The sequence below is a fragment of the Jaculus jaculus genome, chromosome 6, assembly GCF_020740685.1.
Source record: "Jaculus jaculus isolate mJacJac1 chromosome 6, mJacJac1.mat.Y.cur, whole genome shotgun sequence".
Lineage (NCBI taxonomy): Eukaryota > Metazoa > Chordata > Mammalia > Rodentia > Dipodidae > Jaculus > Jaculus jaculus.
Window position 1 is genome coordinate 71503152 of NC_059107.1, and position 72089 is coordinate 71575240.

At 40.5% G+C, this 72089-nt stretch overlaps 1 protein-coding gene and 2 pseudogenes across 1 annotated transcript; 2 read left to right on the plus strand and 1 right to left on the minus strand.

Annotated features, from left to right (window-relative positions):
* The first annotated feature begins 11734 nt into the window (after positions 1–11734).
* LOC101618020 lies at positions 11735–12500 on the plus strand (annotated as a pseudogene).
* Positions 12501–22592: 10092 nt separating this feature from the next.
* On the minus strand, positions 22593–23779 carry LOC101609391 (annotated as a pseudogene).
* Positions 23780–33099: 9320 nt separating this feature from the next.
* Positions 33100–36389, plus strand: LOC101609674 (isopentenyl-diphosphate delta-isomerase 2). Its single transcript, XM_004662203.2, is given in 6 exon segments — positions 33100–33142; positions 33145–33260; positions 34311–34380; positions 35298–35434; positions 36076–36262; positions 36265–36389. Coding segments are annotated over 6 exon segments (678 nt in total).
* The last annotated feature ends 35700 nt before the right edge of the window (positions 36390–72089 follow it).

The window sequence follows — 72089 nt, forward strand, 5'->3', positions numbered from 1 at the left end:
CTAACCTCGCCTCACCTCACAGGGAAGGAAAGGCAAGACCCTTAAGGTTCAGGGGTTTTTTTTGTTTTGTTTTTTGGTTTTTTAGGGGGTTGCTGATTCTGGTAGGCTTCCAGTGGGAGGGTGTGGAAGAGCAAAAAAGGAATTCCTCTGATTCTCTGCCAGCGGGCTCCAGCAGAGTTGAGCAGTACCTGAAGGGGGAGTGAGGATTCGGAAAAAAGGATGAAAGACAAAAGATGAACTCCGGAGGGCTGTCAGTGAATACTGAAGCCCCAACTTTATTTAGTTCAGCTATTTTATACTTCTTCTCAGAGCACAAGAATGCAAGCAGAAAAATGCTAATATATACATACCTACATAGCTAATATATACATACAATGCTAACATATACATACATATTTAAATAATATATACATCTCTTGAGAAAGCCACATCCCCTTACATTGGTCAAAGAACAGTCAAATCTTAGCCTCCAGTTCAAAATCTTACTTCTTTCTGAATTCCCAGAACCTCAGCTGATATCTAATCTCATGCTTGGCAAAACATTCTGCTTTTCTCTTGCCCACTGTATAAGTGTACACTGATCATAAACAAATGTCCAGGCAAATGGCTCTCGACAATTCTCACACTCTCGGGTAGCCCACCAATCCCCCAATCTCCTCAAGCAGCTGTCCTGGCTGCAGTACCAGCAGGAGGTCCCTCCTGCACTAACTGCAGGCCAAGTGGACCCAAGCTACCAGAAATAAGGAAATAATAAATAAAATAAAGGGGAGCTCTCCAGCAGAACTATAAGTAGTGGTGAATTTTCTTCCTGTTCACAGGGAGTGAGACAGTCAGGGTAACATGGAGGAATAATTTTCAACAGAACAGAAAGACTATATTAGAATGTTTCAACATTTTAAAAAAATCCTCAGAGTAATACTTCCTGAAGCTATTACAGACAATAGTTGATAGCAATTTTTGGCACCCTGACAATGGCACAATTTATCTGGGATTGTGGGCTCTGGTGGAGACAGATGGGCTTAGGAAAAGGGAGAATTCCAATGTCACCCCCTCTCTGTCAGTTCTTTTTCCAGACCCAGGTCCTCCTATGTGTGTGTGTTGGAGTGGGGATCCTTCTCTTCCCATTAAACAGGACCACCCACCACCTTGCCTGGGCCCAAGGAAGTGACCAAACCCTCTTTAACTGTGCCATAGCAAATAGCAATCTCTCTTTTTCTTTGAAACATGGGTTGGATAATTTTACTTACTTCTTTCTACAGTGCATGTATGGCTTTTCTGGTGGAATATCACATACAAGCTGATTCCCAAGATATTCTAACCACTCTCCTAACCTCGAGAGAGCAACAGAAAACACCACTCTTATAGCCACTCTTATAGCGGAATATTCTGAATTTTTAAAAAAATGTCTTTCTTCTAATCATTCCCTGATTGATATGAGCGTGATAAATCTTTAAATCTGTATTCTCGGGCTGGAGAGATGGCTAAGTGGTTAAGCGCTTGCCTGTGAAGCCTAAGGACCCTGGTTCGAGGCTCGGTTCCCCAGATCCCACTTTAGCCAGATGCACAAGGGGGCGCACGCATCTGGAGTTCGTTTGCAGAGGCTGGAAGCCCTGGCGCGCCCATTCTCTCTCTCTCCCTCTATCTGTCTTTCTCTATGTGTCTGTCGCTCTCAAATAAATAAATAAATAAAAATAAAAAAAAAAACTGGGTGCTTAAAAGAGTCCCTATTGAAGGATAGGAGAAAGCTAGCTTTTCTTAGGCAGTTTCAGTTTCAGGGATTCATGAATTCTGGAAGATTCTCCTGAACCCAAAAATTCTATATCTTTCAAAGGAAAAATAAATGAACTCAATAAAAAATAGTTTTTTAAAAAATTTTATTAACATTTTCCATGATTACAAAATATATCCCATGGTAATTCCCTCCCTCCCCAACCCCACACTTTCCCAATTGAAATTCCATTCTCCATCATATTACCTCCCCATTACAATCATTGTAATTACATATATACAATATCAACCTATTAAATATCCTCCTCCCTTCCTTTCTCTTCCCTTTATGTCTCCTTTTCAACTTACTGGCCTCTGTTACTAAGTATTTTCATTCTCACACAGAAGCCCAAACATCTGTAGCTAGGATCCACATATGAGGGAGAACATGTGGTGCTTGGCTTTCTGGGCCTGGGTTACCTCACTTAGTATAATCCTTTCCAGGTCCATCCATTTTTCTGCAAATTTCATAACTTCATTTTTCTTTACCGCTGAGTAGAACTCCATTGTATAAATGTGCCACATCTTCATTAACCACTCATCAGTTGAGGGACATCTAGGCTGGTTCCATTTCCCGGCTATTATAAATTGAGCAGCAATAAACATGGTTGAGCACGTACTTCTAAGGAAATGAGATGAGTCCTTTGGATATATGCCTAGGAGTGCTATAGCTGGGTCATATGGTCATATGGTAGATCAATCTCTAGCTGTTTTAGGAACCTCCACACTGTTTTCCACAATGGCTGGACCAGATTGCATTCCCACCAACAGTGTAGAAGGGTTCCTTTTTTTCCACATCCCCGCCAACAATTATGATCATTTGTTTTCATAATGGTGGCCAATCTGACAGGAGTGAGATGGAATCTCAAGGTAGTTTTAATCTGCATTTCCCTGATGACTAGTGACGTAGAACATTTTTTTAGATGCTTATATGCCATTCGTATTTCTTCCTTTGAGAATGCTCTATTTAGCTCCATAGTCCATTTTTTGATTGGCTTGTTTGATTCCTTATTATTTAACTTTTTGAGTTCGTTGTATATCCTAGATATTAATCCTCTATCAGATATATAGCTGGCGAAGATTTTTTCCCATTCTGTAGGTTGCCTCTTTGCTTTTTTCACTGTGTCCTTTGCAGTGCAAAATCTTTGTAATTTCATGAGGTCCCGGTGATTAATCTGTGGTTTTATTGCCTGAGCAATTGGGATTGTATTCAGAAAGTCTTTACCAAGACCAATATGTTGAAGGGTTTCCCCTACTTTTTCCTCTAGCAGTTTCAGAGTTTCAGGTCTGATGTTAAGGTCTTTAATCCATTTGGACTTAATTCTTGTGCATGGCGAGAGAGAAGAATCTATTTTCATCCTTCTGCAGATATATATCCAGTTTTGAAAACACCATCTGCTGAAGAGGCTGTCTTTTCTCCAATGAGTATTTTTGGCATTTTTTATCGAATATCAGGTGGCTATAGTTACTTGGGCTTACATCTGGGTCCTCTATTCTGTTCCACTGATCTACATGTCTGTTTTTGTGCCAGTACCATGCTGTTTTGGTTACTATGGCTCTGTAGTATAGGTTAAAATCAGGTATGGTGATACCACCAGCCTTATTTTTGTTGCTCAGTATTATTTTAGATACTTGAGGTTTTTTGTGATTCCAAATGAATTTTTGGATTGTTTTTTCTATTTCCATGAAGAAAGACTTTGGAATTTTGATAGGGATTGCATTAAATGTGTAGATTGCTTTAGGTAAGATTGCCATTTTCACAATATTGATTCTTCCAATCCAGGAACAAGGGATGTTTCTCCACTTTCTAGTGTCTTCTGCAATTTCTCGCTTTAGTGTTTTAAAGTTCTCATTGTAGAGATTCTTTACTTCCTTGGTTAGGTTTATTCTAAGGTACTTTATTTTTTTTGATGCAACTGTGAATGGGAGTGATTATCTGATTTCATCCTCTGTGTGTTTGTTGTTAACATATATGAAGGCTACTGATTTCTGTGTATTTATTGTGTATCCTGCTACATTGATGTAGGTTTTGATCAGCTCTAACAGTTTGCTAGTAGAGTCTTTAGGGTCCTTTATGTATAGAATCATGTCATCTGCAAATAATGATAACGTGATCTCTTCCTTTCCAATTTGTATCCCTTTTATGTGTGTCTCTTGCCTTATTGTTATGGCTATGGCTAAGACTTCCAAAACTATATTAAATAGAAGTGGGGACAGTGGACACCCTTGTCTTGTTCCTGATTTTAGTAGGAAAGCTTTCAGTTTTTCCCTATTTAGTAATATGTTGGCTGTAGGCTTGTCATAAATAGCCTTTATTATATTGAGATATGTTCCTGAGCCGGGCGTGGTGGCGCACACCTTTAATCCCAGCACTCGGGAGGCAGAGGTAGGAGGATTGCCATGAGTTCAAGGTCACCCTGAGATGACAGAGTTAATTCCAGGTGAGCCTGGACCAGAGTGAGACCCTACCTCGAAAAACCAAAAAAAAAAAAAATAAAAGAAAAAGAAAAAGAGCTATGTTCCTTCTATTCCCAGTCTCTGTAGGACTTTTATCATGAAGGGATCATGGATTTTGTCAAATGCTTTCTCTGCGCCTAATGAGATGATCATGTGATTTTTGTCCTTCAACCTGTTTATGTAATGTATTACATTTATAGATTTGCATATGTTGAACCATCCCTGCATCTCTGGGATAAAGCCTACTTGGTCAGGGTGAATGATCTTTTTGATATACTCTTATATTCTGTTTGCCAATATTTTGTTGAGAATTTTTGCATCTATGTTCATGAGGGAGATTGGTCTGAATTTTCTTTTTTTGTTCTATGTTTGCCTGGTTTTGGTATCAGGGTTTTGCTGGCCTCATAGAAGGAGTTTGATAGAATTCCCTCTTTTTCTATTTCCTGGAAAAGCTTAACAAGCAATGGTGTTAGCTCTTCCTTAAAAGTCTGGTAAAATTCAGCAGTGAATCCATCCAGCCTGGGCTTTTTTTAGTTGGGAGATTATTGATAACTGTTTGGATCTCCATGTTTGTTATAGGTCTATTTAAGTGATTAATCTCATCCTGATTTAATTTAGGTAGGTCATATAGATCAAGGAAATCATCTATTTCTTTCAGACTTTGATACTTTGTGGAGTATATGCTTTTATAGTATGTCCCTATGATTTTTTGAATTTCTCTGGAATCTGTTGTGATGTTACCTTGTTCATCTCTGATTTTATTAATTTGTGTCTCTTCTCTCTTTCTTTTGGTCAGATTTGCTAAGGGTTTATCAATCTTGTTTATCCTTTCAAAGAACCAACTCTTTGTTTCATTAAGTCTTTGGATTGTTCTTTTTGTTTCTATTTCATTAATTTCTGCCCTAATCTTTATTATTTCTTCCCGTCTACTGATTTTTGGTTTGCCTTGTTCTTCTTTTTCCGAGGCTTTAAGATGAAGCATTAGATCGTTTACTTGCGGCCGTTCTAATTTCTTAATATAGGCACTTAAGGCTATAAATTTACCTCTTAGAACTGCCTTCATTGTGTCGCAGAGATTTTGGTATGTTGTGTTCTCATTATCATTTGACTCTATAAATTTTTTGATTTCCTTCTTGATTTCTCATTGACCCATTCATCATTTAGTAGTGTATTGTTTGGTTTCCATGATTTTGTGTATGCTCTATAGCCTTTCTTGCTACTGATTTGTAGTTCAATTCCATTGTGGTCAGATAGAATGCAAGGAATTATTTCAATTTTCCTGAATTGGTTAAGATTTGCTTTGTGTCCTAATATATGGTCTATTTTAGAGAATGTTCCATGTGCTGCTGAAAAGAATGTATTGTCTGCAGCCTTTAGATGAAATGTCCTGTATATATATCTGTTAAGTCCATTCCTTCTATGACCTCATTTAGTCCAGTTGCTTCTCTTTTTATTTTTCCCCGGGATGACCTGTCAATTGATGAGAGTGGGGTGTTAAAGTCACCCACCACCACTGTGTTTGGTGTTATCTGTGACCTTAGTTCCAATAGTGTTTGTTTGATGAATTTTGGATCCCCCATGTGAGGTGCATGTATGTTTAGGATTGTAATGCCCTCCTGTTGGAGTGTGCCCTTAATCAATATAAAGTGACCTTCCTTATCTTTCTTGACTTCCATTGGACTAAAGTCTACCTTGTCTGGTATTAGGATAGCAACCCTTGCTTGTTTTCTAGGCCCATTTGCTTGAAACACCGTCTTCCAACCTTTCACCCTAAGTTAATATCTATCCTTTGTAGAAAGGTGAGTTTCTTGGAGACAACAAATTGTAGGATCCTGCTTTTTAACACAGTCTGCAAATATATTTCTTTTTGTTGTGGCATTGAGGCCATTGATATTAAGAGATATTATTGAAAGGTGTGTATTTATGTTTGCCTTTTTTTTTTTTTTTGTGGTTTCGGTTCTACCTGTGCTGTCTTCAGTTAACTAGTATTTGAGTATTTCTAGTTTTTTCTAGGTTCCTTATATGTGTGCTTTTCCTTTTCTTCAGCATAGAGGATTCTATCAAGTATTTTCTGTAGAGCTGGTTTTGTCTTCAAATACTCCTTTAATCTGCTTTTGTCATGGAATGTCCTTATTTCTCCGTCTATTTGAATGGATAACTTTGCAGGATAAAGTAACCTTGGTTGACAGTTGTTATCTTTCAGAACTTGGAATATATCACTCCAAGCCCTTCTGGCTTTAAAAGTTTGTGTTGAATAATCTACTATAATCTTGATGGGCTTACTTTTGTAGGTAACTTGATTTTTCTCTCTAACTGCTTTCAATATTTTTTCTTTGGTGTGTGTGTTTGGAAGTTTGATTATAATATGGCATGGAGAGGTTCTTTCCAGGTTTTGTCTGGCTGGGGTTCTAAAGGCTTCCTGTATCTGCATTGGCACCTCTTTCCCAATTTGAGGGATATTTTCTTGTATGATTTTGTTGAAGATGCCTACTATGCCTTTGGAGTGGATTTCTTTTCCTTCTACTATGCCCTGAATTCTTATATTGGATCTTTTCATAGTGTCCCGAATATCTTGAAATTCCCACTCATACTTTTCTATAAGTTTGTCTTTCTCTTTGTTGGACTGTACTAGATCTGCCACCTGGTCTTCTAGCTTAGATATTCTGTCCTCTCCCTCATCCATCCTACTGGTGAAATTTTCTGCAGAGTTTTTTATTTCGTTAACTGTGTTCTTCATTGCTAGTAATTCTGACTTTTTTTAAAATTATTTCTATTTCCTTATTTTTGTCTTGTATTGCCTTCTTTATTTCATTAAATTGGTGTCCTGCATCTTCTTTGATTCCTTTGATTTCTTCTTTGTTCCTTTTTATTTTTTTCTTTGACCTCCTTCAACTTATTTATAATCATTCTTTTGAATTCTTTTATTTATTTATTTATTTTTAAAATTTTTATTAACTTTTTCCATGATTATAAAATATATCCCATGGTAATTCCCTCCCTCCCCACCCCCACACTTTCCCATTTGAAATTACATTCTCTATCATATTACCTCCCCATTACAATCATTGTAATTACATATATACAATATCAACCTATTAAGTATCCTCCCCCCTTCCTTTCTCTACCCTTTATGTCTCCTTTTTAACTTACTGGCCTCTGCTACTAAGTATTTTCATTCTCACGCAGAAGCCCAGTCATCTGTAGCTAGGATCCACATATGAGAGAGAACATGTGGCACTTGGCTTTCTGGGTCTGGGTTACCTCACTTAGTATAATACTTTCCAGGTCCATCCATTTTTCTGCAAATTTCATAACTTCATTTTTCTTTACCACTGTGTAGAACTCCATTGTATAAATGTGCCACATCTTCATTATCCACTCATCTGTTGATGGACATCTAGGCTGGTTCCATTTCCCGGCTATTATAAATTGAGCAGCAATAAACATGGTTGAGCATGTACTTCTAAGGAAATGTGATGAGTCTTTTGGATATATGCCTAGGAGTGCTATAGCTGGGTCCATTCTTTTGAATTCTTTCTCAGGCATTTCCTCTAACTTGTTCTCGCTGGAGGACATTTCTGATGCATTATTACTTTTAGGTGGATTTATATCGTCTTGCTTTTTAGTGTTTCTTGTGTTATAATGTATATATTTTTGCATCTTGGATTAATTTAATACTTGGATTTTCTAGCTAGACGGGTATTCTTAGCTGTATCAATTGATTTGATGTAATATATTTTCAGGGTAGGAGCTTAAGGTGTTAGGTGTGGCTCTTAAGTGGGGCAAGCCCCCTGTCCTGCAGGAGAAGAACGACCACCAGATGAAGATCCTTCTTGATCACACTTTATTGGAGAGCCTCTTGGTTAACAGGAAAGCTGATGCCGAGGGGCGAGGGGCGCAGGAGTGTAGCTGCTTTTATAGGGCAGAATACTACGGGGCGCCTGCTGATTGGCTGCCATAGGCTCACCCGCCCACAGGAGCCACGGGATAGGCTCGGGGCAAGGTGCGTCAAGCGCATGTGCAACCTCAAGCGAGGTTGGCACCAAGGCGCTGCCTAAATAAGGAATTGTTTACCTCAAGACTGGCAGGAAGCCAGGGCCATCTTGTAATGGCGTCTGCATTAGCTCCCTACAGTTCCCCCTTTTTTATTAACTTATGGCATAGCTCAGGAAAAATAGCCACCTTCCCGATCAGGTCCGCACCTCATGATGTGTTGACCGATCAAGGGAAGAAGTTCAACCTCCCCTTCCTCAGTGCAATGGGACAGATCCCCTGAGAGTGCAAAGGCGGCAGTCAAACGAAAGCTACCAGATCCCTGCCCATCCTCGTGCAATGGGTACTCTGAGACCCTGAGGATGCAAGGGCCAGGGGAGCTATTTGCCTTTTAAAGCTGACAGCCAAATTTGGGGGGAGGAACCACTTTCCAAGGCAGCGAGCACTTGAGAAATGACCATCTTGTCTCTCTTGGTCTGGGTTCACAGGCGGCAAATCAACCAGAGGCAAAGTACGCATCCTCCCAGGCAGCACACCAGGAACATTCCCACTCCTACCCATTCCTTAAAATAAGAGAACACTCTTTAGATGGGAATTTAGGGCTGTCTGAGTCTCCAGGGCCACGGTAGTGGAGGAGACCAAACTATTCAAAGTTTCAGCAGTCTGTACCGAAGTGGCCATGGCCACACCGGCTGCTGTGGCAGCAGCTGCTATTGCGGCCACAGCTGCTATCACTGCTGCCATGATACCAAAATCTCTTTTTTGTCTGAATAGCAATAGCGTGCTTGGGGCCTCTACAGGCACGGGGACCCACCAGGGCACCCTAAGGACCATAGCATTCTTGAATACCTTGGCATTCCAGCATTGAGACAAGTAACAGGAAGCATTGGTACAATTACTGAAAGAGAAGTTACTAAGAACGAACAGAAATGGTGGATGAACACACGCCGGTGTAGGGGCAAAGGAAGTATTCTTCCCACAGCCATGTCCAATGTCATTAACACCCACAGATGTACTGAGGCGCTTCCAAAATGCCCCTTCATCTTGTGTCTCTTCCTCTTCCACTTGATTCTCTGTATGGAGGGTCCCGGACACATTATTGCAAGCTACAAGTCCTCCTTGTAACAGTACAAAGGGTGTAAAGTCCGTGCAGCTGCCATTTGTCCCACATAAAATCCACTTTGAAAATGGAGTTGTAAAGAAGCGAGGGAAGACTGTGGCAGAATGGAGCACCAGCATAGGTTTGGGAAAGGTTGACAGAATACCCCAACGTGGCTCTCCTTTAATGGATTCCAGGCACAGGAGGAAGATTATCCACAAGACCTTTATCATCTCCGCCCTGATGTACCTTACTGTCTTCTGGACCCTCCTCTGGAGATCGCTTGACTGTCCTCACCAGCCGGGCTGGAGCCCAATGAGGGGAATCCTGTTCAGACGTCTTCCTCTCTGTGTGTCAAGTTCTGGATCCTCTTCGGCCCCTCGCCCGGTGACCACAAAGCACCCAGCGTCCCGGGATTTCAGCACCACTTTGGGGCGAGCCCCCTGTCCTGCAGGAGAAGAACGACCACCAGACGAAGATCCTTCTTGATCACACTTTATTGGAGAGCCTCTTGGTTAACAGGAAAGCTGATGGCAAGGGGCGAGGGGCGCAGGAGTGTAGCTGCTTTTATAGGGCAGAATACTACGGGGCGCCTGCTGATTGGCTGCCATAGGCTCACCCGCCCACAGGAGCCATGGGATAGGCTTGGGACAAGGTGCGTCAAGCGCATGCGCAACCTCAAGCGAGGTTGGCGCCAAGGCACTGCCTAAATAAGGAATTGGTTACCTCAAGACTGGCAGGAAGCCAGCGCCATCTTGTAATGGCGTCTGCATTAGCTCCCTACACTTAAGACTCTCAGAGTATCTACAAAGATGTTCTTAGGGGTTTAGTTTCCTTGCTATAGGAGTATTCAAGCAGGCTGAGTGGAATAAAATACAGGTAGATTCTAAAATTTAACTAAACACTGTACACATTCAATTAAAAACAGCTCCAAGTATGTATGCAAGAGTAGTTATTATAACGACCAGATCCTCTATCAACAAAAAGGTTAATATTTCTGGTCTGTTGAGGGATCCAAGTCAGTTTGCGACCAAGTGAGACCCTTCCCTGGTGCAATCCCAGTTACCTTGGATGATTTGGGTCTCAGTCAAGTTCCTGCCTGTGTCGTCGGGCTGCTGTTCTGATTTCTGGAGCTGGGCACTGGCTTTTCCTGCGGGGCAAACCGAGCCTGGCAAGTGTGGCCCTGCAAATCAGCACCCCTGCTGCTGGAACTGCTGCTCAAGCTGCTGCTGCTGGGTCTGTAGCCGCTGCTGCTGAAGCTGCTTCTGCTGGACCCACCGCTGCTGCTGCCTCTGCTGCTGCTGTAGCTGCCACTGCTGGAGTCACACTGCTGCTGAAGCTGCTGCTGCTGTGTCCACTGCCACTGCTCACACAGAAGCTGCTGCTGCTGCGTCTGCCGCTGCTGCCGCTCCTGGGTCTGCTGCTGCTGGGTCTGCTTCTGCTGCGACTGGAGCTGCTACTGCTGGGGCCGCTGTTACCGGTGCCGGAGCCACTGATGTTGCTGCTGAACTCTGCTCCTGCTTGGGTCCTGCTGTCAGCTTAAGTTGGCATGGCCGGGTCCCAGGATCGCTGCTCTGTTCACCGGAGCTGGGTTCAGGCAGTGGGGGAGGGGAGGGAGCCACAGCTGCTCTGGTTCTCTCACTGCTCCTCATGTTCTTCTACCTCACTGTTCTGCTCCTCCGTTGCTCACTGCTGCTCTCCCTTCAGGTTTCCTGAGTTGCAAAGAGTGCCAGTCTGAGGGGAACCTCCCACACCTGGCTTTTCCTGCGGCTGAAGCCGAGCCTGGCGGCTTTCTGGTTCGCCGCCGCAGTTGGCCAAGCTGACAGAGCCGCTTTTGCCAGCCTGTGCGGGCTCTGGATGCTCTGGATCTCTTCTACTTCTCCACTGCCGCTTCAATACACCTATACACCTCACTTTTTAGTAAAAGTGTACATTTTGCTGAGTTTTTTTGGTCTTTGCCCCCCTAGGCTGCTTTGGCATGGTACCTACGCTGCCATCTTAACCAAAAGTCAAAAAATAAAGTTTTGAACTAAACTATTTAAAAAGATATTTCCATCTGTAAGGACTTCACCCTTTATGTTGTTTAGCTCTCAAAAACAAATGGAGTGGCTGAAGGGATGGTTTAGTGGTTAAGGTGCTTAGCTACAAGGCCAAAGGACCCAGTTTCCATTCTCAAGGACCAACATAATCCAGATACACAAGGTGGCACATGTGCCTGGAGCTCACTTGCAGGCTAGAGACCATGGCACACCAATTTTCTCTGTCTCTCTTTCTTTCTTTCTCTCTCTCTCTCAAATAAAAAAATAAAAAATTTGAAGTATTGAAAAAGCCTGGTCCTGGTAAGGTCCTGGAGGTCACGTCGTGTAGCTGGCATTAAGTTGCTGGGGTTTTGAGGGGACACGGTGCCCCAGCCACCTTCGCCTTGTCATCATGGAGACGTCAGCACCCAAGCAGCAGCAGCAGCCCACGGCTGCCAAGATCAGGAGCCTGCCCTGGGTTGAGAAGTACCGGCTGCAGACCCTGAACGATCTCATTTCTCATCAGGATATTCTGAGCACCATTCAGAAATTTATCAGCGAAGACCACCTACTGCACCTGCTTCTCTACAACCCTCCAGGGACAGGAAAGACGTCCACTATCCTCGCCTGCACTAAGCAACTATACAAAGATAAAGAATTCGGCTGCATGGTCTTGGAGCTCAACGCTTGACATCGTTCGGGGACCAATCCAGAACGCCCTGAGACGAGTGATTGAGAAGTTCACAGAAAATATCAGGTTTTGCCTCATCTGTAACTATCTGTCCAAGATTATCCCCGCCCTGCAGTGGCGATGCATGAGGTTCCAGTTTGGTCCCCTGACACCAGAACTCATGGTTCCCCGCCTGGAGTATGTCATAGAGGAAGAGAAAGTTGATATAACTTAAGATAGAATGAAGGCCCTTGTCACTCTGTCCAGTGGAGACATGCGAAGGGCTCTGGACATCTTGCAGAGTACGAATATGGCCTTTGGGAAGGTGGCAGAGGAGACGGTCTACACCTGCACTGGGCACCCGCTCTACCTCAAAAGACAAAAACAAACAAACAAACAAAATGCCTTTATAGTCTTTTCTCCTTTTAGGCTTGCCATCAAGTTCCAAGTTTCATTGTGGATAGGAAAGAAAATAGCCTTCAAATTGTGCCTTTGAGACATAGGCATAGTGGTCCATGCTTTTCATCCCAGTGCTTGGGAGGCAAAGGTATGACCACTGTGAGTTCAAGGCCAGCCTAGGGCTACAGAGTGAGTTCTAGGTCAAGTTGGACTAGAGAGATCCTACCTCAAAAAAAATATGTATTTTGTGGCCTAGTGGCTATGTACACCATATGTGTTCAGTGCAAGAGCGAGCAGATGGGGCCTGTTTTGATCTGCTGGGAAGTCTTCTTATGTTCTAGTTTCTTTGAGGGCAATTTCACTGCATATCAATTTCCTTGCAATAATAAAGCACTTTGCTTGGTTCTGATCAAAACAAAAAAAAGAAAAGAAAAAGAAAAAGCCTGGTCCTGGCTCCCTGCTCCAGACTGTGCAGGTGGGCACAGCTGAGTGGAGTGAACAGGCCAGACTCCTGTTTCCTCGCTCCTCCCAGCTCCCTCCCTGGTCCAGATTCCCTGGCACAGAGTGAGGAGGACAGACCCCTATTTCCTGGCATCTTCCAGCTGCCTGATCTGGGTTCCCTGTAAACTATGTGCAGGCAGGCAGAGCCCTGTTTCAGGCTCCTCCAGCTCCCTGCCCCAGTTACCCTTGTGCAGGAGGATTATGGAAAGACAATGCAAGGAGTGAATAGGCCAGATCTCTGTTCCCTAGCTTCTTCCAGTTCTCTGGTCCTGATAGGCCCCATCATGTCTTGCTTGGTTGAGGTCTGGTCCCTGTGTGGGCTTTGGAAACAGGCCTTTTGCTCTGGTATCCTGACAATCCAGTGGGTACCACCATCACTGTTCACCTGACTCAGAGGGTGCATGGGCCAAAGGGCAACAAAACTGCTTCCTCCTCAATAAAGAGTTTCCCTAAAATGTGTAGACAATGATGCAAAAAAGCCAGTGAAAGTCAGAAAGCAGAGATCTCCATCAATTATGCCTAGTCCTACAATGGAAGCCTCCAATGAAATCATAGAGAAATCAACAGACATTCATTCCCAAAATGAAAATGCAGTAACCAATGAGACCCTGATCAAAATAATCACTGACCTTGAAGCAAACCATCAAAGAAATAGCAATTGTATCAATGAAATTGAACATTATCATCTCTTAGAGCATTAATCTTTTGATAGTAAGCTTAACCTGTTTGAAAAAACATTAGAAACCTCAAAAGATGTATGAATGAATTAAAGTCAAGAAATAGAAGATCTCAGTGCTAGAGAGATGGCTTAGTGGTTAAGCATTTGTCTGTGAAGACTAAGGACCCTGGTTCGAGGCTCAATTCCCCAGGACCTACATTAGCCAGATGCACAAGGGGGTGCACATGTCTGGAGTTCATTTACAGTGGCTGGAGGCCCTGGTGTGCCCATTCTCTCTCTCTCTCTCTTTCTTTCTCTGACTGTCACTCTCAAATAAATAAATAAAAATAAACAAAAAAAATTAAAAACAAAAGAAATAGAAGATCTGAACAACTGGTTGATTGAGCTTAATGAAGACTTGATAAAATGAAAGAATGAACTCCAGAAAGCATCAAGAAAATCAGAACTCAAATTGAAATGGCACATCAAAAAAAACAAAAACCAAAAACAAAGGATGTGATGCAAAATAACACAACAGAAAAAAAAAATCAAATACAAATTATAAAAACCTCTCTAGAACCCCTCATCAACAGAGTTACTCATGTGGAAGACAGAACCTATGCCCTGGAAGACAAGACAAAAGAAATTTATTGGAAGGGCCAAAACTGCTAAATTCAAAAATATCAAATGAAAAGAATACAAAGGAACTGTGGGATACTCTAAAATGACCAAACATCCAGATCATGAATATATCAGAAGGGGAGGAAATCAAGGCCAGAGGCACAGAGAACATATTCAACAAAATTATTGAAGAAAAATTCCCCAAACTCTGAAAAGAGAGGCCCATCCAGATACAAGAAGCCCACAGAACACCAAACAGACAGGACCAAAGAAGAAACTCTCAAAAGCAAATCATCTGAACAATGAAAACAAAGAAAGAGTGATAAAAGCAGGAAAGGAGAAGCAATTCACAACATACAAAGGGATTCCCATCAAAATTATGTCAGATTTCTCAATGGAAACCATGAAAGCCAGAAGGGCCCAGAATGGAATACTTCAAAGTTTCAAAAACTATGACTTCAAACCCAAGCTACTCTACCCAGCAAAAGTATCCCACATAATAGATGGTAAAAGGAAAACTTTTCATGAAAAAGTCAACTGTATGATCATATGAACACAAAACCTACAGAGAATACTTGAGGGAATATTCCACACAGACCAGTCAACCAACCATTCTCAAGAGCCAACAAGAAGATCACAATAACCAAAAATAGACCAGGCTCAACATAGTACAAAACACAAGAAAGCACCAAATGCCCTAAATCACCTCATCATGGCAGGGATTAATTCAAACCTCACAGTAATAACCTTAAATATTAATGGTCTTAACTCACCCATCAAATGACACAGGTTATCAGGGGGAATCAAAAAACTAGACCCTTTATCTGCTGCCTTCAGGAAACCTACCTCACCATTAAAGATAGATACCTCTTAGGGTGAAAGGATGGAAAATGATATTCCAAGCAAATGGAAATAAGAAACAAGCAGGTGTTGCTATATTAATATCTGATAAAAATAGGCTTCAAACCAAAAGTAATCAAAAAGGACAAAGAAGGCCACTTCTTACTCATCAAGGGAATGATCCAACATGAGTTCATCACAGTCATAAATATATGTGTGCCAAACACAGGTGTACCACAGTTTATAAAACAAAACCTAATTGACAGTAAAACAGAAATAAAAGGCTGAAGGAATTGCTTAGTGGTTAAGGCACTTGCCTACAAAGCCAAAGGACCCAGGTTTGATTCACCAGGACCCACATTAGCCAGATGCACAAGGGGGCACACATGTCTGTGCTCCCCCCCCTTTCCATCTTTCTCTGTCAAATAAATAAATAAATAAAAATATTAAAGAAAAAACAGAAATAAATACCAACACCATAATAGTCAGAGACTTCAATAATCCACTGTCACTAATATACAGATCATCCCAGCAGAAAATCAACAGGGAAATAATAGAGCTCAGTAACATCATAGATCAAGTAGACCTAACAGACATCTACAAAACTTTCCACCCCAACTCTATAGGATATACATTCTTCTCAGCAGACCATGGAACCTTCTCCAAAATTAACCATGTATTAGGCCATAAAGTCAGGAAAATTGAATTAATTTCCTGCATCAAGTCAGATCACAATGCTTTAAAGCTAGAAATTAATAAGAGATACATCAAGAAATGCACCAGATCCTGGAGACTAAGTAACAAATTTCTGAACAATGAATGGGTCATAGAAGAAATCAAAAAATATATTGTAGGGCTTGGGAAATGGCTTAGCAATTAAGGTGCTTGCCTGAGAAGCCTAAGGATCCTGGTTCAATTCCCCAGGACCCACATAAGCCAGATGCACAAGGATGCACATGCCTCTGGAGTTCGTTTTCAGTGGCTACAGGCCCTGGCATGCCCATTCTCTCTTTCTCTCTATATACCTCTTTATCTCTCTCTCTCTAAAATAAATAAATAAAATATTTTTAAAAACATATAAAATTCCAAGAATTTAATGATAATGAAACACAACCAATGAAAACTTATGGGACACAATGAAGGCAGACCTAAGGTGAAAATTCATAGTGCTAAATACCTTCATCACAAAGACAGAGAGATCCCAAATTAATCACCTAACTGTCCACCTAAAGGCATTGAAAAACCAATAAGAATCCAACCTGAAAAGCTCTAGATGGAAAGAAATAATCAAATATTGAGAAAAAAAATTAATGAATTGGAAACTAAGAAAAGAATTTTTTAAACTTGATGAAACGAAGAGCTGGTTCTCGGAAAAAATAAACAAGAATAACAAACCCCTGGCCAATTTGATCAAGCAAAAAAGAAGAAGAAGGAGGAGGAGGAGGAGGAGGAGAAGGAGAAGTAGTAGTAGTAGTAGTAGTCGTCGTCGTCGTCGTCGTCTTGGGCTGGAGAGATGGCTTAGTGGTTAAGTGCTTGCCTGTGAAGCCTAAGGACCCTGGTTCGAGGCTCGATTCCCCAGGACCCACATTAGCCAGATGCACAAGGGGGTGCACGCGTCTGGAGTTCGTTTGCAGTAGCTGGAAGCCCTGGTGCTCCCATTATCTCTCTCTTTATCTTTCTCTCTCTCTCTTTCTCTGTCACTCTCAAATAAATAAATAAATAAATATGAACGAAAAAACTTTAAAAAAAATTCTCAATAAAATTAGAAAGGAAAAAGGAGAAATCATAGCAAACATCAATGAAATTGGAAGAATTATCAGGGCATACTTCCAAAACCTCTACTCCACAAAATTGAATAATCTGGAAGAAATGGATGAATTCCTAGAAACATACCACCTACCAAAACTAATTCCAGGTCAGCTGAATCTCCTGAGTAATCCTATCATATCCATGGATATTGAAAAGGTAATCAAAGACCTCTCCAAAAAGAAAAGTCCATGACCAGATGGCTTCTCAGCTGAACTCTCTCAAACCTTCATTGAAGAACCGAAACCAATTTTTCTCAAACCGTTTCACATAATGGGAGACCAGGGAACCCTCTCCAACTACTTTTATGAAGCTAGCATCACTGTAATACCCAAACCAGACAGAGACCCAACAAGAAAAGAAAACTATAGGCCTATGTTCCTAATGAATTTAGAAGCAAAGATCCTGAACAAAATCTTTGGAAACTGAATTCAACAACATATCAAAAGCATTATCCACCTTGAACAAGTAGCCTTCATCCAGGAATGCAGGGATGGTTCAACATACAGAAATCAGTTATGTAATGCACCACATAAATAAACTTAACCATAACAACCATGTGATCATCTCAATTGATGCAGAGACCTTTTACAAAATACAACACCACTTCATGATCAAAATGCTGGAAAGAATAGGCACGGAAGGTTTATGTCTCAACACAATAAAGGCTATATATAAAACATCTAAAACCCAAATAATACATAATGGGGACTCAAGGAGTTCCCACTGAGATTGGGAAAAAGACAGGGGTGCCCACTTTCACCACTGCTCTTCAATATAATAATAGAAGTACTAGATCAAGCATTAAGACAAGAGAAAGAAATAAAAGGGATTCATATTGGAAAGGAAGAAGTCAAGTTAGCCCTATTTGCAGATGGCATGATCCTATGACTCAAAAATCTCCATCTCAAAACTTCTAAAGGTGATTAATTTCTTCAGTAAAGTGGCAGGATACAAAATCAATGCACAAAGATCAGTAGCTTTTTTATATGCAAAGGACAAATGAGCAGAGAAAGAAATCAGTGAGGCTGTCCCATTTTCAATAGTAACAAAAAAATTAAATACCTTGTAATAACACTAACCAAGGATGTGAAAGACCCATATAAATAAAACATAAAAAACCTAAAGATAGAAGTTGAGGAGGACTTGAGAAGATGGAAAGACCTCCCATGCTCCTGGATAGGTAGAATTCATGTTGTGAAAATGGTAATTCTACCAAAAGCAATATACAGATTTAATGCAATGCCAATAAAAACATCATTCTTCACAGAGATTGAAAGAATGATCTCACAATCCATATGGAATGGCAACACGCTTCAGATATCCAAACATATCCTCAGTAAAAAGACACCTCTAGAGGTATACCATAACTTATCTAAAGCTATATTACAAAGCTATACTAACAAAAATAGCATAGTACTGGAATAAAACAGAAACATAGACCCATGGAACAGAATTGAAGACCCAGTTCTTAGGTCAAGTAACTACAGCTACTTGATCTTTGACAAAGTTGCCAATGATGTAGACTGGAGAAAAGACAGCGTCTTCAACAAACGGTGTTGGACAAATTGGATTACCATATATAGAAAAATGAAATTAGACCCACTCATCTCTCCAGACACAAAAATTAAGTACAAATGGATTAAATAACTCAATGTAAGATCTGAATATCATCAACCACTGGAAGAAAAAATAGAAGGCACACTCTATGATACAGGACTGTGGGATGGTACAACCACTATGGAAAGCAATATGGAGGCTCCTAAAAAGGTTGACTATAGAGTTACCAACAGACCAAGTTATTCCCTTACTGGACATTTACCCTAAAAGCTCCAATCCTCAGTTCAGAGATATTTGCTCAATCATGATTATACCTGCTCAATTCATAACAGCTAAGAACTGGAATCTATATCATCATTGGATGAATGGATAACCAAGATGTGGTATATCTACATAATGGAATTCTACTCAGCAAAATGAAAAAGTGACAAAATGAAATTTGTAGAAAAATGGTCAAACTCGGAACAGATCATACTAAGCAAACTCATACAATCACAGAAAGATAATAGTTGCATGGTCTCACTCATCTGTGGATCATCCCACATTGCTGACAAACCTAAAGGACAACTTGAGGTTGAACAATAGGGAGGGTAGGGCTTTGGGGAAGGGGAAGGTTACAGGAGGTGGACAGAAATTTGAATTCAAATTGAACTGGTACTATCGAATCCTACATCCTGGAAGTTAGACTAAAAGGTTGAACCCTCAGCAGGACCTTAGGGGGAGCCCCTGACTTGAAGGGCCCTGGAGACAGTGAGATGAAGCCTAACCTTAATTTCTCCTGTTTCTATTTTTTTCTGTCTTTTTCTTTTTTCTTTTCCCTTGGGATGCAGTTAACATCCACAATAAGCTGTTGATTGGAGATACCTACAAGGTCTCCCAAAACAAACAAGACAGACTTCTGTAAGAGCACTTGATTACCCACCATTGTAAGACTGTACTGCTGAAGACTTCAAATGTTGTTGGCATTGGACATGGAGAGAACTGGTTGTAATCCAGAACACAGCCAGTCCCAAGACAGTCCACCTAGAGCTATTGGGGAAAAGTGGCCAACATCTGTCTAAAGAATTCAAAATCTAAGCTATTCAGAAGCAAACAACATGAGGTGGTGCTCACACAGTGCAATAGTGGCACACAGCCATGATAGAAAACCAACTGCTCTTGGATTGGCTAATGGATCCACTCAGTGTTAAGGAAATGGATATTTAGAAATTAATGCCTCCTGGAGGCAGTGTATTCTTGGGGGCAGGATTATGCGTGTTACAGCAAGTTTCGCTTTGCCAGTGTTTGGCACACTCTCCTGTTGCTATTGTCCACCTTATGTGGGTCAGGGGGTGATGTCCACCCTCTGCTCATGCCATCATTTTCCCTGCCAACATGGAGCTTCCCCCTCTTTTTTCCCACAAGCTGCTTTTTGTTGGGTAATTTCTTCCAACAATGTGAACCTGACTGCAACACTAGGTCTGTTGGTAACTCTATAGTCAACCTTTTTATGAGTCTCCATATTGCTTTCAATAGTGGTTGTACCATCTTACATTCCCACCAACAGCAAATGAGAGTTCCTATTTCTCCACATCCTCACCAAGATTTGTTTTCATTTGATTTTCAATGCTTGCTATCCTTACTGGGGTAAGTTGGACTATCATAGTTGTTTCAATTTGCATTTCACTGATAGTTAAGGATGTCAAACACTTTCTTAAGTTTGTGTTTGCCATTTGTATTTCTTCCTCTGAGAACTCCCTATTCAGTTCTCTGCCCCATTTTGTGAGAGGGTTGTGTGATTTTTTTATTGTTTATGTTTTTGAGTTTTTTGTAGATTCTAGAAACTAGGCCTCTGTCAGTTTTATAGCTGGCAAAAATTTTCTCCCATTCTGTGGGTAGTGTATTGGCTCTTCTTATGGAATTTTTGTCTGTGAAGAAGCTTTTCAGCTTCATGAAATCCCAATGATTGAGTGATTGTTTAACTTGCTGGGCTACTGGGGTTTTGTTAAGGAAGTCTTTTCCCACTCCTATGTCATGGAAAGTTCCTCATTTTTTTTTCTTGCAGAAGTAGCAGAGTTTCTGGTTTTATATTGAGGTCTTTGATCCATTTGGACTTGATTTTTGTGGCTAGTGAGATGTGTGGGTCTAGAGTCATTTTTCTGCATATGCAGTTTGTTCAGCACCATTTATTGAAGATGCTGTCTTTTCTCCAGTCCACATTATTAGGACCTTTGTCAAAGATCAACTAGCTGTAGTTTCTTCTTCTAAAGTCTGGATCTTCAATTCTGTTCAGTTGGTCTATAATCCTGTTTATATGCAGGTACCATGTTGTTTTTATTACTATGACTTTGTAATATAGCTTTATATCAGGTATGGTAATGCCTCCAGATATGTTTCTTTTGCTGAGGATATTCTTGGTTATCCAAGTCTTGCTAAAATTCCATATGAATTTTGAGATCGCTTTTTCTATCTCTGTGAAGAATAATTCTGGAGTTTATTAGCATTGCATTAAATATGTATATTGCTTTTGGTAGGATTTCCATTTTCACAAAGTTAATTTTGCCTATCCAGGAGCATAGGAGGTCTTTCTGTCTTCTCAAGTCCTCGTCAATTTCTTTCTTGAGTGTTCTTGTGTTTTCATTATATAAGTCTTTCACATCCTTAGTTAGTGTTATTCCAAGATGTTTTATTTATTTATTTATTGTTGCTATTGAAAATAGGGGACTTCTGGGTAAGATGGCAGCATAGTAGACTTACCAAACCAGCCGGGGGAGGTATTTAAGCAAAAACCACAACAAAATACACTCTTCTCCTGAAAAGTGAAGGAATATAGGTTATTCTTAGACACAGCAGAGAAGCCAGAAAGACCAACATCCAACAGAAAGGAAGAAAATGGCCAGAATCCCAATGAGGCGCTTGTGGCCCACTGATCCATCTGCTTCATGCACCTGCCCAGCACTGACTCACAAGGCGCACCAATCAGTGGCAGCAGCAGAGACCAAACAAGGGTATTTTTAAACTTCATCAGCCTTCTTGCAAAGTTAAGAAATCTGAAGATCAGAGCTGGGCGTGGTGGCACACACCTTTAATCTCAGCACTTGGGAGGCAGAGGTAGGAGGGTTGCTGTGAGTTTGAGGCCTCCCTGAGACTACAGAGTGAATTCCAGGTCAGCCTGGGCTAGAGTGAAATCCTATCTCTAAAAACAAAAAAAAAAGAAAAGAAAAAGAAAAAGCAATCTGAAGATCAACTAAGGAGCTTCTGAAAGGAATGTGGAACAGGTGGAACTGAATGAGCAAATCCAGAAGTCTGAACTCTCCCATGCCCCACCATCAGAACCATGAACCTCCCAGCATTCAGCCCCCAGTGGCAGTGCAGCCAGCATAGCTGATCTGAGCTCCAGCTCCACAGCACAACATGGAGGGATTGATGTGGGCACTTAGTATTGGTGAGAGTGAAAGCCACCCCAAGTGGTAACAAGGCTGACTGACAAAAAAACAATAAATAAATAAATAAACAAACAAACAAACAGGTACATTAGGCCTGCATTGAAAGAACTAATCTCTCTTTCCTTCTCAGGGCAGGTTATGGGTTACATATTCTTGGTTGGCTTTAGCATTGTCAAATAAGCTGGATTCGGGGGTGGAATATTTCTGCCATTGATGCTTTCATACTTGTGTGACCTTTGTCTTTTACTTCTGTCATTATTGGGGTTAAGGTCTGATCCAAATCCAGGCTGACCTGGAACCCAATTTATTTTATTTTTTTCTTGTCACATTCTGAAAACCCTGTCACCTGCTTTATTCCGGAGAAGAGTAAAGGGAAAAGAAAAATAATCACTTGAATTTGAGGAGCAGCTACATAGGAAGTAAGAGTAGCAATAATTTTAGGCCTCTAGGTTCCTCTGATCCAAAAGGGAAAACTTCCTTGCTTGAAAATTTAAACGTTTAATTTTCCCTAGAACAAGATCATCCATTCTGCTGGGATAAAAGAATAAAGAAAAACACTGAATAGCACCAAATGGGGTTTAACACGGAACGCAGGGTCGGTTTTCTTTTTTCAAGTGGAAATTTTTACATTGATACTTATATGTCATGTTTGATGTTAAATTTTTCTCTTGATTTAATCTTTTTACTCTTGTGGTAGAGTCTCAGGAACCCAAGCAGCAATTGCAATACTAATCAGACATATGATCCAGCTACTCCTTCCAAACCATATCTAATCACTAATGGACTACACTCAAAGCTACCCCAGGGTTGGGGCATGGGAAGGAGTGGGAAGCAGTAACTATGCTCTCAGAGAGAATGGATACTGTGGATGCCACCAGTCAAACAGTCGAACGCTGTGCACTGGGTCCAGGATGACTTGCACACCCTGTTCACTGTGCAGGTTCTGACCACCATGAACAGGAGAATCTTGGAACATCAATCTCACTCAATGATGCCGCATGTCCATACTCACATTAATAGTAAACAGAGTAAATATAATTGCCATGACAATTGGTATAAAGATGAACTTGAGAGTGGTAACCTGCAGTAAGCAGCAGTCTGGTCCGGGTTGGTAGGAACATCTTCATACTGAATGGGAGGCTGCAACCATTCCATACACTTGCTCTTTAATCTAGGAGACTGTTTTTTAAACCTGAAGTTGAACTCCCACATTGGTTCCTGTCTGTTCCCAACAATCTTTCTGCCCCAGAAAAGCAAGCATATGGAATTCCTTAGTGTGCTGGGATAACTTTATGGAATGGCTGGATTCTTGGAGATTCAAGCAGCAAATGGTTTATACATATGGTACAGAGATCGGATCACACAAGCCCAGAGACAGCGCAGCTTCTCCATTGACTCTGGACATAGGCGCAAAGGCAGAGAAGCATCCAGAGTGTGATGCCTTCAGTACAACCTGGTCCAAAAGGCAGCAGTGCAAGTGACAATCCAGGCATTCTCACAAATCAAGGAAAAATTCACAATGTCCTCAGGACGGATGTAGGAGGCCAGCAATAGCCAAATATCCATGGGATATTCTTCTCCTCCAGCCCCATCCAAGTCTTTGTGTCTCTTGTTTTTCTTTTTTCGGGAGATGGTTCTTTCCTGGATGGTTTCCTCCTGGATATCCATCTCATCACTGCTATCAATGGTATCACAGGGATCACCCACCACAGAAAGAGCTTCTTCTGAAGGAACCTGGGATGCTTCCAAGCCACAAAGAGATTTGACTTCCTGCTGAATAGCATTGGCGACTGCTTTCTTGACATGTCCAGACCTCACAACCACTGGATCCGAGTTGGCATAATCCGTCACAGTCACTCGACCTGAGCAGGTGTCGTGGGCCCGGAACTTCAGTTGCTTTCCTCTCTTAGTCATGGCAACTGTGCTGGGGTGAGGCTGGCCTAGCTGGCCGGGACCTCGGGCCATGTCTTGGGCCAGAGAGCTGGCTCTGTGAGCTGTGAGCCAGCTCTGCCTGACTCTGCGGCCATCCTGCACCCGAGGCGGCTCCTGGAACTCAATTGAGAACAGAAATCTCTACCTCCCAGCAGAAAAGATTAAGGGTAAAACAACAAACACCTTTAGGGATTTTGGCTTTATAAGACTATCTGTTTATTTTAATCTCCACAATTGCATACTTTGTGATGATTTTTATTAAATGTATATATTTCTCAGTTGAAGTTTAGAATTTGCCAGTAAATTGTTCCACCCAGTCCACTAGAAAGCTTGCTTAGCAAGCTAATGCAACACCTAGGATTACTTCTGAAGCTGGATAAGGGAAGAAGAGCTGTACCTGGCACCTTAAACTCATATCCTGAAAGTGCATAAAGGTGGATTGCACACCCTGGACACTCAAGCAAGAAATTGCAGAAGACACAAGGAAATGGAAAGACATCCCATGTTCTTGGATTGGAAGATTCAATATTGTGAAAATGGCAATCTTACCAAAAGAAATCTACACATTTAATGCAATCTCCATTAAAATTCCAATGGCATTCTTCACAGAAATAGAAAAAAAATCCTAAAATTTATTTGAAAGCACAAAAAAATTTGAATAGCCAAAATGATTTTGAGCAACAAAAATAAGGCTGGTGGTATCACCATTCCTGATTTTAAGCTATATTACAAAGCCACAGTAACAAAAACAGCATGGTACTGGCACAAAGACAGACATGTAGATGAATGGAACAGAATAGAGGACCCAGATTTAATCTAGGCAGCTAAAGCCCTCTGATTGTTTTTTAAATTTTGTTTGTTTATTTTTATTTATTTATTTGAGAGCAAGAGAGAGAGAGAATGAGTGTGCCAGGGCCTCCAGCCACTGAAAATGAGCTCCAGTTGCATGTGCCCCCTTGTGCATCTGGCTTATGTGGGTGCAGGAGAATTGAGCCTCAAACCAGGGTCCTTAGGCTTCACAAGCAAGTGCTTAAACAATAAGCCATCTCTCCAGTACCAAGCCCCCTGATTTTTGACAAAAATGTCAAAAATCTTCATTGGAGAAAAGACAGACTCTTCAACAAGTGGTGCTGGGAAAGCTGGTTAACTATATGTAGAAAGGTGAAAATAGATCCTTCTCTTTCTCCAAGCACAAGGATCAGGAGACCTTAATATCAGACCTGAAACTCTGAAATTGCTAGAGGAAAAGGTAGGGGAAACCCTTCAACATATTGGCAAAGGGAATGATTTTCTGAATATAACCCCAATTGCTCAAAAAATAAAGCCACTAATCAAACACTGGGATCTCATGAAATTACACATCTTTTGTACAGCAAAGGACCCTGTGAATAGAGTAAAGAGACAACCTACAGAATGGGAGAAAATCTTTGCCAGCTATACATCTAACAAGGGACTAATATCCAGAATATACAAAGATATCAAAAAACAGAACAAGGGTTAAGATGGCGGCGTAGGTACCATTCCAAAGCAGCCTAGGGGGGAAAAAGACCAAAAAAATACTCAGCAAAATACACACTTTTACTAAAAAGTGAGGTGTATAGGAAATTGAAGTGGTAGCGGATAAGTAGAAGAGATCCAGAGCATCCAGAGCCCTCACAGGTTGGCAAAAGCGGCCCCAGAAGCTCCACCAACTGCTGCGGCGGCAGCGGCAGCGCACCACAAAGCTGCAAGGCTCGGCTCAAGCCACAGGAAAAACAAGGTGAGGGAGCTTCCACTCACACCAGAGCTCTCCGTAACTCAAAAAACACGAAGGGAGAGCAGCAGTGAGCAACGGAGGAGCAGACCACAAGGTAGAAGAATACATGGAACAGCGAGAGAACCAGAGCAGCTGTGGCTCCCTCCCCTCCCCACCGCCTGAGCTCAGCTCCAGAGAACAGAGCAGCAGTCCCAGGACACAGCCATGCCAACTTGAGCTGACAGCAGGACCCAAGCAGGAGCAGAGTCCGGCAGCAACATCAGTGGCTCCAGCACCAGTAACAGCAGCCCCAGCAGGAGCAGATCCAGTAGTGGCAGCAGCAGCAGCAGATCCAGCAGCAGCAGCCTCAGTGGCAGCAGTGGCAGTGGACCCAGCAGCAGCAGCTTCAGCAGCAGGGTGGCTCCAACAGTGGCAGCTACAGCAGCAGCAGCAGAGGCAGCAGCAATGGTGGACCCAGAAGCAGCAGCTTCAGCAGGAGCGGCAACAGACCCAGCAGAGGGCAGTTAGAGGGCAAAATCAAGTTACCTACAAAGGCAAGCACATCAGGATTACAGAAGATTATTCAACACAAATTTTAAAAGCCAGAAGGGCTTGGAGTGATGTATTCCTAGTTCTGAAAGATAACAACTGTCAACCAAGGTTACCTTATCCTGAAAAGTTATCCATTCAAATAGACAAAGAAATAAGGACATTCCATGACAAAAGCAGGTTAAAGAAGTATTTGAGGACAAAACCAGCTCTACAGAAAATACTTGATAGAATCTTCCATGCTGACGAAAAGGAAAAGCACACATATAAGGAACCCAGAAAAAACAAGCAATACTCAAATACTAGTTAACACAAGAGAGCACAAGTAGAACCGAAACCACACACACACACGAAAAGACAAACATAAATACACACCTTTCAATAATATCTCTTAATATCAACAGCCTCAATGCCCCAAAGAAAAGACATAGGTTTGCAGACTGGGTTAAAAACCAGGATCCAGGATCCTACAATTTGTTGTCTCCAAGCAACTCACCTTTCTATAAAGGATAGACATTATCTTAGGGTGAAAGGTTGGAAGACAGTGTTTCAAGAAAATGGGCCTAGAAAACAAGCAGGGGTTGCTATCCTAATATCTGATAAGGTAGACTTTAGTCCAACATTAGTCAAGAAATATAAGGAAGGCCACTTTATATTGATTAAGGGCACACTCCAACAGGAGGACATTACAATCCTGAACATATATGCACCTAACATGGGGGCTCCCAACTTCATCAAACAAACACTATTAGAACTAAGGTCACAGATAATACCAAACACAGTGGTAGTGGGTGACTTTAACACCCCACTCTCATCAATTGACAGGTCATCCCAGGAAAAAATAAACAGAGAAGCATCTGGACTAAATGAGGTTATAGAAGGAATGGACCTAACAGATATATACAGGTCATTTCATCCAAAGGCTGCAGAATATACATTCTTTTCAGCAGCACATGGAACATTCTCTAAAATAGACCATCTATTAGGACACAAAGTACATCTTAACAAATTCAGGAAAATTGAAATAATCCCTTGCATTCTATCTGAACACAATGGAATTAAACTACAAATCAGTAGCAAGAAAGGCAATAGAGCATACACAAAATCATGGAAACTAAACAATGCAGTACTAAATGATGAATGGGTCAATGAATAAATCAATCAAAAAATCTACAGAGTTAGGGGCTGGAGAGATGGCTTAGCGGTTAAGCGCTTGTCTGTGAAGCCTAAGGACCCCGGTTTGAGGCTCGATTCTCCAGGACCCACGTTAACCAGATGCACAAGGTGGAGCATGCATCTGGAGTTAGTTTGCAGTGGCTGGAGGCCCTGACATGCCCATTCTCAATCTCTCTCTATCTCTCTCTCTGTCTCTTAAATAAATAAATAAAAATGAACAAAAAATATTTTAAAAAAAACTTATAGAGTTAAATGATAATGAGAACACATCATATCAAAATCTCTGGGACACAATGAAAGCAGTTCTCAGAGGTAAATTTATAACCTTAAGTGCCTATATTAAGAAATTAGAAAGGTTGTAAGTAAATGACCTAATGCTTCACCTTAAAGCCTTGGAAAAAGAAGAACAAGGCAAACCAAAAATCAGTAGACCGGAAGAAATAATAAAGATTAAGGCAGAAATTAATGAAATAGAATTAAAAAAATCCAAAGAATTAATGAAACAAAGAGTTGGTTCTTTGAAAGGATAAACAAGATTGACAAACCCTTATCAAATCTGACCAAAAGAAAGAGAGAAGAGACACAAATTAATAAAATCAGAGATGAACAAGGTAACATCACAACAGATTCCAGAGAAATTCAAAAAATCATAGGGACATACTATAAAAGCATATACTCCACAAAGTATGAAAATCTGAAAGAAATAGATGATTTCCTTGATTTATATGACCTACCTAAATTAAATCAAAATGAGATTAATCACTTAAGTAGACCTATAACAAACATGGAGATCCAAACATTTATCAATAATCTCCCAACTAAAAAAAGCCCAGGCCCAGATGGATTCACTGCTGAATTTTACCAGACCTTTAAGGAACAGCTAACACCATTGCTTCTTAAGCTTTTCCATGAAATAGAAAAAGAAGGAATTCTACCAAACTCCTTCTATGAGGCCAGCATCACCCTGATACCAAAACCAGGCAAAGATAGAACAAAAACGAAAATTACAAACCAATCTCTCTCATGAACATAGATGCAAAAATTCTCAACAAAATATTGGCAAACAGAATCCAAGAGTATATCAAAAAAATCATTCACCCTGATTGTGGTGGTTTGATTCAGATGTCCCCCATAAACTTAGGTGTTCTGAATGCTAGGTTCCCAGCTGATGGATATTTGGGAATTAAGGCCTCCTGGAGGGAGTGTATTGTTGGGGGCGGGCTTATGGGTATTAAAGCCAGTTTCCCCTTACCAGTGTTTGGCACACCCTCCTGTTGCTGTAGTCCACCTTATGTTGGCCAGGGAGTGATGTCCACCCTCTGCTCATGCCATCGTTTTCCCCTGCCGTCATGAAGCTTCCCCTCGAGCCTGTAAGCCAAAATAAATCTCTTTTTCCCAGAAGCTGGTCTTGGTTGGGTGATTTCTAACAGCAATGCGAACCGGACTGCAACAGTAAAGTGGTACTGAGGAGTGGGATTGCTGCTGGACACCTGACTGTGTGGATTCGGCCTTTTGGAGCTGATTTTCAAGAGGACTGTGGGAGGATTTGAAACCTTGGCCTAAGAGATGCCTTGCAGTGCTGTAAGTACAGCTTGATGGACTATTCTGGTCAGAACTATGGACTGTGAGGTTTGGCTTATGGGGGTGAGAAAAAGCTTTGCCTGGGCTGGGCTAGCAGTTTGTGTGAGAAGCTTGCTCTTGTGCCCATGTCCTGAGAAGTTGTGCAGGGTTGCTTTGCGTAGAAATAAACTGGTGTGAGCAGAGGGATATGGCACAGAAAGAAAAATCTTTGGGTGAACTGTTGCCCATTCAGCTGCAACTGAGAGATGACAACATTTGAGACTGGGCTAGCTGACCTGCGCTGGGGCAACGAGAAAAATGTAGACTCTTTTGAAAGGGCCTGAGTGCTCAAGGAGTGTCCTGTTCTTCAAAGTCTACTTTATTCCCCCCTGGATTAACAAATTGGCACCCTACCTGGTATCGTGGAGTATAAGAAATGCTGGAAAGAGGGTCATTGAGTTTGCAACACGGTCTTGTGTTTTGGAAATGGCCATGGGCAGTGTGAAGCGGGTTTGCTGGTTGCCTGCATAGAGACCCCATGGGGCCAGTAGGATGAACGTGGCTTGCAGTGGAGACCCAGTGGAGATGCTGGGACCATGAGATGGCTGCCAAGGAGCTGCCGGCCCAGATGAAGTTTTCCAGGACTGTGAGTAGCCTAGCTGGAGGGGCGGAATTGGAATGCCAGAGACTTGTTGCTGGTTAGAATTATCGGACTTGAAGATTTGTCACTGGCTAGAGTTGCTGGACTTGAAGCTACAGAGTTTGATGTTTGCCCTGGTTGTTTTAAATCTTGTATTGGTTGAATGTTTCTTTGCTATGCCCAATGCCATCTTTTGCAGTGTGAATATTTATTCTGTGCCATTAGCTACAGATGATTGGGCTTCTGCGTGAGAAGGAAAATAGTAGAGGCCAGTATGTTGAAACGGAGATATAAAGGGAAGAGAAAGGAAGGGAGGAGGATAATTAATAGGATGTTATTGTATATATGTAAGTACAATGATTGAGATGGGGAGGTAATATGATGGAGAATGGAATTTCAAAGGGAAAGTGTAGTGGGGAGGGAGGGAAGTACCATGGGATTTTTTTATAATCATGGAAAATGTTAATAAAAATTTAACAAAAAAGAACAATAAGAAATCAAACAACCCAAATATAAAATGGGCTATAGAACTAAATAGAGAGTTCTCACCAGAAGAAATAAAGATGGCACATAAACATCTAAAAAGAGTGTTCTACATCCTTAGCCACCAGGGAAATCAAATTAAAACTATCTTGAGATTCCATCTCTGTCCTGTCAGAATGGCTGCCATAAACAACAGATGACAATAAATGTTGGTGATGATGTGGTAAAAGGGAGGTCCCTGTTGACTCCACAACATTATAGGCTATTTCCAAGGCCCTTGGCTTCCTGTGAGAAAGAGGTGGTAAGACCCTATTGCTGAAGACCTCACATGCCTGAGCAGCAAAGTCACTGAGAAATTAAGATGGTGCTGAGGTAGAAAACCTTCTCCCTGTGGCCCATACAACTGAAAGATGGAAAAAAAACTGCACTGTGTGCAGCCTTATGGGAGACGGAAGTCATCAGTGGTGAAAACAGTGGACACTGGAAGCAAGTTTGGCTAGACAGGCCAACCTTAATGTATCTGTTGTCTCCTGTCACTTGCTTTTGAGTCAAGGTCTCCATGTGGTTTACCACTATTATATGTACCAGTTGAGCTGGCCTCCAATATTTGGTATTCTCCAGTTCCAAATGCTATTGCTATAGGCACGTTGGGATTTGTTGGGACCACAGATGTGTGCCTAGTGTCTTGGTGCCTGGCCTACTGTGGGTAGTAGGGAGAATTGTAAGACCCCCAAAACGAGGACCCCATGCTCTGCCCAGATATGGCGACACCCCAGATCACTCACGAGAAGCAGTCTTGATGCAAACTGCAAGAGGATTTTATTCCAAGCGCGCTGGGGCCCACAGTCGTACACCTCACAGGGGTAGAGGACTGCAGAGCCCTGAATGCAGGAATGGGACAGTTTTTATATGGTTTCTAACAAAGCCTGTGCATTAGACCAATCATTTTTTTAATATCAGGAGCCCACAGGGTGCGAGCCAGTCAGTTTGTGCCACTCCATAGTTTCTAAGCCAATTAGTTTAATTTGTTCAAGCCCCTCGTGGACCAATCAGTCTCTTATGACCTTGGTGGTCAGCATTTGTGCAGGTCCTTGGGTGGGAGTAGCAGAGTGTGGTATCAGTCTCCTATGACCTTGGTGGTCTGAGGCAGGCTGCTACAGCTTATGGTGCAGGCTACCAAGGCTTACAGTGTGGGCTATTAAGGCTTATGGTGCAGGCTATTTACAGAAACCAAATAAGTGGTTCACTTTATTACTCATTTCCCATCCTTGAGGGCTATCTCATGTCCTTTTTACCTAGTTTTATATTAGGAGCAGGCTCTGATATAATGAGAAGAGGGATTCTTTACTTGCTTTCAACAGAGAGTAAAGCTTGGCGTTTGAGGTATGCAGGGGCCTGCTTAAGCTCCCTTTGGAGTGTGATAGTATTTCTGGGCTTCTGAATTCTTGGGCCTTTCAGAATCAAACTCAGGTTGAGAAGCTAGTAAGTAAGCAAGCATCTTAAACTGCTGAGCTATCTCCTCAGCCCTCTTTTTTTGTTTGTTTGTTTGAGTTAGGGTCTCACTCTAGCCTAGGCTGACCTGGACTTCACTATGTAGTCTCAGATTGACCTCAAACTCATAGCACTCCTCCTGCCTTTGCCTTCTGAGTGCTGGGATTAAAGGTGTGTGCCACCATGCCTAGCTTCATTTCTTTTTATGTAGGAGTAGGAGTTTTATTTAAAAGCTGGAGCCTGCTGGCTGAAAGGCTTCAAGCCTGATGGGGAGTGAGGATTAAGGAAAGACAGAAGAAAGACTGAAAGCATGGACCCCAGTCCAGGGCTGAAGCAAGGCCTCAAGCCAGGACTGAAGACATGGTTTATTTCACAGCATTCCTTTTTTTTTTTTTTTTTTAACAGCATTCCTTTTTATATCTTTTTACAAACAGTTTTTCCATGGACAAAGATTTTATGAGCTTTACAAGTTCCTTATCAAAAAACCTTCCCATTACAGAGATTTTGCATTTCAATCATTTCTCAGTACAAAGGGCCAGCCAAATGGCTGAAGATACCTAATCTTGCTTACAGGTAGGCTGCTATGGTTATGCTAATGTCTTGCTGCCAGATGGCTTCCCAACACTGAAGATACACAATCTTACTTGCAGGAAGGCTGCTATAGTTTTGGTAATGTCTTGCAGCAAGAAGTGAAAGGCCCAAGAATTCAGAAGCTCAGAAATACTATCATGCTCCAAGGGGAGCTTAAGAGGGCTCCCTGCATACCTCAAACTCCAGGCTTTACTCTCTGTTGGAAGCAAGTAAAGACTCCCTCTTCTCATTATATCAGAGCCCACTCCTAATATAAAACTAGGTAAAAGGGCACGAGATAGCCCTCAAGGATGGGAAATGAGTAATGAAGTGAACCACTTATTTGGTTTCTGTAAATAGCCTGCACTATAAGCCTCACACTATAAGCCTTAATAGCCCACACTGTTAGCCTTAGTAGCTCGCACCATAAGCTGTAACAGCCTGCCTCAGACCACCAAGGTCACAGGAGGCTGATACCATACTCTGCTACCCCCACCTAAGGAATTGCACAAAGGCTGGCCTCCAAGGTCATAGGAGACTGGTACCACACTCTGCTACTCCCACCCAAGGACCTGCACAAATGCTGACCACCAAGGTCATAAACTAATTGGCTTAGAAACTATGGGGTGGCACAAACTGACTGGCTAACACCCTGCGGGGCTCCTAATATTAGAAAATGATTGGTCTAATGCACAGGCTTTGTTAGAAACCCTATAAAAACTGTCCTGTTCCTGCATTCGGGGCTCTGCAGTCCTCTACTCCTGTGAGGTGTACGACTGTGGGCCCCAGCGCGCTTGGAATAAAATCCTCTTGCAGTTTGCATCAAGAGCGCTTCTCGTGAGTGATTTGGGGTGTCGCCTTATCCGGGCAGAGCGTGGGGGGCCCCCTGCGGGGTTTTTTTTTTTTTCCTACAGAAGCCCAGGGCTATGGATACAAGTGCAGCCAAAATGGCTCCCGACAAACAAGATACCTGTTGGACAATAAAAGCTACAATGAGAACATTTTCTAAAGACTAAAGCTGTTGAACTTTGTCTATGAACTGTCTCAGCACTGGTGAAATAACTTGCATTGTTAACATGGATGGCATTTAGCTTCCTCTTCCCTCTGCTTTGTACTTATGGGAGTGGAGTCAATCTGTGTTTTGCAGGTATGTCCCAGGTAAGTACAACTCACCTTAATGAACTCCAGACAAAGTGGAGGAGATGTGCATCATCATTGACAAGCAGGATTGGGTCATTGGAGGGGAAACCAAGGGGAGATGCTGCCTAATGGAAAACATAGAGAAGGGTGAGCTGGAAGGTCCCATGTGTGTGCAGACCTGTACCATCAGCTACTCTCTGACAGTGTTTAGAAAACAAACTTCATGGGGGCTGGAAAGATGGTTCAGCAGTTATTAAGGTACTTGCTTGCAAAGTCTGCTGGGCCAGGTTTCAGTTTCCAAGCCATCCATGGAAGGGGGATGCAAAAAGTAGGGCAAGGGTCAGGCATTTGTTTCTTTGCAGCAACAAGAAGCCCTAGTGTACCTATATACACATGCTCACACACAAATGAATACACATACTTGGACACAAATAAATTAAGAAAGAAAGAGGGAGAGAAAAGGAAGGAAGGAAGCCAGAAGTGGTGGCACATGCCTTTGATCCCAGCACTTGGGAGGCAAAGGTAGGAGGGTCACTATGAGTTCAAGGCCACATAGAGAATTCCAGGTCAGCCTCATCTAGACTGAGACACTACCTTGAAATATACACAAAAAGAAAGGAAGAAAGAAAGAAAGAAAGAAAGGAAGGAAGGAAGGAAGGAAGGAAGGAAGGAAGGAAGGAAGGAAGGAAGGAAGGAAGCAATAAAGGGAAAGAACAAATGAACCTGAGAAAAGATGGTCCACATGCTGCTACTATCTTTGAAAGATTTAGAAGAAACACAGCAATGATATTCACATTATTATGAACCCATCCAGGGCTTCCAATGTAACAACAGGCTGTAGAGCAGAAGTCACTTTGTCCCTCTGTTTATCCATCTGCCTGGGCATTGTGGCAACAGTTACAGTAGAAGGGACAGGACCAGGTCCAAATCCTCAAATCACTCCTGACTTTCTAGTTTTCTGTTTACCAATGGACAGCAGTTGCAAGAGTCATTGCTGGTGATGCTGAGCGTAATTAAGTACTTGAATGCCCCAGTGTTAAGTGTCTTGTATAGAGAACTTTCCAGCAAGGGTCACCAACTGCTGTTGGTGCCACTTTCATGAGCTGTATGAGAGTAAAGACCCTTTAGAGGAGAAGGGGCCATTTTTACAGACTCCACCTAGACCTTGATTTCGTACTAACGCCCATGCATTTCACTGGGCTGATGCACCAAGGTTTCAGTGGCATCCTCTTAACATAAAAAGACAGCTTTTGATCCAGCAGGTAGTAGACACCAAGTACACTTTTCCTGGTGAGCCCACTCAGCTGAAATCTAAAAGCATCAAGTTCACATAGGTGGAGAGCTAGTGAGCAAATCCATCAAAGCTCTCTGTGTTAATCAGTCCCATTCCAACTAAAGATGGAAGTGCATCAACTTAATAGCATTTCACAGCTGGAATTGAGTCCAGGAATCTTATATATCAACATTTGTCCAATAGAAGATGAATTGATGCTGTGGAAGTAAGTCAGAATTAAATCTATTTTATTCAATAAGTAATAATGGCTAGGAAGGAAATTTCCTCCTATTTAGTAAAGGGGATCTTCCAGTAAAGCAGCACTTTGCACATTTTTTTCATAAGCAAAGTTGATTCTAAATAAATCATTTTCTTTTTTTAAATTTGTTTTCTAATTTACTTTTACTTATTTATTTATTTATTAGAGACAAAGAGAGGGACAGAGAGAAAGAATGAGAATGGGCCTGCCAGGGCCTCTAGCCACTGCAAACAAACTACAGGTACATGTACCACCATGTGCATCTGGCTTAAGTGGAACCTGGAGAATTGAACCTGGGTTGTTAGGCTTTGCAGACAAGTGCCTCAACCGTGAAGCCAGCTCTCTGGCCCCATTTTTTAAAAATTTATTTTTAATTTTTTTATTATTGGTTGATTTGAGAGAGAGAAAGGAGCAGGTAGAGAGAGAGAGAGAATGGGTGCTCCGGGGCCTTCAGCCATTGCAGATAAACTCCAGGCATGTATGTGGCGCATCTGGCTTTATGTGGGTTCTGGGGAATCAAATCCAAATCCTTTGGCTTTGCAGACAAGTGCCTTGACCACTAAGCTATCTCTCCAGCCTTGAATAAATCATTTTCTGAAAGATATTTACCTGGCTATATACTTAACAAATTAAATTATCCAAACACACAATACAAAAATACCCACATTTTTTCAGGGCATTTTACTGACTCATGTTCTAGTAATCCTCTATACAATCCTGAAGAACTGGAAGAGAACAATGCCATAGGAATGAGGAGGATGGCCCTGAGACACCTGCAGGCTGAGCTGGGCATCCCCAGGAACAGGTACACAGTGACCCCCAGAAAGACAGAAATGTGGGACTCACATGAATCTCTAGATGCCCTCATGGATTTGTTTTCCAATTCTTGCTATTATACTTCCATGATATCATAATTCCACTGCTCTACCTTCTTCATGTGGAACAATAGCAAGCCTGCCAATGGGAAGGCTGTGCAACAAGGCACCATACTTGTCACCATTCTGAAAAGTAAAACATTCAGACATGGAACCAGTATAGCTCCACAGAACTATGTTCAGCTTTCTCATGTTCCATGTTCACACATGAAATAATCATGGCCAGAAATTTTGACCTCTTTTTTATGAACTAACCAAAATTTCCAGTGTTTAATTAAATACTGTATGACATTCAGTGGGTATGATGTACATTTTGTTTGTTTGTTTGTTTTGTTTTTGTTTTTTGAGGTAAGGTTTTGCTCTGGCCCAGGATGACCTGGAATTCACTACGTAGTCTCAGGGTGGCCTTGAACCCACGGTGATCCTTCTACCTCTGCCTCCCAAGTGCTGCCATTAAAGGTGTGTGCCACCATACCTGGCATTTTGTTTTGTCTTGTTTTTAATGAGGAGCTAAATGATTTTCAAAATAAAATCTTATTCCCTATTATTGAATTGACACTGTATCAATTTTAACATAGATTTTCATACAAGACATAATTTTTGTGTCCCAGAAGTACCACAAGTATCAGTAGTATGCCATCTGGAGAGAACATGAAGTTGGCTCTCTTCTGTTTGTGAGGAGAGACCACACAGTGAACCCAGACCCCACAGAAATCAAAGGACACTGCTTCATGAGCTTGGAGGAACTGGTGGAGCTCCTGGACAGGCAGCCTGTGGTCAGGAGGTCACTCCATGGTTCAGGACCATTGTAGAAGACTTCCTGTTCCATTGGTTGCCGTATTTGGAGGACACCTCCCCATTCATGGAACCTAACAAAATATATGGACTGTGAGGTAGTGTGGGAAAGTAAGTCTCAAAGTAGGCTATGCCCCCTTAGTCTAAGGGATTTTTGATTTTGGAGTTGGGGAGATAGCTCAGCAGTTAAAGGAGCTTGCTTGCAAAGCAGGGGTTGATCTATACCCCAGGTTAAAATGGCCTACATGAGGAGGGTGAAGGTGTAAATATATAAATGGGGAATTGAGCCAGGCATGGGGGCTGCAAGCCTTTAATCCCAGCACTCAGGAGGCAGAGGTAGGAGGATTGCCATGAGTTCGAGGCCAGCCTGAGACTACATAGTGAATTCCAGCCCAGCCTGAGCTAGAATGAGACCCTATTTCAACCAACCAAAAAAAGAAAAAAAGAAGTGGGGAATTGAAATCCTATAATGTCTTCTACTACACTAAGATTCAACCTGCCAATTTTATCCTAATGCTAACCTTTTATTTCTCCATGGCTTAAATTTTTCTTTTTCATTTTATTTTATTTTTCAGTTTTTCGAGGTAGGATTTCACTCTAGCCCAGGCTAACCTGGAACTCACTATGTAGTCTCAGGGTGGCCTCAAACTCACAGCAATCCTCCTACCTCTGCCTCCCAAGTGCTGTGATTAAAGGCGTGAACCACACACCTGGCTTCTTAAAATTTCCAACGGCCATCTACAGAAAATGTATTTTTTCTCCTAAAACATCCCCCTGGTAGTTACACTGTCCTTCCATAGATCCAGATGTAGACAGGCTCCCACAACAATCACTGCTCTCCAGGACACCTCTGTTGGTGCTTTCATCATTGTCTTTGAGAGCTTCTCCATTTACATACATGTTCTACATGATATTAAGATGTATGAACAACAAAGAAACTTTGTTACTTTTGACCAGGTTCACAAATTTCACAAAAACTACTATTTGTGGAGCAAAACAGCATAATTACAATTGCTTCTTTCTTTCTTTTTTGCATTAGCCTATAATTACCTACAACACAAAACATAGGAGATATATGTGTGTGTGTGTGTGTGTGTGTGTGTGTGTGTATATATATATATGTATATATATATATATATGGTCACTATATATATATATGTATATGTACGTATGTATATTTGTGTGTGTGTAATATATATGTATATGTACATATGTATGTATGTGTGTGTGTATACATATACATATATATATATATGGTGACAAAATTAAACAGTTTACTTTCCCTTACAACAGAGCAGGGGTGAAACTTTCTGGTAAAATGTTATCATGCACACACTTATCAAAAATGTTTATTTTCCATTTTAAAACAACTGTAATTCAAAATCTTCATATGTAAATTATGCTAAAATGCAAAATCTTGAATCATCAGAAAGTTTGAAAATGTGCCATTTTAATTCACTAATTTCTCTATGTTGTTTTGATCAATTAGAAAATTACTTTTATCTCATTGCTTGTTAAATCCTTTGCTATTTGTTCATGTACTGGGTTATTGTCTTAAAAATAAATTTTAAAAATCAATTGGAAAGTTCCTAATCCTTTGAGAATTCCTTGGCCTAATGTCCTAGGGTCATGATTCTTACACTCACCAGGTAGAGTTTTCAGTGGCACTGACTCAGTTACAGTGGAAGAATCCTGGCATTAGAATCCCAGGATAGCTTCCATCAGTTCCCCTGTTCCTGCAAAGTTTAGTTAATGACTTTTTCCTAGAAATCTCTGGAAGAATTGTAGAGTCTTTCCTAGACCTCAACAGCTTCCCTAAATTCTCAGAGGAATCCCCAGAGAAAACAATTTTTTTAAAAAAAAAAAAGGGCATATACCTTTTAAAAATATAGCCAATAATTTTCTTGAAATAAGGAACTTGTCAAATTGGAATGATCAAATGTTGCAGTCAGGCTGCATTGCTGGTAGAAATCACCCAACCAAGAGCAGTTTGGGGATAAAAGGAGGGTTATTTTGGCTTACAGATTCAAGGGAAGCTCCATCATGGCAAGGGAAAACGATGGCATGAGCAGAGGGTGGACATCACTGCCTGCCCAACATTAGGTGAACAACAGGAACAGAAGAGTGTGCCAAACACTGGCAAGGGGAAACGGGCTATAATACCCACGGGCTATAATACCCATAAGCCCACACCTAACAATACACTGTTCCAGAGGCGTTAATTCTGAATCTCCATCAGCTTGGAACCTAGCACTCAGAACACCTAAGTTTATGGGGGACTCCTGATTTAAACAACCACATCTGCCAATATCAAGTAAGAGAAGAAGAAAGGGGTTAAAAGGTTTGTAATAGAATATATGATCTTATATTAAAAGACAAAATTAAAGATGATGCAAAGGCATTGAGGAAGCCCAGCACAATGTGGGCAGTGGTGTCCAAGCTACTCAGAAGGTGGTAGAATGCTTGAGTTTTAAAGTTTGTGACTAACCTGGGCAACGCAGAAACCTCTCTGTCTCTCTGTCCCTGTGTCTCTCCCCCTGCTTTTTCTCCCCCTCTCTGGAGATCACACTCAGGGCCTTGTGTATGTTAAGTGAACACTCTACCACTGAGCTTTTGTATCTATATTTATTTTGTATCTATATTTATTTTTATTTTATTTGACAGGCACACCAGGGCCTCTTGCCACTGCAAATAATCACCAGATGCTTGTACCACCTTTTTTCTTAATAGTGAAAGGCAAAAAGATTTATTCAATATGACCACGTTGGAAAAGAGACAGATTCTGGAGCTCTGTGGTGGTTTGATACAGGTGTCCCCCATAAACTTAAGTGTTCTGAATGCTAGGATTCCCAGCTGATGGATATTTGGGAATTAATGCCTCCTGGAGGGAGTGTATTGTTGGGGGCGGGCTTATGGGCTTTATAGCCCGTTTCCCCTTGCCATTGTTTGGCACACCCTCCTGTTGCTGTGTCCCACCTTATGTTGGCCAGGGGGTGATGTCCACCCTCTGCTCATGCCATCGTTTTCCCCTGCCATCGTGGAGCTTCCCCTCGAGCCTGTAAGCCAAAATAAATCTCTTTTTCCCAGAAGCTGCTCTTGGTTGGGTGATTTCTAACAGCAATGCGAGCCAGACTGCAACAAGCTCCAAGTTCATCTTTTGGTCCTGACATGAGGCTTGGGCTGAAGTAGAGAGCCTCGGGTATGCATAACTAAGCAGTCCTGGTCCATGGATGAGATCCTGCCCATCTCTTCTGCAAGGTAATGTGACAAGTTGTCAGCACTGTGTAAGATCCCTTTCTCTCTTTTCCTCTTTGACTGGCACCATGTTTGTTTGGGCCTTTTCTTACTCACAGCATGGGATTCTTTTTATTATTATTAATTATTTTTAATTTTTATTATTAACAACTACCATAACTATAGACAATAAACCATGATAATTGCCCCCACACACACACTTTCCCTTTGCAACTCCACTCTCCACCATATCTACCACCCTGTCAATCAGTCTCTCTTTTATTTTTTGATGTCATCATCGTTTCCTCCTATTGTACTGGTCTTGTGTAGGTAGTGCCAGGAACTTCGAGGATATCCAGGCCATTTTGTGTCTGGAAGAGTGTATTGTAAAGAGTCATATTCTTCCTTTGGCTCTTACATTCTTCCCACCACCTCTTCTGCAATGAACCCTGAGCCTTAAAAGATGTGACAGAGATGTTTCAGTACTAAGCACTCCTCTGTCACGTCTCAGCACTATGGTGCCATTGAGTCATCCCATAGGTCACTGCCATCTGCAAAGAGAAGGTTCTCTAACCAAAAGTGAGAGTAACATTAATATATGTGTATGGATTTTAAGAAAAGTGCTTACTGGGCAGTTTGGTGAGCATAATATATGCATTTAGCCAGACACCAGCAGACATTACAACCCTAGGGCTCATGACCTTTGCCATCTTAGGTTTGCAATATCAGACATGTATTTCCTACCATGAAGTGAGCCTCTAGACCAATTAGAGAGTGGTTGGTTTCCCTCAGAACAGCCATGCCACTATTGAACCTGTTGGCTCATTTAACCTGGCTGGCCAAACTTAAGACTTGCAGTGTCCACTATTATTTGTCTCCACTGATGACTTCTCTCTCTCCCATGGAGACATGCAGCAGAGTTTTTCCTAACTTTCTGTTAGCTGGTCTACAGGGAGAAGGTTTTCAGCTCAGCTCCAGCAAGGTTTCTCAGTGATCTTGAGAGAGAGAGAGTGAGTGAGTGAGAGAGGGAGAGGAAGAAAGAATGGGTGAACCAGGGCCTCCAGCCACTGCAAATTAACTCCAGATGCATTCACCACCTTGTGCATCTGGCTTACGTAGATACTGGGGAATCAAACCTGGGTCCTTAGGCTTCACAGCCAAATGTCTTAACCACTAAGCCATTTCTTCAGCTCATAAGTCAGTTTTAGAAGTTATGTATTACTGTTACCCATCCTTTATCAAACATGAAATTTGTAAATATTTTCTCCCATTCTGTAGGTTAGCTGTCTTCTCACTGTTGATAATACTTTTTTATGCAAAAAGCTCTTAACTTTGATGTACTCCTATTTATCTGTTTTTATTTCTTGTATTTTTAGTGTCATATCCAAGAAGTTGTAAAATCCTATATTAGGAAGGTTTTACCCGTTTTTAAAAGTCTCATACAACACTAGATCAGACTGCCAACAAACCTGTCATGGCTCATAGAACATTGCAGAAGAGAGGGCAGAAAGATTGTAAGAGCCACAGAATTTAGGTTCCCCAAAACTCCACAGGAACAAACTGAGGCCTTCATGACTCCCCAGTCAATCCAATAACCCTGCTGACAAGGGCCCCCAGGGAAATAGGAGCTAGGGGAGGGGATCAGAATATAACATGCTATAACTTACATTTTTTAAAGTTTTATATTTTTGGGTGCTATAGTTAGATTTTTAACCTTTCCTGAGTCCTGTAGCAATTATATTCTTGTTTCTGGGGCTAAATACCTGACTAGAAGCAATTTATGAAGGGTAAGAGTTTATTTCAGCTTTTAGTTTTGAGTGGAGGTTTATAATGGCAAGGAAAGCATGGCAAGTATGTTACCTCAGGGTATCACATCTTGTCACATCAGCTTGGAGGAGGCAGCAAGAGTGAGCAAAACAGCACTGACAAGTGGTACTAGCTTTAAAAACCCCAAGGCAAAATTAAAACCAAAAATTAAAATAAAATAAAATTCCAAGGCCTGACCCCAGTGACACATCTCCTCCAGCAAGGCTCCACATCTGAAAGCCGCCACCAACTGGTGACCAAGTATGAGGCTTAATCACAAACACATGAGGCTAATGGGGGACATTTCACATTCAACCTTCTACAGGCACACATTTGTAATGTGATATAAGGTGGGAGTCCAACTTCATTCTTCTCCCTAAATATCAACTTTTTCCTAAAGAGGTTGTTAGAGAACCTATTCTTTCCCTCACTGTTTAGTGTTGATCCCCTTGTTGATGATCATTTGATATATGTAGAAGGGTTTGTTTCTGGCTTCTCTATTTGTTCCAACATACTACATGACTACATACATGACAGTATCATGATGTGTTATTGATTTGTGGTATGTTTAAAACCAGAATAAATGAGTCCTCCAATGTTTTCTTTGTTTTTCAAAAATATGGATTTAGAGCTGGAGAGATGGCTTACTGGTTAAGGTGCTTGCCTGTGAATCTTAAGGATTCATGTTTGACTTTCAAGATCCCACATAAGCCAGATGCACAAGGTGATGCAAGTATGCAAGGTCACACATGTAACCAAGATAGCCCACCTGTATGGAGTTCCATTGCAGTGGCTGCAGGCCCTGGCTTGCCAATTCTCTCTCTCACTCTCTCTCTCTCTTGCTCACTTATTCTCTCTCTGTCTCATAAAAATATATGTGTTTATTTGAGAGAGAGAGAGACAGAAAGAGAGGGAATGGTGCGCCAGAGCCCCTACTCACTGCAAATAAACTCCAGATGCATGTGCCCCCTTGTGCATCTGATTTTATGTGGGTACTGGGGAATTGAACCTGGGTGCCTTGCAGGCAAGTGCTTTACCCACTAAGCCATCTCTGAAGCCCTAATATTTTATTATGTAACAAGATTTTTGGGGCTATTTAGAATCTTCATAGGTTCCATGTGAATTTTAGCATGGGTATTTTTATATGTGTGTGTGTAAAGAAAATGTCATTGGGATTCTGATGTTGCATTGAATTGATAACATGTTTAGGTAGTACAGACATTGTGACAATACTGTCTTTCAATCCATAAACATGGGGTATGGTTTCCTTTTTTAATCTTTTTTGACTTCTTTTCATCAATGCTTTGTAGTTTCAGTACACCAGTGTTTTACGTTTGGGTTAAATTTCTTCATAAGTATTACATTCTTTCTTAGAAGTAGGTTTTCTTAATTTGTGTCATGGATCTATCTTGTTTTGTGGGTATGTAGAAACACAACTGAATTTTTGCATTGAATTTGTATCCTGCCACTTTGCTGAAATAATTTTTGGTTTTTATAATTGTCTGTAATCCTAACAGTTTTTTTAAAGAGCTTTTATTTGTATTTATGTATTTGAGAGAGCAAGGAAGCAGAAGAGAGAGGGAGAGAGAAGCAGGAAGGAAGAGAATGGGTACATCAGGGACTCCAGCCACTACAAAGGAACTCCAGATGCATGTGTAGCCTTGTGCATCTGGTTGGCATGGGTCTTGGGGAATTGAACCTTTATCCTTTGGCTTTGCAGGCAAGTGCCTTAGTCACTAAGCTACTGCTCAAGCCCTCCTTATACTTTTTTTGAAATCCTTACATTTTTTATTGAAAGCTTCCATACTGCAGACAATAAGCCATGATAATTCCCTCCTCCCCCACTTTCTCATTCACAAATCCACACTCCATCATATCCCCTCCCTATCTCCATTTGTTTCTCTTTTATTTTGATGTCATCATCTTTTCCTCCTATCATGAGGGTCTTGTGAAGGTAGTGATAGGCCGTGCAAGGTCATGAATATCAGGGCCAATTTCTGTCTGGACAATTGCATTGTAAGGAGTCCTATCCTTCCTTTGGCTATGACATTCTTTCCTCCACCTATTCCACAATAGACCCTGAGCCTTGGAAAATGTGATAGATATGTTTCAGTGCTGAACACTCCACTGTTATATCTTCTCAACACTATGGTGCCTTTTGGGTCATGCCAGTGGTCACCACCATCTGAAAAGAGAAGCTTCTCTAACCAAAAGCAAGAGTATCATGAAAATATGGGTATGAACAGGGCAGTTTAGTGAGCATAATATGTGCATTTAGCTAGACAAGAGCAGGCGTTACACTCCTAATGTTCATGACTTCCCCCATCATAAGCTTTTGATTAGGTTTTCAATACCAGGTTTGTATTCCCTCCCATAGAGCGGGCATCCAGTCAAATTAGAGAGCAACTGGTTTCCCCTATAACAGACATGCCACTATTACACCAGTTGGCTCATTTTGCCTGGCTGGCAAACTTAGTACTTGCAGAATCCACTGTTTTCACAACTGATGGCTTCTGTCTCATAGAGCTATAAGCAGTTCAGCTTTTTCAAGCTTTCTGTCAACTATTCTTCAGGGAGAAGGTTTTCAGTTCAGCCCCAGTTTTATTTCTCAGTTATCTTGCAGCCCAGGCATGTGGAGTTTTCAGCAATAAGGTCTTATCTATTCCCAGTGGGAAATCAAGTGGCAATAGCCTATAATGTTTTGGAGGTATCAGGAACATCCCTGGCCAACAACTCACTGGAATGTCCCATCCATGCAACTGAAAATTTTCTAGTAGATCTATGGCTTCTGGGTGTGCCATTATCCAAAAATGTAGGTTATGATATGGCTTATACCCAATATCCTGACTTTGGATTAACCCTCCCCCTACACTTCTTTTACTCAATCTCTTCCCCTGACCTTGCTTAGACCATTACACTTGCAATAATCTGTTCATTTGCTTACATATATACAATATCATACACTTAAGTCCACCCCTCTGCTCCTTCCCATTTACCCTTTCTAGTTTACTAGCCCCTCCCACCGACTTTTACTCCAAGCACACAACTCTGAACATTTATAACTAAAATGCACATATAGGAGAGAACATGTGATGCTTGGCTTTCAGGGCCTGGGTTACCTCTCTTAGTATAATCCTTTCCACATCCATCCATTTCCTTGCAAATTTAATAATTTCATTCTTTGATTTCCTCTTTGATTTTTTCTTTGATTTTTTGATTTGTTTTGATTTGATTCTTTGATTTGACCTCTTTGAACATATTTATAATCATTCTTTTGAACTCTTTCTCAGGCATTTCCTCTAACTCGTTCTCACTGGAGGTCATTTCTGATGCATTAATACTTTTAGGTGGATTTATATCATCTTGCTTTTTAGTGTCTCTTGTGTTATAATGTATATATTTTTGCATCTTGGATTAAGTTAATGCTTGGATTTTCTAGCTAGCTGGGTATTCTTAGCTGTATCAATTGATTTGATGTTATATATTTTCAGGGTAGGAGCTTAAGGTGTTAGGTGTGGCTCCTAAGACTCTCAGAGTATCTACAAAGGTGTTCCTAAGGGATGAGTTTCCCTGCTATGGGAGTAGTCAAGCAGGCTGAGTAGAATAAAATAAAGGTATATTCTAAAATTTAACTAAACACTGTACACATTCAATCAAAAACAGCCCCAAGTATGTATGCAAGAGTAGTTATTATAACGACCAGATCCTCTATCAACAAAGAGGTTAAGATTTCTGGTCTGTTGAGGGATCCAAGTCAGCTTGCGACCAAGTGAGACCCTTCCCTGGTGCAATCCCAGTTACCTTGGATGATTTGGGTCTCAGTCAAGTTGCTGCCTGGGTTGTCGGGCTGCTGTTCTGATTTCTGGAGCTGGGCACTGGCTTTTCCTGCAGGGCAAACTGAGCCTGGAAAGTGTGGCCCTGCAGATCAGCACCCCTGCTGCTGGAACTGCTGCTCAAGCTGCCGCTGCTGGGTCTGTAGCCACTGCTGCTGAAGCTGCTGCTGCTGGACCCACCGCTGCTGCTGCCTCTGCTGCTGCTGTAGCTGCCACTGCTGGAGCCACCACTGCTGCTGAAGCTGCTGCTGCTGTGTCCACTGCCACTGCTGCCACTGAAGCTGCTTCTGTGGGATCTGCCGCTGCTGCCACTTCTGGGTCTGCTGCTGCTGGGTCTGCCGCTGCTGCCGCGACTGGAGCTGCTACTTCTGGGGCTGCTGTTACCGGTGCCGGAGCCACTGATGTTGCTGCCGAACTCTGCTCCTGCTTGGGTCCCGCTGTTGGCTCAAGTTGGTGTGGCCGGGTCCCGGGACTGCTGCTCTGTTCACCAGAGCTGGGCTCAGGTGGTGGGGGAGGGGAGGGAGCCACAGCTGCTCTGGTTCTCTTGCTGTTCCACATGTTCTTCTACCTCGCGGTCTGCTCCTCCATTGCTCACTGCCGCTCTCCCTTCAAGTTTCCTGAGTTGCGGAGAGCTGTGGTGGGAGGGGAAGCTCTCGCACCTGGCTATTCCTGTGGCTGGAGCCGAGTCTGGCTACTTTCTGTTGCGCTGCTGCCGCCGCGGTTGGCGGAGCTGCCGGAGCCACTTTTGCCGGCCTGTGCATGCTCTGGATGCTCTGGATCTCTTCTACTTCTCCACTGCTGCTTCAATTTCCTATACACCTCACTTTTTAGTAAAAGTGTGTATTTTGCTGAGTTTTTTTGGTCTTTTTCCCCCCTAGGCTGCTTTGGCGTGGTACCTATGCCGCCATTTTAACTGGAAGTCAATAATTTCAGTCTTCTTTACCACTGAATAGAACTCCATTGTATAAATGTACATCTTCATTATCCATTCATCAGTTGAGGGACATCTAGGCTGGTTCCTTTTCCTAGCTATTGTGAATAGAGCAACAATAAACATAGTTATGCAAGTATCTCTAAGATAGTGAGCAGAGTCCTTAGGATAAATACTTTGGACAGGTATAGCTGAGTCATATGGTAAATCTATTTTTAGCTGTCTCAGAAACCTCCACACTGATTCCCACAATGGCTGCATGAGATTACATTCCCACTAACAATGTAAAAGGGATCATCTTTTCCCACATCTTGGCCAACATTTATTGTCATTTGTTTTCTTGATGATAGCCATTCTGACAGGAGATGGAATCTCAAAGTAGTGTTAATTTGCATTTCCCTGATGGCTAAGGATGTAGAATATTGTTAGATAATTATATGCAATCTGTATTTCTTCTTTTGAGAACTCTCTTAATTAGTTCCTTTACCCATTCTTAATTGAGTTATTTAATTTCTTATTATTTAGTTTTCTGAGTTCTTTGTATATCCCGGTTATTAATTCTCTGTCAGATGTATAACTGGCAAAGGTTTTTCTCCCATTCTGTAGTTTGTCTCTTTTCTCTATTCATAGTGTCTTTTGCTGTAAAAAAGCTTTGTAATTTCATGAGGTCCCATTGGTGGTTTAATTTCCTGAGCAACTAGGGTTATATTCAGAAAGTCATTGCCTATACCAATATGTTGAAGTGTTTCCCCTACTTTTTCCTCTAGCAGTTTCACAGTTTCAGGTCTGCTATTAAGGTTTTTAATCCATTTAGACTTAATTCTTGTGCATGGAGAGAGGAAAGGGTCTATTTTCATTCTTCTACATACAGATATCCAGTTTTCCCAGCATTGTTTGTTAAACAGGCTCACTTTTCTCCAATGCATGTTATGGCATTTTTGTTGAAAATCAAATGGTTGTAGCAACCTGGGTTTATATCTGGCTTCTCTGTTCTGTTCCATTGATCTACATTTCTGTCTTTGTGCCAGTACCATGCTTTTGTTGTTGTTGTTGTTACCATGGCTTTGTAATATAGCTTAAAATCAGGTACAGTAATACTGCCAGCCTTACATTTGTTGCTCAAAATTGTTTTGGATACTTGAAGTTTGTTGTGCTTCCAATGAATTTTAGGATTTTTTTTTCTATTTCTGTGAAGAATGCCATGGTAATTTTAATGGAATTGTGTTCAATGCATAGATTACATAGAAAAGTGGGGACAGTGGACACCCTTATCTTGTTCCTGATTTGAGTGGAAAATTTTCAATTTTTTATCTATTATGTTGGCTGTAGGTTTGTCATAGCCTTTATTATGTTAAGGTATGTTATTTCTATTCCCAGTCTTTGTAGGACTTTTATCATGAAGGGATGTTGGATTTTTGTCAAAGGCTTTTTCTGTATCTAATGAGATGATCATGTAACTTTTGTCCTTCAGTCTATTTATATAATGTATTCTGGTAAGACTGACATTTTCACAATATTGGTTCTTACAACCCAAGAAAATGGATGTCCTTCCATTTCCTAATGTCTTCTGCAATATCTCACTTGAGTGTTTTAAAATTTTCATTGTAGAGGTCCTTCACTTCTTTGGTTTGGTTGATTCCAAGGTACTACTTTTTATGCAATTGTGAATGGGAGTGATTCTCTGATTTCATCCTCTGTGTGTTTGTTGTTAGCATATAGGAAGGATACTGATTTCTGAGTGTTTATTATGTATTCTGCTACATGGCTATACGTGTTTATCAGCTCCAACATGTTTGCTGGTAGAGTCTTTAGGGTTCTTTATGTATAAAATCATATCATCTGCAAATAATGATATTTCATGTCTTCCTTTCCAATTTGTATCCCTTTTATGTGTGTCTCTTGACTTATTTCTATCTATTATGTTGAGATATGTTACTTCTATTCCCAGTCTCTGTAGAACTTTTATCATGAAGGGATGTTGGATTTTTGTCAAATGCTTTTTCTGAATCTAATGAGATAATCATGTGACTTTTATCCTTTGCTCTGTTTATATAATGTATTAAATTTATTGGTTAGCATATGTTTAGCCACCCTGCATCTCTGGGATAAAGCCTACTTGGTCAGGGTGAATGAAATTTCTGATATGTTCTTGTATTCTGTTTGCCAATATTTTGTTGAGAACTTTTGCATCTATGTTCATGAGAAAGATTGGTCTGTAATTTTCTTTTTTTGTTCTATCATTGTCTGGTTTTGGTATCAGGGTGATGCTGGCTTCATGGAAGGAGTTTGGTTGAATTTCTTCCTTTTCTATTTTATGGAAAAGTTTGAGAAACATTGGTGTTAGTTCTTCCATAAAGGTCTGGTAAAATTCACCAGTGAATTTATCTGGGCCTGGACGTTTTTAGTTGTGAGACTTTTTGATAACTGCTTGGATCTCCATACTTGTTATAGGTCTATTTAAGTGGTTAATCTCATGTTGATTTAATTTTGGTAGGTCATAAAAATCAATTTCTTTCAGATTTTCAAACTTACTGAAGTGTATCTTCTTATAGTATGTCCATATAATTTTCTGAATTTCTCTAGTATCTGTTGTAATGATGCCTTTTTAATCTCTAATTTTATTGATTTCTGTCTCTTCTCTATTCTTTTGGTCAGGTTTTCTAAGGGTTTATCAATCTTGTTCAGCCTTTCAAAGAATCAACTCTTTGTTTCATTGATTCTTTGGATTGTTTTGTTTTGGTTTTTCAAGGTAAGGTCTCACTCCAGTTCAGGCTGTACTGGAATTTACTTTGTAGTCTCAGAGTGGCCCCAAACTCTTGGTCATCCTCCTATCTCTGCCTCCCTAGTGCTGGGATTAAAGGCATGCACCACCATGCCTGGCCTTCCTTTTTTTTTTTTTTTTTTTTCTATTTCCTTAATCTCTGCCTTAATTTTTATTATTTCTTCCCATCTACTGATCTTCAGTTTGCCTTGATTTTCTTTTTCCAAGGCCTTAAGGTGAAGCATTACATTGTTTACTTGTGACCTTTCAAATTTCTTTTTTTTTAATTTTTTAAAATTTTTTGATCATTTTTATTTATTTATTTGAGTGTGACAGACAGAGAAAGAGACAGAGAGACAGAGAGAGAGAGAATGGGCGCACCAGGGCTTCCAGCCACTGCTAACGAACTCCAGACGCGTACACCACCTTGTGCATCTGGCTAACGTGGGTCCTGGGGAATCGAGCCTCGAACCAGGGTCCTTAGGCTTCACATGCAAGCGCTTAACCACTAAGCCATCTCTCCAGCCCATCAAATTTCTTAATATAAGCACTTAAAGCTATAATGTTCCCTCTAAGGACTGCCTTTATTATGTCCCAAAGGTTTTGATATGTTATATTTTCATTATCATTTGATTCTATGAATTTATTGATTTCCTTCTTGATTTCTTCATTGACCCATTCAGCATTTAGTAGTATATTGTTCAGTTTCCATGATTTTGTGTATGCTGTATAGCTTTTCTTGCTATTGATTTGTAATTTAATCCCATTGTGATCAGATAGAGTACAAGGAATTATTTCAATTTTCCTATATTTGTTAAGATTTGCTTTGTGTCCTAATATATGGTCTATTTTAGAGAGTCAATATGCAGCTAAGAATATATGTATTCTGTAGCATTTGGATGGAATGTTATGTAGATATCTGTTAGGTCCATTTGTTCCATGATATCATTTTTTAAAATTTATTTGAGAGCAACAGACAGAGAGAGAAAGAGGCAGATAGAGAGGAAGAATGGGCATGCCAGTGCTTTCAGCCACTGCAAACGAACTCCAGATGCATGTGCCCCCTTGTGCATCTGGCTAACGTGGGTCCTGGGGAATTGAGCCTCGAACCAGGGTCCTTAGGCTTCCTGGACAAGCACCTACCTGCTAAGCCATCTCTCCAGCCCATCCATGATATCATTTAATACACATTGTCTGTGTTTATTTTTTGCCAGGATGACATGTAAACTGATGAAAGTGGGGTGTTGAAGTTACCCACTACAATTATGTTTTGGTGTTATCTGTGACCTTAAGTTTAATAGTGTTTGATGAAATTTGGAGCACCCATGTTAGGTGCATATATGTTTAGAAGTGTAATGTCCTCCTGTTGGATTTTTCCTTTAATCAGCATAAAGCAACCTTCTTTATCTTTCTTGTTTGAAGTCTATCCTGTCAGATATTAGGATAGCAGCACCTGCTTGTTTCCTAGACCCTTTTGCTTGACATACCATTTTTCATCCTCTCACCCTAAGACAGTGTCTATCTTTTATTGAAGAGTGAGTTTCTCTGAGGGAACAAACAGAAGGATACTGCCTTTTAATCCAATCTGCAAGCTTATGTCTTATAGTTGGGGTATTGAGACTATTGATATTAAGTTATTATTGAAAGGTATGCATTCATTCTTGCCATTCATCTTGTTTTGTAGTGATTCTTGTTTTCCCTTTACTATCGTGTATTAATTGTTATTTGAGTATGGTTTATTTTATCATGTTTGCTTATGTGTGTGCTTTGCTTTCTCTTCAGCATGAATGATTCCTTCAAGTATTTTCTGTAAATCTGGTTTAGTTGTCATATATTCCTTTAGCTTGTTTTTGTTTTAGAATGTCCTTATTTCTCCATCAATTTGGGTGGATATCTTTGCTGGGTAAAGTAATCTTGGTTGACAGCTGTTATCTTTTAGAACTTGGAATACATCATTCCAAGCTCTTCTGGCTTTTAAAGTTTGTGTTGAGTAATCTGCTGTGATCCTGATGGGCTTGCCTTTGTATGTGACTTGCTTTATCTCTCTAAGTGCTTTCAATATATTTTCTTTTTTTTTCATTTTTTTTAAAATTTTTTTATTTATTTGTTTGAGAACGACAGACACAGAGAGAAAGACAGATAGAGGGAGAGAGAGAGAATGGGCACGCCAGGGCTTCAAGCCTCCGCTAACGAACTCCAGACACGTGCGCCCCCTTGTGCATCTGGCTAACATGGGACATGGGGAACCGAGCCTCGAACCGGGGTCCTTAGGCTTCACAGGCAAGTGCTTAACCGCTAAGCCATCTCTCCAGCCCTCAATATATTTTCTTTAGTTTGAATGTTTGGTAGTTTAATTATAACATGGTGAGTGGGGGGTTCTTCCCAGATTTTCTGTTTGGTATTCTAAGGCCTCCTTTATCTGCATTAGCATTTCTTTCCCAATTTGGGGAAATCTGTCTTCTATGATTCTGTTGAACATGCCTACTATGCCTTGGAGTAAAATTCTTCTTCTGTTACACCCTGAATTCTATTTTTTTTTCCACTTAAAAGTTTATCTGATGTTTAGATCCTGAATCCTTACATTTCATCTTTTCATAGTGTCCTAACATGTTGAAATTCCCAATCATGCCTTTTTATTAGCTTGTCTTTCTCTTTGTTAGACTGTATTAAGTCTGTCACCTGATTTCTAGTTTAGATATTCTGTTCTTTCCTTCATCCACTCTACTGAATTTTTTATTTGACTTACTGTGTTTTTCCTTGCTAGTATTTCTGCCTGGTTTTTCTTCAGTATTTCTATTTCCTTAGTCACGTCTTGTATTGACCTCCTTATTTCATTAAATTGATTTCCTGTGTTCTTCAGGAGTTTTTTTTTTTTTTTCTTCTTTGATGTCTTTGATTATAGATAAAAATCATATTTTCTGAAATCTTTGTCAGGCATTTCATCTAAAGCAGCCTCACCTGGGGCTTGTTTCTGATGGATTTATAATTTTTGGTGGAATTGTATTGTCATGATTCTTTGTGTTTCTTGTATTACAATGTAGAGAGTTTTGCACTATGAGTTTATTTGATGCTTGATTTTTCTAATTATGCAGAGTTCTTATCTATATCCAACTTTATATACTTTCAGGGTAGGAGAATACTTTTCTTCCCAGAGTTTCTTTTTACAAAACCTCCCTTCCAACAGGGGCCACCCACTCTGGGGGAAGGGCTCACCCTTGGGGAAGGATTCCTCCTTTAATTAATCCTTCCTGGAAACAACCTCAGAGACCCACTTATGAGAAATGTCTGTGGATTCCTAAATAGATCAAGTTGACACAACTTAACCATAACAAGGTGTTATATCTCAGCCCTGCTTGCACTCAGACTCTCCTCTCCCTACTTCTTCCCTGATGAAGTGACCATGTGACCCTTATCATGCCTTTTCAATCATAGGATTTTAACATATATATATATATATATATATATATATATATATATATATATATATATATATATAAATTTTTTTTTTGAGGTAGGATTTCACTCTAGCACAGGCTGACCTGGATTTCACTCTGTAGTCTCCGGCTGACCTTGAAATCACAGTAATCTTCCTATCTCTGCCTCCTGAGTGCTGAGATTATAGGCATGTGCCACCATGCCTAGCCATGGTAAATTCTACCCCCCAAACTGTAATATACCAGTAAACTATTTCCTTCCATCAGCAGTTCTGGTCATGGATTTTGTCCCAGCAAGGAGAAAGTAACTGATACACCTGCAATAACAGAACATTAAAATTTTCCAACAAAGGAAAGACTAGGACTGTATGCATTCATTGCTGAATTCTGCCTGACACTGTGTGTGTGTGCTGCAAATAAATGTCCATCTGGCTTCACATGGGTGTTTGGGGAATTGAACCCAGGCTGGCAGGCTTTCTAAGCAAATGCCTTTAGCTACTGAGTGATTTCCCTAGCCCCCTACCAGAAAGTTAAAGAATAACTCACACCAATTCTCTTCAACCTATCCCATAGAATAGAAAGAAAAGGAAGCCAGGTGTGGTGGAACATGCCTTTAATCCCAGTACTTGGGAAGCAGAGATAGGAGGATTGCTATGAATCCAAGGCTGGCCTAAAGTTGCACACAATGAATTCCAGGTCAGCTTGGGCTAGAATGAGACTGTACCTCAGAACAAACCTCAGACTATACTCCCTACAAAAACAAACAGGGAAAAATGTTTCTAAATTCACAATAAAGGAAATTTTTTTTTTTTCGGTTTTTCAAGGTAGGGTCTCACTCTGGTCCAGGCTGACCTGGAATTAACTCTGTCATCTCTGGGTGGCCTTGAACAATCCTCCTACCTCTGCTTCCCGAGTGCTGGGATTAAAGGCATGCACCACCATGCCCAGCTAAGGAAAATTTTTATTTATTGGGCTGAAGAGATTGCTTAGTGGTTAAGGTACATGACCGCAAAGCCTAAGGAGCCAGTCGATTCTCTAGGTCCCACATAAGCCAAATGCATATGGTGGAGCATGCATCTGGAATTCATTTGCAGTGGTTAGATGCTCTGGTGTGCCCATTCTCTCTCTCTCACACACACACACTCTCTCTCCATCTCTGCCTTTAGTAAATAAATTAAAAATAAATAAGAAAAAATCATTTATGTATTTAGAGAGGGGAGAGAGAGAGAGAGAGAGAGAGAGAGAGAGAGAGAGAGAGAGAGAGAGAGAAATAAAATGGGAACACCAGGGCCTCCAGCTACTGCAAATGAACTCCAGATGCATGTGCCATACCTTGTGCATCTGGCTTACATGGGTACTGGGGAATTGAAACTGGTTCCTTAGTTTCCACAGGCAAATGCCTTAACCACTAAGCAATCTCTCCAGCCCCTTCACTGACCATTTTTATTCAGTAATATATTATTTCATCTCCAGGAGTTTGTGTGTTTTCTGTAGTTTTTCTTGTAGATTTCTAGCTTTATTGCATTGATTAGATAAAATACAAGTTTTTTCTAGTTTTCCTAAGATGTTTGAGAGTTTCTTTGTGGCCTGAGAAGTGGTCTGCTTTAGAGTAAGTCTGATGGACTGTTGAAGCATGTTTATTCTATAGTTTGGGGTAGAATGTTATGTAAATATTTGCTAGGTCCATTTGCTCTGTGATATCACTTGGTTCCAGTGTTTCTCTGCTTGTTTTCATCTAGTTGATCTATAAGAAATATAGGTGAACTGAAGTCACCAACTAGAAATATGGTAGGGTTAATATATGACTTCATGTATACTAGTACTTATGTTATGACATTAGATACCCTTATTTTCAGTTCATATTTAAGATTTTAATGTCGTCTTCATTGATTGTCCCTTTAATCAGTAGGAAATGTCCATGTTTACCTTTTCTGACTAGTTTTGGTTTGAAATCTATTTTATCAGATATTAGAATAGCAACACCATCTTTTCTTTTCTCTTGGTTTTATTTGCTTAGAATACTTTTTTCCATCCTTTCATTTTAAGATAGTGTCTGTCTTTGAAGTGACATGTATTTCTGAAGGCAGTAAAAATATGAATTCTGTTTACTGATCCAGTCTGAGAGTCTATGCCTTGGGATTAACAAAATTGATACCTTTTATATTCAGGGTTATTATTAAAAGGTGTGAGTTAATTCCTACCATGTTGATTTTTTTTTTTTTTTTTTTGGTGTTTGGTGCTTTCTTTGACCTTCATTTGCTTGACAACTATTCTAGAATTGATTATTGTTTTTCCTTCTAACCTCTTGAATGTGTTTATTCTTTTCAGTCTCAGTTATTCCTTCTAGTATCCTCTGTAGAGCTAGGTAGTGGTCATAAATTCTTGCAGTCTATTTTTTTTTTTTTTTACAAATATTTCTATTCTTTTGTGTGTGCAAGAGAGAGAATGAGAATGAGGATGGGTGCATGAGAGCCCCCTGACACAGCAAACAAACTCCAGATACATGCACCTCTTTGTGTATCTGGCTTCTATAGGTACTAAGGAATCAAACCCAGGCCATTGGCTTTGCAAAAATATGTGCCTTTAACCACTGAGCTCTTTCTCCAACCTCAGTCTGCTTTTAATCATAGAAATTTTTTTTTCTCTATCATGAGATAATTTTGCTAGGTAGAACAGTTTTGACTGGCAGCTTTGTTTTCTTAGTATTTGGAGTACATAATGCCACATTCTTTTGGCTCTTAGACTGTCCATTGAAAACTTGGGTATTATTCTGATGGGCTTCTCTTTGTATGTGACTTTTCTCTTTTAACTTTCAGTATCCCTTCTTTGTCCTTTAATGTTTTGACTATAAGCTAATTGAGGGGTTTCTTCTCAGGTCTTGTCTATTTGGTGCTCTATATTCCTCTTGTGCTTGGATAGCCATGTTTTTCCCTAAATTTGGACATTTTTTTATTCTATAATTTTATTGAAATATTTTCTATTCCTTTGGCCCAAAGCTCTTCCTTTTCTTCTATGCCTAATGTTTGTAGGATTAGTCTTTTCATGCTGTCCCAAATACTATGTACTACTGATTTTTGTCATTGATTTTGACTACCTGATCAATTTCTTCTACTTTGTCCTCAAACCTGATGGTGTTCTGTCCTCTACATGGTTCTATTCTCTTCTTAAGGCTTTTTCTTCTTTCTTTTCCTTTTTCTTTTAGCTAGGGTCTTGCTGTACCTCAGGCTGGCCTGGAATTCAGTATGTAGTCTCAGGCTGACTTCAGACTCACAGTGATCCTCCTACCTCTGCCTCCCAAGTGCAGGGATTAAAGGCATGTGCCACCATACCCAGATGGAAGGTTTTTAATTTACTTTGTATTGACAACTTCCATGATTATAGACAATAACCCATGGTAATTCCCTCCCTCCCTTCACTTTCCCCTTTGAAAGTCCACCCTTTATCATAACCCTTCCCCTTCTCAATCAACCTGTATTTTATTTTTATGTCATCATCTTTTCCTCCTATTATGATAGTCTTATGTATCAGGTATTGTTTTAGGTATGGTCTTAGTGTCAGGTATTGTGAGGTCATGGATATCTAGGCCATTTTGTGTCTGGAGGAGCATGTTATAAGGAGCTCTACCCTTCCTTTGGCTCTTACATTCTTTCTGCCACCTCTTCTGCAATAGACCCTGAGCCTTGGAAGGTGTGACAGATATTTTAGTCTCAGAACTCCTGTCACTACTTCTCAGAACTATGGTGCCTTCTGAGTCATCCTAAGGTTACCACCATCTGAAAAGAGAAGGTTCTGTAGCCATAAGTGAGAGTAGCATTAATAAGTGAGTATGAACATTAAGAGACATGCTTACCAGGCAGTTTGGTGAGCATGCTATATACATTTAGCCAGACAGCAGCAGATGTTATACCTCTAGGGCTTATGACTACCCCATCATAGGATTTCAGCATAAGGCATGTATTCCCTCCCATGAAGTAGGCCTCCAATACAATTAGAGAGTGGTTAGTTTCCCCCACAACAGACATGCTACTATTGCACCCATTGGCTCATTTGTCCTGGCTGGCCAAATTTAAGGCTTGAAATATACATTGTTGAGTATCTCCACTGGCAATTTCTCTCTCTCCCCTTGGTCTGCATTAAATGTAGCTTTTTCCAGCTTTCTGTCAGCTGGTCTACATGGAGGAGGTTTTCAGCTCAGATCCAGCAAGATTTCTCAGTGACCTTGCAGCCCAAGTATGTGGAGCCTTCAGCAATAGGGTATGACCATCTATTCCTGGTAGGAAACGAAGAGCCTTGGTAATTGCCTGTAATGTTTTGGGGATATCAGAGACCTCCCTGGCCAACAACTCACTGGAGGCATCGCATCCCTGGCACTGAAAATGTTCTAGTAACAATCTATGGCTTCTGGGTTTTCTATTGTCCAAAAAAGTAGGTTTCCATATGACTTATTCATACCCTCTTAGATTTAGATTATCCTTCTCCCCACCTTTCCTTTACTCAATCTCTTCTCCTGTCCTCACTTAGGCCTTTCCACCTCCATTAATCTGTTCTTCTACTTGAATTTGTGCAATATCATCCTATTATGCTCCCCCCTCATACTTTCTGTTCCCTTTATATCCCTTTTCTAGCTGACTGGCCTCTGAGGGTTTTGCTTATGTTTTTGTTTTTCTGATGTAGTGTCTCACTCTAGGTCAGGTTGACCTGGAACTCACTATGTAGTCTCAGAGTGGCCTCAAACTCACAGCAATCCTCCTACCTCTGCCTCCTGAGTACTGGGATTAAAGGCATGTGCCACCACGTCTGGCTCTGTTACTGAGTTTTATTCCTACTCACATAGAAGTCCAATCATTTGTAGCTAGGATCCACATATGAGAAAGAACATGTGACATTTGGCTTTCTGGGCCTGTTACCTCACTAAGTATAATTCTTTCCAGATCCATCCATTTTCCTACAAATTTCATAATTTCATTTTTCTTTGCCACTGAGTAGAACCCCATTGTGTAAATGTGCCACATGGTCATTATCCACTCATCAGTTGAGGGACATCTAGGCTGGCTCCATTTCCTAGCTATTGTGAATAGAGCAGCAATAAACATGGTTGAGCAAGTATCTCTAAGGTAGTAAGACGAGTCCTTAGGATATATGCCTCGGAGTAGTATAGCTGGATCATATGGTAGATCTATTTTTAGCTTTCTCAGGAACATTAATACTGATTTCCACAATGGCTAGACCAGATTGTATTCCCACTAACAGTGTAGAAGGGTTCGTCTTTTTCCACATTCTTGCCGGCAATTATTGTCATTTGTTTTCATGATGGTAGCCATTCTGACAGGAGTGAGATGGAATGTCAACATAGTTTTAATCTGTATTTCCCTGATGGCTAGGGATATAGAACATTGTATTAGATGGTTATATGCCATTTGTATTTCTTCTTTTAAGAACTCTCTATTTAGTTCCATAGCCTATTTTTAAGTGGGTTGTTTGATTTCTTATTATTTAATTTTTTTAAGTTCTTTGCAGATCCTGGATATTAATCCTCTGCCAGATGAAGAACTGGCAAAGATTTTCTCCCATTGTGTAGGTTGTCTCTTGGCTGTATTCAGTGTCCTTTGCTGTACAAAAGTTTTGCAATTTCATGAGGTCCCAGAAATTGATCAGTGGTTTTATTTCCTGAGCAACTGGGATTATATTCAGAAAGTCTTTGACTATGCCAATATTTTGAAGGGTTTCCCCTAATTTTTCTTCTAGCAGTTTCAGAGTTTCATGTCTGATATTAAGGTCTTTAATCCATTTAGACTTAATTTTTGTGCATAGAGAGAAATAAGGATATGTGTGTGTGTGTGTGTGTGTGTGTGTGTGTGTGTGTGTATGTATATATGTATGTATGTGTGTGTGTGTGTGTGTGTGTGTGTGTGTGTGTGTGTGTGTATCCAGTTTTCCCAGCACCATTTGTTGAAGAGGCTGCCTTTTCTCCAATAAGTATTTTTGGCATTTTTGTCAAAGATCAGGTGGCTGTAGCTATCTGGACTTACATCTGGGTCCTCTATTCAAGTCCATTGTTCTACATGTCTGTCTTTGTGCCAGTATTGTGCTGTTTTTGTTACTATGGCTCTGAATAGGTTAAAATCTGGTATAGTGATACCACTGGCCTCATTTTTGTTGCTCAAAATTGTTTTAGATATTCAAGATTTTTTGTGCTTCCAAATGATTTTTTGGGTTTTTATTTCTTTCCATAAAGAATTCCTTTATTATTTTGATGGAGATTGCATTAAATGTGCAGATTGATTTTGGTAAGATTGCCATTTTCACAATATTGATTATTCTATTCCAGGAACATGGGATGTCTTTCCATTTCTTAGTGTCTTTGGCAATTTCTGTTTTGAGTGTTTTAATGTTTTCATTGTAGATATCCTTTACTTCCTTGGTTAGGTGTATTCCAAGGTACTACTTTGTTTTTTGTTTTTTCAAGGTAAGGTCTCACTCTAGCCCAGGCTGACCTGGAATTAACTATGTAATCTTAGGATGACCTTGAATTTATGGTGATCCACCTTCTTCTGCCTCCCAAGTGCGGGATTAAAGGCATGAGCCACCACGCCCGGCTTATGATACAGATGTGAATGGGAGTGATTCTGTGATTTCATCCTCTGTTTGTTGTTAGCATGCAGGAAAACTACCAATTTCTGTGTGTTGTATCCTGCTACATTGCTAAACTTGTTTATCAGCTCTAAAAGTTTGCTGGTAGAGTCTTTAGCGTCCCTGTGTATAGAATCATTTCATCTACCAATAATGATAATTTGATTTCTTCCTTTCCAATTTATATCCCTTTTATGTGTATCTCTTGCCTTATTGCTATGGCTAAGACTTTCAGTACTATATTAAATAAAAGTGGGGACAGTGGACACCTTTGCATTGTCCCCGATATTCATGGAAAGCTTCAAGATTTTCACCACTTAGTATTATGTTTGCTGTAGGTTTGTCACAAATAGTCTTTATTATTTTGAGATATGTTCACTGTATTCCCAGTTTCTGTAGGACTTTATCATGAAGGGATGTTAGATTTTGTCAAATGCTTTTTCTGTATCTATTGAGATGAAGATGTGATTTTTGTCCTTTAGTACACTTATATGGTTTATTAACCAATTTGCATATGTTTAACCACCCTGCATCTCTAGGATAAAGCCTACTGGGCCGGGGTGACTGGTCTTTCTGACATATTCTTGTATTCTATTTTCCAATATTTTGTTAAGAATTTTTACATCTATGTTCATGAGGGAGATTGGTCTGTAATTTTTGTTTTTTGTTCTGTTTTTGTCTGGTTTTGGTATCAGGGGGGTGCTGGCTTCATAGAAGGAGTTTAGTAGGATTCCTTCCTTGTCTATTTTATGGAAAAGTTTGAGAAACATTGGTGTTAGTTCTTACATGAAGGTCTGGTAAAATTCACCAATGAATCCATCTGGGCCTGGATTTTTTTTAGCTCAGAGATTTTTGATAGCTGCTTGGATCTCCAAACTTATTATAGGCATATTTAAGTTGTTAATCTCACCTTGTTTTAATTTAGGTAGGTCATGTAAATCAAGGAAATCATCCATTTCTTTCAGATCTTCAAACTTAGTAGAATGTATATTCTTATAGTATGTCCCTATGAATTTTTAAAATTCTCTAGTATCTGTTGTGATGATGCCTTTTTCATCTCTACTTTTATTAATTTTTGTCTCCTCTCTATTTCTTTTGGTCAGATTTACTAAGGGTTTATCAGTCTTCTTTATCCTTTCAAAGAACCAAGTCTTTCTTTTATTGATTCTTTGGATTGTTTTGTTCATTTTTTGTTTCTATTTCATTAATTTCTCCCTTAATCTTTATTATTTCTTCCCATCTACTGAATTTTGGTTTGCCCTGTTCTTCTTTTTCTAAGGCCTTAAGGTAAAGCATTAAGTTGTTTACTTGCAACCTTTCTTATTTTTTAATGTGTGCAATTAAAATATAAATTTCCCTCTTAGGACTGCCTTCACTGTGTCCCAAAGGTGTGGTATGTTGTGTTCTCATCATTTGATTCTATGAATTTTTTATTTCCTTCTTGATGTCTTTATTGACACATTCACCATTTAGTAATGTATTGTTTAGTTTCCATGTTTTTTTGTATGATCTATAGCTTTTCTTGCAATAAATGATTTCAATTTTCTTGTGTTTGTTAAGATTTGCTTTGTACCCTAACATATGGTCTATTTTGGAGGATCTTTCATGTGCTGCTGAAAAGAATGTGTATTTTCCAGCATTTGGGTGAAATATTCTATAGATATCTGTGAGGTCCATTTGTTCTATGATGTCATTTAATCCAGATATCTCTCTGTTTATTTCTTTGCCAGGATGACCTGTCAATTGATGAGAGTAGGATGTTGATGTCACCCACTACAACTGTGTTTGGTGTTATCTGTGGCCTTAGTTCTAATAGTGTTTGTTTGACGAAATTGGGAGCCCCCATGTGAGATGCATATATGTTTAGGATTGTAAAGTCCTCCTGTTGTAGTGTTCCTTTAATCAATCTAAAGTGACCTTCTTTTTTTTAAAATTTTATTATTTTTATTTATTTATTTGAGAACAGCAGACACAGAGAGAAAGAGGCAAATAGAGAGAGAGAGAGAGAGTGGGCGTGCCAGGGCCTGCAGCCACTGCAAATGAACTCCAGATGCATGCACATCCTTGTGCATCTGGCTTATATGGGTCCTGGGGAATTGAGCCTTGAACCAGGGTCCTTAGGCTTCACAGGCAAGTGCTTAACCACTAAGCCATCTCTCTAGCCGTAAAGTGACCTTCTTTATCTTTCCTACCCACGGTTGGTCTGAAGTTTACTGTGGTGGTTTGATTCAGGTGTCCCCCATAAACTTAGGTGTTCTGAATGCTAGGTTCCCAGCTGATGGAGATTTGGGAATTAACGCCTCCCAGAGGCAGTATATTGTTGGGGGCAGGCTTGTGGGTGTTATAGCAAGTGTTTGGCACAGTCTACTGTTGCTATAGTCCACCTTATGGGGTGATATGGGGGTTATATTCACCCTCAGCTCATGTTGTCATTTTCCCTGCAATTATGGAGCTTCCCCTTGAGTCTGTAAGGAAAAATAAACCATTTTTTCCCACAAGCTGCTCTTGGTCAGGTGATTTCTGCTAGCAATGAGAATCTGACTGCAACAGTAAAGTTGGCACCCAGAGTGGGGTTGCTGCTAGCACTTGACTGTGTGGCTTTGGCCTTTTAGAGCTGATTTTCAGGAGTAATGTGGAAGGATTTGAAACTTTAACCCAAGAGATGCCTTGTAGTGCTGTAAGTACAGCTTGATGAACTATTCTGGTCAGAGTTGAAAGACCTGAATGTAGCAACAACTATGGACTGTGAGGGTTGGGTTATGCGGGTGAGAAAGAATGGACTGAGCTAGAAGCAGTTGTGTGAAAGGCTTGTTGTTATGCCCATGTCCTGAGAACTTGTACAGGGTTCCATTGCATAGGAATGGACTGGTATGAGCAGGGAAAAAATGAAATCCGTGGGCCAAAACTTCTGCCCATTCAGTGCAATTGTATGAGAGATGACAACCATTGAGACTGTGCCAGCTGACCTGCATTGGTGCTGCAGAAAGAATACTGTCTCAGCCAGGCATGGTGGCACACGCCTTTAATCCCAGCACTCGGGAGGCAGAGGTAGGATTGCCATGAGTTCAAGGCCACCCTGAGATGACAGAGTTAATTCCAGGTCAGCCTGGCCCAGAGTGAGACCCTACCTCAAAAAACCAAAAAAAAAAAAAAAAAAAAAAAATACTGTCTTTTGAAGGGGGCTGAATGCTAAAAGACTGTCCTGTTTTTAAAAGTCTGCTTTATTCCCCTCTGGATTAACAAATTGGCACACACCTGGTATTATGGAGTATAAGAAAGGAAAGAGAGGGTCATTGAATTTGCAACATGGTTTGTGTTTTGGAAATGGCCATGAGCAGTGTGAAGCAGGTTTACTGGATGCCTTCATGGAGACCCAATGGAGCTGTGAGAATGGATCGTGGGGTGCAGTGAATACCCAGTGGAGATGCCAGGACCATGAGATGGCTGATAAGGAGAGCTGCTGGCCCTGAATGAAGTTTTCCAGGACTGTGAGCAGCCCAGCTGGAGGGGTGGAATTAGAACTCCAGAGTCTTGTCAGTGGTTAGAATTATTGGACTTAGAGGTTTGTCACTGATTAGATTCACTGGACTTGGAGCTATAGAGTTTGATGTTTGTCCTAGTTGTTTTAAACTTTGTATTGGTTGAATATAATAATAATAATTATAATAATAATAATAATAATAATTATTATTATTATTATTATTATTATTTCTATGCCCAATGCCATCTTTTGCAGTGTAAGTGTTTATTCTGTGCCATTATGGGTTTTTTTTGGGGGGTAGGATTTTTTGGTATTATGGCTCAGTTAAAAGAGCTTGGATTATGGAGAAGTTTAAACATCATTAGGATTGATGAAAATATGGGAACTTTTCAAGTTGTACTGAATTTATTGTATTTTATACCATGTATGGTGATCAGTTTATGGGGCCCAGAGGTGAAATGTTGTCACTTGATTCAGGTGTCCCTCATAAACTTAAGTAATCTGAATGCTAAGTTCCCAACTGATGGAGATTTGGGAATTAAAGCCTCCTGGAAGCAGTGTATTCTTGGGGGTGGGCTTATGATTATTATAGCCAGTTTCCCTTGCCAGTGTGTGGCACACTCTCCTGTTGCTGTTGTCCACCTGATGTTGGCCAGGGTGTTAAGTCCACCCTCTACTCATGCCTTCATTTTCCTCTGCTGTCATGTAGCTTCCCCTCAAGTCTGTAAGCCATAATAAACCCTTTATCCTACAACCTGCTCTTGGTTAGCTGATTTCTGCTAGCAATGCAAACCTAACTGCAATAGTAGGTAATGTGAAACACTTTGAGGTCATGGATATTCAGTCCATTTTCTGTCTGGAAGAGCACATTGTAAGGAATCCCAATCTTCTTTTGGCTATTATATTCTTTCCACCACCTCTTCCACAATGGACCCTGAGCCTTGGAAGGTGTGATAGAGAAGTTTCAGGGCGGAATACTCCTCTGTCACTTCTTCTCAGCATTATCATGCCCTCTGCATCATTCCAAGGCCACTGCCATCTTAAAAGAGAAGCTTCTCTAACCAAAAGTGAGAGTAGCATTAATATATGGGTATGAATATGATGAGAAGAGCTTACCAAGCAGTTTGGTGAGCATAGTACGTACAGTTAGGCAGATACCAGATGTTCTACCCCTAGGGCTCATGCCCTCCCCTGTCTTAGGTTTTCAGCATCAGGCATATATTCCCTCTCATGGAGTAGGCTTCCAATCCAATTAGACAGGGTTGGTTTCCCCCATAATAGACATGCCACTCTTGCACCCATTGGCTCATTTGGCCTGGATGACCAAATTTAAGGCTTTCAATGTCTGCTGTTGTTTATCTCCACTGGTGAATTCTCTCTTTTCCATGGAGCTGCATGAAGCATAGGTTTTTGTTTTTTGTTTTTTTTTCTCCAGCTTTCTGTCACCTGGTCTAAATGGAGGAGTTTTTTAGCTCAGCTCCAGCAGAATTTCTCAGTGACCTTGCATCCCAAGCATGTGGAGTTACAGCAATAGTGTCTAAACACCTTTTCCTGGTGGGAAACTAAGATCCTGAGGAGTGGCCTGTAATGTTTTAGGGGACCTCAGAGACATTGGATGAAAACTCACTGGAAGGTATCCCATCTCTAACAATGAAAATTTTTTAGTAATAATCTATGCTTCTGGGTACATCAAAAAAGTGTCCAAAAAAAGTATTTCCATATGACTTATTCATACACTCTTAGATATTGATTAACCCTTCCCCAACCTTTCCTTTACTCAATCTCATCCCCTCATCTCACTTAAGACATTTCACCCCCAGTATTATGTTCTTTTACTTATTGTATATGTGTAAATGGAAAATCTGTTTTTGTACTATCTCATACCTTATATTCCCAGGGTGATTTTGGAACAGTGCAAACACCATCTCTTGATCCTCAAAGTGCCTCTTTAAAGGATTAATGTTTTAAAATGTCACTGCTGGGCTGGAGAGATGACTTAGCCAGTAAGGCATTTGCCTGTGAAGCCAAAGGACCCAGATTTGATTCCCCAGCACCCATGTAAGCCAGATGCACAAGGTGGTGCATACATCTGGAGTTTGTTTACAGTGGCTGAAGGTCCTGATATGCTCTTGTAGGGATAACTTTACAGGATAAAATTATCTTGGATGAGAGTTCTTATCTTTCAGAACTTGGAATACATCATTCCAAGCCCATCTGGCTTTTCAGGTTTGTGTTGAGTAATCTGCTGTGATCCTGATGGCTTGCCTTTTTATGTGACTTTATTTTTTCTAACTTCTTTTAATATATTTTCTTTGATTTGTGTGTTTTGTAGTTTAGTTACATGCTTTCATGATTTTGTCTGTTTGGTGTTCAATATGCTTCCTATATCTGTAATGGCATCACTTTCCCTCCTTGGGGGAAGTTTTCTTCTATGATTTTGTTGAAGATATCTGTTATGCCTTTGGAGTGAATTTCTTCTCCTTGTACTATGCCCTTATGCTTGATCTCTTCATAGTGCCTGAATGTTTTGAAATTTGCATTCATGCCTTTATATTAGCTTGTCCTTCTCTTAGTAGGACTGTATTACATCTGCCACCTGGTCTTCTAATTTAAATATTCTGTCCTCTCCTGGATCTATTCTACTGGTGAGATTTTCTACAGAGTTTTCCATTTGACTTGTTCTGTTTTTCATTTCTAGTATTTCTGATTAGTATTTTTTCATTATTTATATTTCCTCACTCATGTTGTATTGATCTACTTATTTCATTAAGTTAGTTTCCTATGTTCTCTTAGGATTCCTTCAGGAGTTGGTCCTCTTCTTTGATAACTTTGATTTCTACTTTGATTTCTTTGAGGAGAGATATCATTACTTTTTTGTAATCATTGTCAGGAATTTCATCTAAAACAGTCTCACGGGAGGTCATTTCTGATGGATTTACAATTTTTGGTGGGATTGTATTGTCTTGATTTTTTTTGTTTCTTGTATTATAATGAAAAGATTTTTGCATCTTGCGTTAATTTGATGCTTTCTGTTTTCTAATTATCTGCAATGTTCTTAGACATATAAATCCAACTTTATATATCTTCATTGTAAGAATTTATGGTGTCAGGTGTAGCTTTTATACTCCAACAGAAACAGCAGAAGTGACTCTAGGTGTTGAGTTTGCCTTCTATTCAAGTGTTGTAGTAGACTGGGTGAAGCAAATTACTGGCAAATTCTAAAATTCAACTAAGCAGTATAGACATTCAATCAAAACCAGTACAGAGTATTTAATACAAGTGTGGGGATTAAACTAAACAGATAATCTGGTAAAGCCAAAGTCCCTAAGGGTGTGCGTTGTCCCACATTCTTAACTGTGTCAACCTGGAGATTGAGATTTCTAGTCTGAAACTGGTTCCAAATGAGCCTGGAGCCAGTCAGTCTCTGCCCACAATAGTAATTTAAGAAAAAGGGAGAGGCCCTAAAAATCAGGAAATGTCAAAAGCAGTAATAGTCAACACCAAAATACAGTTTATTTGAGAAGGGTAAAGGCAACCAAGAATCTATCAGTCAAATGTAATGCAAACCTTTCCTGACATGGAAAGAGAGATTAACACTTCCAGTGCAGGCCTATGTACCTGGCTTTGTTTAAGTAGGCCTTATTACCTTTTTGGATGGTTTCCGATCTCACCAACTCTGAGTGCCCACCTTAGTCCCTGTTGGTGCTGGGTGCTAGGTGGTGAGGGATGAATGATTTCTCAGGAATTTTATTGCCCTGACAGTTGGGAGATGGGAGACTTTGCAGAGTTCCTGGAGTCACACCAGAGCTGCTCAGCTGGTCTAATAAGCATCTTCTTTATCAGTTGCTCTACTGGTCTCTGGTATATTTCTTGCCCTTTGGAGGAGGCTGAGGTGAGTAGAAAATCCCCTTTGTTTCTGCTCCTGTCGCTTTGTGCTGCAGGATAGACAGGTTCACGTATCAGGGCTCCTAGCACCTCAGTGGGATTCTGGCCAGTTTCTTCCTTTCTCAAAGAGCTTGGTCCCTCCTGCTTCTCTGCTGTAGTTGATAATAACTTAACACCTCACTTTTCAGGAGAAGTGTCTTTTGCTGTGTTTCTGTTTATTTCCTCCCTAGGCTGCTGTGGTGTGGCTAGTATGTTGCCATCTTCATATGAAAGAACTGGAAGGTGTTTTTTTTTTTGTTTTTTTACTTATTACAGTTTTTTATTTCTGTCTGGCTTGTCTTTAGCATTTCTGTCTTGTTATTGGGTTCCATTCTCATTTTTGGCTTAAGTTGTTAAGTTCACTTAATTGTGTCCTATTAAAGTTCATTCGGATATTAGCTGTTTTCCTCTTTTTATTCATTCAGGTATTTATTGAATTATTTCAGTTGGTTGTGTTCTTATATTTCACTCAGATATTTATTCATGAACTCCTTAAGTTTATTGTATATATTTATCATAATTGTGCTTTTGGATTCTGTGTTTGAAATTGCCTCTAAGTAGCTCTCCTAGGAGGCCTCTACTATGGGAACAGACAGTCTTGACGGGAATATATTGCCTTGGTTTTAAATTTCACTTATTTATTTTATTATTTACTTATTTATTTACATACACAAAGAGGACATGCCAGAGCCCCTTTCAGCTGCAAATGAACACCAGGTACATGCACCACTTTTTGTGTCTGGCTTTACATGTGTACTGGGGAATTGAACCCAGGGTGACAGGCTTTACAATCAAGTGCCTTTAGCTGTTGAGCCATCTCTTCCAGCCCATGCCTTGGTTTTACAAAAATATTTATTATTTATTCATTTGCAAGCAGAGGAAGGAGAGAGACAGAAAGGGAGAGAATGAGGACACCACAGTCTCTTGCTGCTACAAATTCCCCATTTTGTGTACCTGGCTTAATGTTGATTCTGGAAAATTGAACCCAGGCCAGCAGGCGATCCAAACAAGTGCCTTTATTTAACTGCTGAGCCATCTCCCAAGCCCTGGTTTTCCATGCTACTTGTTTTGTTGGAATTTGCCCATCTGGAAATATTCTTTGTTGAGATGCTGGGTCTCACACAAGGCACCAGCAAGGTCAGAGGAAGAGCACATTAGGTTGGATGGGTTCACACATGGAGTAAGAATGAAGATTTAGAGTTACAAAAGGCACTGCAGCATGGTGGGCATTGTAAAAGCATGTGGAGTGGGACAATATGGCTTTACTCAGGGCAGGTAGGATAAGAGCAAGCAGCACAGGACACTGTCCATGTAGTGACAGTGTGGTGGTACACATGAATGAGTGGGCAGGGCCCAAGAGAGGAGGAGGGTACTGGGGAGCAGGGTTCACTGGCAGCAAAATACCACAACTAGGCAGGCAGTATGGGGGTGATGATTAGGGAATCCCAGGCATGGTGAGAGAGAACTGGGGAGTAGAGCACTCACTGACAGTAGCGAGGCACAGAGTGACATAACGACAAGGGCAGGAAGGGCTCATGGGTTTGGATATGAGTTGGGAATGGTGTCAGGGGGCAAAGTACTCACCCACAGCAATGTGAAAATACTAGGAGGATGAGGATAGTTTGCTGGCATGGATGCAGATCATGAATTATGACAGGTGAGGCCACTCACCAGCAGTGGTATTGGGTGGTATGATTAGGAAGGCAGGACAGTTTGCAGGTACAGGTACAGATAGGGAACCCAGAAGCAGGGAACTCACTAGCTTAACAGGAATTCAATATGTAGTCCCAGGCTGGAGTCCTACCTCTGCTTCCTGAGTGCTGGAATTAAAGGCATGCACTACCATGCCCAGCTTTTTATGTATCTTTATTTATTAATTTGCAAGCAGATAGAGGAGAGACAGACAGACAGAATGGGTATGTTAGGGTCTCCCCACTGCAAACAAACTCGAGAGGCTTTGTGCATCTGGCTTTACATGAGTACTGGGGAATCAAACTTGGGTCATTAGGCTCTACAGGTAAGTGCCTTAACCACTGAGCAATCTCTCCAGCCCCTCACTACTTTTATTTATTTATTTATTTTTTAAATTGTTAAATTTTTATTAACATTTTCTAAGATTATAAAAAAAATCCCATGGTAATTCCCTCCCTCCTCACCCCCACACTTTCCCCTTTGAAATTCCATTCTCCATCATATTACCTCCTCATTACAATCACTGTACTTACATATATACAATATCAACCTAATAAGTATCATCCTCCCTTCCTTTCTCTTCCCTTTATGTCTCCTTTTTAACTTACTGGCCTCTGCTACCAAGTATTTTCCTTCTCACGCAGAAGCCCAATCATCTGTAGCTAGGATCCACATATGAGAGAGAACATGTGGCACATGGCTTTCTGGGCCTGGGTTACCTCACTTACTATAATCCTTTCCAGGTCCATCCATTTTTCTGCAAATTTCATAACTTCATTTTTCTTTACTGCTGAGTAGAACTCCATTGTATAAATGTGCCACATCTTCATTATCCACTCATCTGTTGAGGGACATCTACGCTGGTTCCATTTCCCAGCTATTAAAAATTGAGCAGCAATAAACATGGTAGAACATGTACTTCTAAGGAAGTGAGATAAGTCCTTTGGATATATGCCTAGGAGTGCTATAGCTGGGTTATATGGTAGATCAATCTTTAGCTGTTTTAGGAATATCCACACTGTTTTCCACAATGGCTGGACCAGATTGCATTCCCACCAGCAGTGTTGAAGGGTTCCTCTTTTTCAACATCCTTAACAACATTTATGATCATTTGTTTTCATGAGGGTGGCCAATCTGACAGGAGTGAGATGGAATCCCAATGTAGTTTTAATCTGCATTTCCCTGATGACTAGTGACGTAGAACATTTTTTTAGATGCTTATATGCCATTCGTATTTCTTCCTTTGAGAAATCTCTATTTAGCTCCATAGCCCATTTTTTGATTGGCTTGTTTGATTCCTTATTATTTAACTTTTTGAGTTATTTGTATATCCTAGATATTAATCCTCTATCAGATATATAGCTGGCGAAGATTTTTTTTCCCATTCTGTAGGTTGCCTTTTTGCTTTTTTCACTGTGTCCTTTGCAGTGCAAAATCTTTGTAATTTCATGAGGTCCCAGTGATTAATCTGTGGTTTTATTGCCTGAGCATTTGGGGTTGTATTCAGAAAGTCTTTGCAAAGACCAATATGTTGAAGGGTTTCCCCTACTTTTTCCTCTAGCAGTTTCAGAGTTTCAGGTCTGATGTTAAGATCTTTAATCCACTTGGACTTAATTCTTGTGCATGGCAAGAGAGAAGAATCTATTTTCATCCTTCCGCAGATATATATCCAGTTTTCAAAACACCATTTGCTGAAGAGGCTGTCTCTTCTCCATTGAGTATTTTTGGCATTTTTATTAACTATCAGGTGGCTATAGCTACTTGGGCTTACATCTGGGTCCTTTATTCTGTTCCACTGATCTACATGTCTGTTTTTGTGCCAGTACCATGCTGTTTTAGTTATTTTGGCTCTGTAGTATAGGTTAAAATCAACCTATAAACCCTTAGCAAATATGACCAAAAGAAAGAGAGAAGAGACACAAATTAATAAAATCAGAGATCAACAAGGTAACATCACAACAGATTCCAGAGAAATTCAAAAAATCATAGGGACATACTATAAAAGCATATACTCCACAAAGTATGAAAATATGAAAGAAATGGATGATTGCCTTGATTTATATGATCTACCTAAATTAAATCAAAATGAGATTAATCACTTAAATAGGTCTATGACAAACATGGAGATCCGAACAGTTATCAATAATCTCCCAACTAAAAAAAGCCCAGGCCCAGATGGATTCACTGCTGAATTTTACCAGACCTTTAAGGAAGAGCTAACACCATTGCTTCTTAAGCTTTTCCATGAAAGAGAAAAAGAAGGAATTCTTCCAAACTCCTTCTATGAGGCCAGCATCACCCTGATACCAAAACCAGGCAAAGATAGAACAAAAAAAGAAAATTACAGACCAATCTCTCTCATGAACATAGATGCAAAAATTCTCAACAAAATATTGGCAAACAGAATACAAGAGTATATCAAAAAGATCATTCACCCTGACCAAGTAGGCTTTATCCCAGAGATGCAGGGATGGTTCAACATACGCAAACCTATAAATGTAATACTTTACATAAACGGGTTGAAGGACAAAAATGATATGATCATTTCCTTAGATGCAGAGAAAGCATTTGACAAAATCCAACATCCCTTCATGATAAAAGTCCTACAGACACTGGGAATATAAGGAACATATCTCAATATAATAAAGGCTATTTATGACAAGCCTACAGCCAACATATTACTAAATGGGGAAAAACTGGAAGCTTTTCCACTAAAATCAGGAACAAGACAAGGGTGTCCACTGTCCCCACTTTTATTTAATATAGTTTTGGAAGTCTTAGCCATAGCAATAATGCAAGAGACACACATAAAAGGGATACAAATTGGAAAGGAAGAGATCAAGTTATCATTATTTGCAGATGACATGATTCTATACATAAAGGACCCTAAAGACTCTACTAGCAAACTGTTAGAGCTGATCAAAACCTACCACAATGTAGCAGGATACAAAATAAATACACAGAAATCAGTAGCCTTCATATATGCTAACAACAAACACACAGAGGATGAAATCAGAGAATCACTCCCATTCACAGTTGCATCAAAAAAATAAAGTACCTTAGAATAAACCTAACCAAGGAAGTAAAGAATCTCTACAATGAGAACTTTAAAACACTAAAGCGAGAAATTGCAGAAGACACTAGAAAGTGGAGAAACATCCCTTGTTCCTGGATTGGAAGAATCAATATTGTGAAAATGGCAATCTTACCTAAAGCATTCTACACATTTAATGCAATCCCTATCAAAATTCCAAAGTCTTTCTTCATGGAAATAGAAAAAACAATCCAAAAATTCATTTGGAATCACAAAAAACCTCAAGTATCTAAAATAATACTGAGCAACAAAAATAAGGCTGGTGGTATCACCATACCTGATTTTAACCTATACTACAGAGCCATAGTAACCAAAACAGCATGGTACTGGCACAAAAACAGACATGTAGATCAATGGAACAGAATAGAGGACCCAGATTTAAGCCTCACTACTTTTAAATACAACTTTAACTTCTTAGGAAGACATGAACAGGATGCCAGAATATCACATACAACTTTAAACTCTTAGGAGGACATGGACAGAATATCAGAATATCACATGAAACTCCAAGTCTTTTTCCCATATGGAACCTATGAGTTGAACCTCCATAGTCTGTATTTCACTCAGCCTCCTGGTCTTTCAAACTCCCACCAGAATGGCCCACTGAGCTCTGCTTACAGTACCAAATCCATAATACTCCTGAAAACCAGTTCTAAAAATCCTAAGAAACACATGGCCAGTTCATTGTAGCTGCAATTCCACTCTAGATACCAAGTTTTGGAATCAGTTACTTTCTCATTGCTGGAACAAAATATCTGACCAGAAACAGCTTAAAGAAACAGGCTTTGCTGTTAGCTTACAGTTTTGCAGGTAGATTCCATCATGGTGGGGAAGCATGATCGGAATCACGTTGTCACATCAGCAGGGAAAGAGTAGAGAAAGATAGCAAGCAAGGCTGGGTTCTAACACTTCAAGGTCTGCTGCAGTGACACACTTCCTCCAGCAAGGCTTCACCTAAAGGTTCCACAACCTTTCTA